The following is a 72,089-nucleotide window of genomic DNA, read 5'->3' as shown; positions in this document are numbered from 1 at the left end:
AATAGGCTGGAAATAATCAAACTCAGAGCTTAAATCAATGAATTAGAATCAAATAAAACTATTCAAAGAATCAATGGATCCAAGAGCTGGTACTTTGAGAAAATCAACAAGATAGACAAACCCTTAGCCAAACTAACTAAAAGGCAGAGAGAAACTATCCAAGTCATCAAACTCAGAAATGATAAGGAGGGCATAGCTACAGACACTGAGGAAATGCAAACAATTATTTGGTCTTACTACAAAAGCCTATATGCCACAAAAATTGAAAATCTTAAAGGAAATGGACAATTTTCTTGATAGATTACATTTACCAAAATCAAATCAAGATCAGGTAGAAAGACTGAATAGCTCTGTATCCCCCAAGGAAATTGAAGCAGTCATTAACAGTCTCCCCTTCAATAAAAAAAAAAAAAGCCTATGGCCAGGTGGTTTCAGTGCAGAATTCTACGAGACCTTTCCAGAATTGCTAAATCCAATCCTCCTCAAACTATTCCACAAAATAGAAACAGAACAAACATTCCCAAACTCAATCTATGAAGCCATAGTCACGTTGATAACTAAACTACACAAAGACCCAACAGAAAAAAGAACTGCAGACCTATCTCTCTTATGAACATTGATGCAAAAATACTCAATAAAATACATACAAACTGAATCCAAGAAGACATCAAAGATATCTTCCACCATGACCAAGTAGGCTTCATTCCAGTCATACAGGGTTGGTTCAACATACAGAAATCTATCAATGTAATCCATCATATAAAAAAACTGAATAAGGAAAACCACATGATAATCTCCTTGGATGCTGAAAAGCATTTGACAAAATCAAACACCCATTAATGTTTAAAGTCTTGGAGAGAACAGGGATACAGGCACATACCTGAACATAGTAAAGGTAAAATACAGCAAGCCTATAGCCAACATCAAACTCAATGGAGAGAAACTTAAATCAATCCCATTGAAATCAGGTACAAGGCAAGGCTGCCCACTCTCTCCATATCCCTTCAATTTAGTACTTGAAGTCCTAGCTAGAGCAATAAGACAACTAAAGGATATCAAGGGGATGTAAATTGGAATGCAAAAGGTCAAAGTTTCACTATTCTCAGATGACATAATAGTACACATGAGCGACCCCAAAAATTCAACCAGATGACTCCTTCAGCTGATAAACACCTTCAGCAAAGTGGCCAGAGGCAAAATTAACTCAAGAAAATCAGAAGCCCTCCTGTGTACCAAAGACAAAAGGGTCAAGAAAGAAATTAGGGAAACAACACCCTTAACAATAGCCACTAATAACATAAAGAACCTTGGTGTGACTCTAATCAAGCAAGTTAAAGATCTGTTTGAAAGAAAACTTCAAGTGTCTGAAGAAAGAAATTGAAGAAGATATCAGAAGATGGAAAGATCTCCCATGCTCATGGATCTGTAGTATTAACTTAGTGAAAATGACTATTCTACCAAAAGCAATGTATAGATTCAATGCAATTCCTATCAAAATACCAACACAATTCTTTGTAGACCTTGAGAGAAAAATTATCAACTTCAGATAGAGAAACAAAAACCCCAGAATTTCCAAAATGGTCCTTTACAACAACAGATCGTCTGGAGATATCTCCATCCCTGATCTCAATCTGTACTACAGAGCAATAGTAATAAAAACAGCATGGTATTAGCATTGAAACAGAATGGTGGATCAAGAGAACTGAATAGAAGACTCAGAAATAAACCCACACACCTATGAATACTTGATTTTTGAGAAAGAATTCAAAACCATTCAATAGAAAAAAGACAGCATCTTCAACAAATGGTTCTGGTCCAACTGGATGTCTACATGCAGAAAAATGCAAATAGAACCATATTTATCACCCTGCACAAAACTAAAGTCCAAGTAGATCAAAGACCTCAACATAAAACCAGACACAAATCGGTTTGAAGCAAAAGAGGGGAATAACCTAGAACTCATTGGGATAGGAGATAACTTCCTCAATAGAACACCAACAACACAGGTTCTAAGAGCAACACTCAATAAATGGGACATCATGAAACTGAAAAGCTTCTATAATGCAAAAGATACTGTCATCAGAATAAAATGATAGCCTACAGATTGGGAAAGGATCTTTACAAACCCTATATGTGACAGAGGGCTAATATCCCAGATTATATAAAGTAAAGAACTTAAAAAGCAACAAATCAAGCAATCCAATTAAAAAATGAGCTAAACAGAGAATTCTATATAAAGGAATATCAAATGGCAAAGCAACACTTAAAGAAATGCTCAGTGTCCTTAGACATCAGAGAGATAGAAATCAAAACAATCCTGAGGTATCACCTAACACCCATCAGAATGGCTAAGATAAAAATCTCAAGTGACAACACATACTGGAGAGGTTGTGGAGAAAGGGGAACCCTCCTCCATTGCTTGTGGGAACGTAACCTTGTACAACCACTATGGAAATCAATCTGGTGCTTTCTCAGACAATTAGAAATAGTGCTTCCTCAAGATCCAGCTATACCGTTCCTAGGCAAATATCCAAGAAGGACATTTTTTCAACCATGTTTGTAGAAGCTTCATTTATAATAGCCAAAACTTGGAAACAACCCAGATGTCTCTCAGTTTAGGAATGGATACAGAAATTGTGGTATTTTTACACAATGGAATACTACTCAGCAATTAACAACAAGGAAATCATGTAATTTGCAGGCTAATGTTGGTATCTAGAAAAGATCATCCTGAGTGAGTTATCCCAGAAGCAGAAAGACACACACAGTATATACTCACTTATAAGTGGTTACTAGACCTATCAGATAGGATAAACATACTAAAATCTGTGCACCTAAAGAAGATAAACAAGAAAGAAGACCCAGGGTAAGATGATCAATCCTCACTTATGAAGACAAATGGGATGGACATTGGAAATAGGAGAAAACAAGTAATAGGACAGGAGCCTTCCACAGAGGGCCCCTGAAAAACTCTATCTAGCAGTGTATCAAAACAGATGCTGAGACTCATAACCAAACCTTGGGCAGAATGCAAGGAATCATGTGAAATAAGGGGGAGTTAATATGACCTGGAAAGGACAGGAGCTCCACAAGGACCAAATATATCTTGGGCCGGGTTTTTTTCTGAGACTGTTTCTCCAACCAAGGACCATAAATGGATATAACCTAGAGCCCCTACCCAGATATATTCCATTGCAGCTCAGCATTCAAGTGGGATCTCCAGTTAGGGGAACAGGATCTTTCTCAGACCTGAACTCAGCAAGTGGCTCTTTGACCTCCCCACCACCCCCGAGGGAGAAGCAGCCTTGCTAGGCCATAGAGGAGGACATTGTAGCCACCCTTGAAGATAAGCTAGGATCAGATGGAAGGGGAGGAGGACCTCCCCCATCAGTGGACTTAGGGACAGGAATAGATGAGGGAGGAAGGGTGGTATTGGGAGGGAATGAGGGATTGGTCTACAGCTGGGATACAAAGTAAATAAACTGTAATTAATATTAAAAAAGCCAATTATGTAAAAAATAAAAATAAATAAATTTAAAAAGAAAAATAGAATGAAATTCTTAATTTTCTTCTAGAAAAATAGAAAATGCAGTCTCTGTATTATCTGTTTCTGACAGGGAGAAAAACATCTAATGAATGACAGGGACCCTTCCTAAAGCTGAAGTGTAGATGTATGGAGTCAGACAGTTTTCAGGAATACCTAAATTTTTTTGACCTCAAAATACTGTTGGCTTTAAAAATTACTTCCCTTAATATGTACTTACTGTTTTCATCCTATAAGTTAACCAGATTTTATCCAAATTAGAGTTCAACATAGTTCTTTGAAATCAAGTTAGTCAGTGAAATTCTTTTTGTTACCATTTATCAGAAAATACTTTCAAGAACCCCTAGAAATGCGTTTCTCGGATCCTTACCAGCTCAAGTGTGTTTCAGTACAGACAGAAGGCCTCCACTGGATTAAACCTCTAAAATGACATTGGAAGTTAACAGTGACATGTTGGCTTGGCTTGGAAAATGGCTGAGACTATAATGTTATTTTCAGGAATATCAAAGGCCTAATTTATAGAATGAGTCATGGCAAAATAATATGAGTGACAAGAGCAGTTCTGATTGCATTTTGTTCCTCATTTCACTCAGGAGTTCAGAAGATGGAGTGTTTCTGAACCTGTTGGAGCTGACTACACAACAAAACAAGGCTCTGTGCCCACAGGTTTCCTTTTTGCTTGAAGTAGGGGAAGATAGAAGCAAAACTTTCTTCTATGTGCTGTCCTGGCCTTGTGTCACTAGCCATACTGTACTTCAGTTATTTATTTCCCTGTGTGTGCAGGAGGATTTTAAGGAAATTTGGGGATATTGTTAGTTTTGTGATCTATTCACCTTGAAAGCAAACAAAATTTATATGTATAATTTTACTTACACAGAAGTTCTAGTTGAGGGCTTGTAAAAAGAAATTTATAATAGGTCTTGTGAATGAATTCTTATGCACAACTTCATTTAGGGACTTGTCTAAGGAATGATGGGTTGTTATAGAGCCCTGGGTACTAGAGACTTGAGAAATAGGAAGAAAAGAAAGATCTTTGCGCAACAGGGAGTTGCACTGCCCTCTAGCAGTGACCAAATGACTTTTCGTTGGATCCTGGCACTATACTGACACTTTGTACAAGTACAGTAACTTCTCTATGCCTCAATTATGCATTTATGAAGAGGAGGGAGATATTAATGTCCACTCCATACTATGAATAAACCTATAACTTGGAGAATAAAGTGGTGCTCAGATGCTAAGTAATGTAAATGAGTTCTTTTCTGGCATTCTAATATTGCAGTAGATTTGGGAAGAACACATAAAAAGATAGATAGATAGATAGATAGATAGATAGATAGATAGATGGACACAGAGAGAAACAGAGAAAGGTACACATGGAGAGACAGAATGAATTTGAGCAATATAACTCTATGAATTATTTGATTAAAGTAAAATATGCACCAATTTTAGTTTTTATATGACTAAAGACAAATTTGATACAGGGACTCTGAAACTTCATGGCCCCCAAATATTTTATAGTTGAAGGTTTTATTTTGTTTTTTATTTTTTCCATTTAGCTCATGATCTTTATTTAAACCATTTTGTGTTCACACATTCTTCAGGATTCCTCCTTCTCCTGTTCCAGATGGCTGCACATGCATAGGAGTAGCTGCTAGGAGGAAACCCTGGCCTTCATTGAGCAGGAGGACTATCTCTTTTACTCCCTGTCCCCATAGTGATGGTTACTATCTGATGCTGAAGCTTAAACAGGTCATAACAAATTGTACATGATGCTTGGGCTCAGAGAATGTGTTTTAGTGGTAAAAGGAAGCCCCTGGTACTGGATACTCAACACCACTGACCATCAGCTTCAGCTATGGTTGTTAGGCATCTATACAGCCATTGCCAACACACTTCAGAATAGCTTTTGTTGTTGTGGTTTGAGTTTTTTCACTCTACTATAGCTCATACTGTTTGCTCTAGATGCCACCCTTTCTTTCTCTGTAAAGTCCCAAGACACAAAACATTTCTTTTTTTTCTTCTGGCTTCTTAGTTTGAGAAAAAAGATTTTTTTAAGGACACCCACCTTTTTCTAACAATAGAACAGCAAAATTATCTTTAGAGTCAATTTCTTGTTTTTATTTACTGTTTCAACTTGGTTTAGAAAAGAAATTTGAAAAAGATTCATTTTTATTATGTATTTAGGTGTGTGTGTGTGTGTGTGTGTGTGTGTGTGTGTGTGTGTGAATGTCTCATATCTTCAGATGACTTCAGAGGCCACAGGAGGGGGCTAAATCTCTTTGGAGCTGGAGTTATAGTTGGTTATGAGCTGCTGGCCCTGGCCCTGACTGTTAAGCCATGTTTCTAACACCTTAGAGAAATATTTTTATATCTTTTGAGATAGAAAACTGCTGTTCCATTGTATCTTTCCTTTATTTTGTCATCTAGATTTATAGTTCAACCTTTAGACCAAGGTTTAGGCAGACTCCATTCTCTGGGCACATCTGGCCCATCCCCTTGTTTTGTAAAGTTTTACTGGAACACAGCCATGTTCATTCATTTGTGCTTATTAATTATTTATGGATGTTTGAGCTATAGGGAGTATAGATTATACTCTGCCACAGAAACTCTTAAAATATTCAATAGCTGGCACATAACACAGTTTTCTGGCTCTATTCAAGACTTCCAGGTTCAGATATCATCTTTCAGTACAAACTATGTTGAAGCTGATAACAAATATGTTCATATCTTAACTGCTTTAGTCTTGAAAATTAGGAAAGAAACTTGTTTTTATACTATTGTGCTATTACATGAGTTGAAGAATCTTTTAACATTTTTGTTGTATTCTTTATTTTAGACCTTGAAGTGCATGGATTTGTCACATATTTGATAGATGTACAATAATTGACTATGAAGAGTACCTTTTTTGTTATAATATCAAAGATTTGAATCTCTATCCTTACTTATTTTGTCATAATTATCTACTGTTCACTAAAATTTCAGTACTATGTTCCAGGCAATGTGCTGCCTAGAGAACAAATACAAATATCACATAACATTATTTTCCTTCTTCTTGGCATTTCCTTCCTTGGCATATTAAGGAATATTAGAACACAGAGAAAATTATTGTCAGAAGGGGCAAAGGTGGAAGGTAAGGTCCTGTTGCTGAAGGCACCATGTACTTCAGAAGCCCGTGAACTGGAGCCAACCTGAACCTTTCCTTCCTGAGAACTAGTTTTTATTGTACCAGAAGGGGTTAGGCAAGCTTCCAAAAAAGTCCTACTTAGTTAGATACTGACAGTCCTACTTAGTTAGATACCTATAAACCATGTTAATGAACGCATGGCACACTAACCCTATTGGTGCAGTAATGGCACACATAGCTTGGTGGTAACATACCAAGGTGTTCCTCTAATTAGACTTAAGACACACTCAATAAGAGGGATACATTGCTTGGTACTAGAATCAGGAAACCTAGGTAACTACTAAGTGCTAGTGAAAGCATAGAGAATCTACAACTACTAATTTGCTGAGCCAACATAATTTCTAACAAAAGTCTATAAATGTTTGTCTTTTTTTGAGTTAAATGTTCATCTTTATTCTCATAGATAAGTATACTCTTTGCCCCTCATCAAAGAAACTTTTCTTTGCATAGACAGAGATTGTTACATAGAAAAAAAACACAACAAATCAATATACAGAGTTGCAAAATTGTAGAGCCTGGTCCCAATGCATGTGTGTGTGTGTGTGTGTGTGTGTGTGTGTGTGTGTTTATTCAAACTCATATATATATATATATGAGTTTGGTCTCCTAGTACATCAAAAGCTATACTGGTAAAGTCTCACTATAATGACTACCCAAATGTGAAATAAACAAGGAGGACACCAATGAACATGCCAAACTGAATGGGAAAAAGCCACAGGGCCCCAACCATATACACAAAGGACTATAGCCAATTGACTAAAGTTGAGTACCAAATTGTCAGCCTTGAAAACATACATTTTATAGATTTAACAGGTCTCATTTGAGAGAGTATATGTATATACAAATAGAGATCTGCACACAATAACAATAGATAAAGAATGGGGCCCTAAATTTGAAGAAGAGTCTGTAGAGGCAAATGGGAGCACTTAGAGGGTGGAGAAAGAAGGGAGAAATGTAATTAATATACAATCCCCCAAATAAACAAACAAACAAACAATAAGGAAGTAGAGAGTCTACAAGGTATGAATGAATAGAAGAGACCAGGGGGAAGGAAATGGGAGTATTAACAAAACGAACAAAGTAAAAATAAAATCTTTCCTAAAGAATATGGCAGAATTTAAATACATAATTTGTATAAATTGTTTAATATTCTTTTCTTACAATTTTCATGGAGATAACTGACATCTTTCTAATCCTATTAGCATACATTCAAGGCAGAAAACCACCTACTTTAATGGTAATAATGTTATTAATGTTTTGTAAAATCACAAGTCATTTGAGAGGACAGTACACTATAATGCCACACTTGATAAACATTGGTAGAAAAATCCTCAACAGAGTTTTACAAAGCTGAATTCATCAGCATACTAAAAGATCACATGTCAGGATCACATGGGATTCAATACATGAATATTTCAGCCTGTGCTACTTCACATGCTATACTTTAGTTGAGTGAAGGAGCAAAACCATTGTCATTTCAATAGATGCAGAAAACATTTGACAAAATACAATATCCTTTCATATATAAGAAAAATGCACTTAACTATGCACAGGAGGAATTTACTGATTATAAATATCTGTGAGAAATCCACAGTTAAAAGACATATTCAATGTAAGAAAATGGAAAGCAACTCTTTAAAACAGCATGAATATTTACTCACATCACTTCTATTCCAAAAAGTACTTGATTTTCTAGCTGGGACATAAAGAAAAAAAATCCAAGTAGAAAAAGAAGAAATAAAAGAAAAAGAAGGGATTCTGATTTTATATGTAGAAAATCTTAAAGACTCCATATCCCCTCCCCCTTTTGGAACTAATAAACAAATTCAGCAACAAACGACAAGTAAGTCACTTGATTTTTCTAAACAATAAGTAAATATTGGGAAATGAATTTAAATGTATGTTTCCATTTTTAATAGCATCAAAAATAGCAACAAACTCTTCCTACTAAATTGTCTATAGCAGCAACAGTAGTTTACAATTACACAAGTGACTGTTTCTTTTGTCCACGCCTTGTCTACATTTAATTTTTTTTTTCAATACAGTTTATTCAGGAACCTTGAACAATTATCTGACCCTGGGTAAAGCCAGCCCACAGCTTAAATAGCCTATGGGTAGCCAACCTCAGCATGCCACGTGGGCAATGCAGATAGGTCCACATACATGGAAGCAAGCCAGATCCTCAGCCTTAGCCAAATGTGGAGTTGTTCGTGACAGAGAGCACTCACCATCAGGAAGGTAGAAGGCAGAAACCAGCTCCATCTTTCAGGCGCGGCATTACACAGCTCTCTACAGTTCCCCCTTTTTGTTTTAGACGCATCAGGCAAGAGTAGAGGTCTGATCTCTGATATTAGAAATAAATTGGGACTTTGTACTGATGTTCATTTAGGTGTCATCCACCCAAAGAGCATCAGACCCGTCCGATACCTTTTTCTCAGAGGCGGGACCTGGGACATCAACCTGCATGCAATCAGACATGCTTTTCTCTGGGTCCAAAGTGGCTGACCCTGAGTGCAGTGCTTAGCCTCGCATCCTGAGCGTAACATTTTAGCTTTTTATGGTAGCCAACCATGCTTGGGGAGACTGTCCTGCTTCAATGGCTGTAAAGGCCTGAATGGTCATGGCTGCATTACGCTGTTGTGAGACTCTAATCTTGCATATACACCACAGGCAAACCAAGGAGACCAACACCAGAAGGCCTGCTAACGCTCCCAGGCCCGCCCATTCCTTCAGATGATTCATGGCTGCAGCAATCCATGATGATAATCCTGTGGCTAGTCCTGCGTCAACTCTGGTAGAATTTACCATGACAATGGCCACTCTCAGCTGCTCCATAGTAGTATCGAATTCTCCAATCCAATTTCCTAAAATATAGCTAGACAATTGTTTAGATGGATTTGCAGCATAGGGAAAATTCTCATGTTGTATGCTAGTGACTTAAAGTCCAGCATACTTTCATTGACAGCCAAGTTGAGCGATTTGCCATAGGGTATCAATTTGCTCCTGCACGAGGTCAATCCTCTGATTGAACACCATCAAACCTCCTTTTAGTTGAGCATTAATTCCTTTTTGTACATCTAAGGCATGAGCTACATTGGCTAAAAGGTTCAGGGTCTGAGCAGTCTGCCCAGTATGACTCACGGCTAATGCCATGGTGGTAGCTCCAACAGCTGCCAATGAGATGGCAGTAACAATGGCAGCTGTAATTCCAAGATCCCTTTTCTGTCTGAATACAGTCATAGCGTGAGGGGCATCAACGAGCACAGGCACCCAGCGAGGCATGGGAGTAACCAGCTAGTAAATTTACTAGCATTGCAGCATTGGGCAAAAAAGTAAGTATCATTAGCACAATTACTTGGCTGTATCTGGCTAATAATGAATAAAAATGGGGGATATAAACAAACAGGTGTGGGCTTATAGGAAATATTATGAGAAGCCTTAACCCCCTCGTTGGAACATCCTGCATCAGTTCTAGAACTAGCAGTGGTAGTGTCCCAGGTCTGAGTGGGTTCAGGAGACCATTGACCCCAGGGGTGAGACATGCTCCATGTAAATTGACTAACTCTATGTTTTCCTCCACTTTTGAAAGTCATTTAAGATTCTTAAGTTATTTTTCCCTTTTTTTAAAAAATTTTTCATCAATTACACTTTATTCATTCTGCATCCCCCCATAAGCCCCTCCCTCCCCTCCAAATCCCACCCTCCCTCCTCCCTCTGCATGCATGCCACTCCCCAAGTCCACTGATAAGGGAGGTTCTCCTCTCCTTTCTGATCTTAGTCCATCAGTTCATATCAAAACTGGCTGCATTGTCCTCTACTATGGCCTGGTAAGGCTGCTCCCCCTCAGGAGGAGGTGACTAAAGAGCAGGCCAGTCAGTTGATGTCAGAGGCAATCCCTCTTCACATTACTATGTAACCCAATTGGACTCTGAACTGCCATGGGCTACATCTGTGCAGGGGTTCTGGGTTATCTCTATGAATAGTCCTTGGTTGGAGTATGAGTCTCTGGGAAGTTCCCTGTGTTCAAGTTTTCTTGTTCTGTTGCTCTCCTTGTGGAGACCCTGTCCTATTTCCCAGTTCTTACATAAAATTCCATTCACTCTGCCCAACAGTTGCCCATCAGGCTCAGCATCTGCTTTGATAGTCTGTAGGGCAGAGGCTTTCAGAGGCCCTCTGTGGTAGGTTCCTAGGTTGTTTCCTGTTTTCTTCTTCTTCTGATGTCCATCCTCTTTGCCTTTCCTGATGGGGATTGGACATTTTAGTTAGGGTCCTCTCTCTTGCTTAGTTTCTTTAGGTTTTAGTGGGTTTGTCCTATGTTGTATGTCTATATGAGTGAGTATATACCATGTGTGTCTTTTTGCTTCTGGGACAACTCACTCAGGATGATCCTTTCCAGATCCCACCATTTACCTGCAAATTTCATGATTTCCTTATTTTTCATTGCTGAGTAATATTCCATTGTGTAGATGTACCACATTTTCTGCATCCATTCTTCAGTTGAGGGGCATCTAGGTTGTTTCCAGCTTCTGGCTATTACAAATAAAGCTGCTACAAACATGGTTGAGCAAATTTCCTTTTTGTTTGCTTGAGCCTCTTTTGGATATATGCCCAGGAGTGGTATGGCTGGATCTTGGGGAAGCACTATTCCTAGTTGTCTGAGAAAACGCCAGATTGATTTCCAGAGTGGTTGTACCAGTTTACATTCCCACCAGCAGTGGAGAAGGGTTCCTCTTTCTCCACAACCTCTCCAGCATGTGTTGTCACTTGAGTTTTTGATCTTGGCCATTCTCATGGGTGTAAGGTGAAATCTCAGGGTTGTTTTGATTTTCATTTCCCTAATGGCCAGTGAGGTTGAGCATTTCTTTAAGTGCTTCTCTGCCATTAGGTATTCCTCTACAGAGAATTCTCTGTTTAGCTCTGTTCCCCATTTTTTAAGTGGGTTACTTGGTTTCCTGCTTTTCAGCTTCTTTAGTTCTTTATATATACTTGATATGAGTCCTCTGTCAGATAAAGGGTTGGTGAAGATTCTTTCCCAATCTGTAGAAGGTCGCTTTGTTTTGATGACGGTGTCCTTTGCTTTGCAGTTTCATGAGGTCCCATTTATTGATTGTTGCTCTTAGAGCCTGTGCTGTTGGAGTTCTGTTCAGGAAGTTTTCCCCTGTACCAATGAGTTCTAGGGTATTCCCCACTTTTATTTCAAGCTGATTTAATGTGTCTGGTTTTATGTTGAGGTCTTTGATCCACTTGGACTTCAGTTTTGTGCAGGGTGATAAGTATGGATCTATTTTCATTTTTCTACATGTAGACATCCAGTTGGACCAGCACCATTTGTTGAAAATGCTATCTTTTTTCCATTGTATGGTTTTGGCATCTTTGTCAAATATCAGGGGTCCATAATTGTGTGGGTTTATTTCTGGGTCCTCTGTTTGGTTCCATTGATCCACCATTCTGTTTCTATGCCAGTACCATGCAGTTTTTAAAACTGTTGCTCTATAGTACAACTTAAGATCAGGGATGGAGATACCTCCAGAAGATCTTTTATTGTAGAGGAATGTTTTAGCAATTCTGGGTTTCTTGTTATTCCATATGAAGTTGAGAATTTTTCTTTCCAGTTCTGTAAAGAATTGTGTTCGTAATTTGATGGGCATTGCATTGAATCTGTAGAGTGCTTTTGGTAAGATGGCCATTTTTACTATGTTAATCCTACCAAGCCATGAGCATGGGAGATATTTCCATCTTCTCATATCTTCTTCTAGTTCTTTCTTCAGAGATTTGAAATTTTTTTATACAAGTCTTTGACTTCCTTGGTTAGAGTTACTCTGAGGTACCTTATGTCATTTATGGCTATTGTGAAGGGTGTTGTTTCCCTAATTTCTTTCTCAGCCCTTTTGTCTTTTGCATACAGGAGGGCTACTGATTTTTTTGAGTTAATTTTGTATCCGGCCACTTTGCTGAAGGTGTTTATCAGCTGTAGGAGTTCCCTGGTAGAGTTTTTGGGGTCACTCACATATACTATCATATCATCTGCAAATAGTGATAATTTGACTTCTTCCTTTCCAATTTGTATTTCCTTGATCTCCTTCAAGTGTCTTATTGCTCTAGCAAGGACTTCCAGAACCATGTTGAAGAGATATGGAGAGAGTGGGCAGCCTTGTCTTGTCCCTGATTTCAGTGGGATTGCTTTAAGTTTCTCTCCATTCAGTTTGATGTTGGCTATAGGTTTGCTGTATATTGCCTTTACTATGTTTAGATATGTGCCTTGTATCCCTGATCTCTCCAATACTTTGAACATGAATTGATGTTGGATTTTGTCAAATGCTTTTTCAGCATCTAGGGAGATTATCATGTGGTTTTTTTCTTTCAATTTGTTAATATGGTGGATCACATTGATGGATTTCCGTATATTCAACCACCCCTGCATACCTGGGATGAAGCCTACTTGGTCATGGTGGATGATATCTTTATTGTGTTCTTGTATTCGGTTTGCGAGTATTTTGTTGAGTATTTTTGTATCAATGTTCATAAGGGAGATTGGCCTGAAATTCTCTTTCTTTGTTGAGTCTTTGTGAGGTTTAGGTACCAAGGTGACTGTGGCTTCATAGAATGAGTTTGGTAATGTTCCTTCTGTTTCTATTTTGTGGAATAGTTTGAAGAGAGTTGGTGTTAGCTCTTCTTTAGTGATTGAAGTTCTAGCTGGGGTAGGTAGAATTTCAGTGAAGTTTTTTTTTTTTTTTATTTTATGTCGGTCTGAAAAGTTGGACTTAATTTATTATGTACTTATTGGCCACTTCTGTTCTATCTTAGGAAAACTTTCTGTTTATTTCATTAGTATGTTGATTGAGTTTGTTGATTTCTTTCTATTTACATTTCTTTTGAGTTCTTCCTATGTTCTGGATATTAATCCTTTGTCAAATAAATAGCTTGCAAGACATTCTCCCACTCTTTAGGCTGTTTCTTTCCTTTTTTAATTTTTATTTTTTATATTAATTGCAGTTTATTCATTTTGTATCCCAGCTGTAGCCTCCTCCCTCCAGTCCTTCCAATCTTACCCTCCCTCCCTTATCTCCTCTTATGCCCTTCTCCAAGTCCACCTATAAGGGAGATCCTCCTCCACTTCCATCTGGCCCTAGCTTATCCTGTCTCATCCAAAATGGTTGCATTGTCTTGCTCTGTGGCTTGGCAAGGTTACTCCCCCATCCAGGGAAGGTGATCAAAGAGCTAGCCACTGAGTTCATATCAGAGACAGCCCCTGTTCCCCTTACTAGGAAACCCACTTAGATACTCAGCTGCCATGGGCTACCTCTAGGTAATATCCATGCATGTCCTTGGTTGGAGTCTCAGTCTCAGAAAAGATCCCTATGCCCAGATATTTTGGTTCTGTTGCTGTGCTTGTGGAGCTCCTGCCCTCTCCAGGTCTTATTATCTTCCCCTTCTTTCCTAAGATTCCCTTCAAACTGCACAGAGTTTGGCTATAAGTCTCAGTATCTGCTTTTACACAATGCTGGGTAGAGTCTTTCAGAGGCCCTTCATGGTAGGTTCCTATTCTATTTCCTGTTGTCTCCTTCTTCCAATGTCTGTCCCATTTACCTTTCTGAGTCAGGACTGATCATCTTACCCAGGGTCCTCCTTCTAGCTCACCTTTTTTAGGTATACAGATTTTTGTAGGTTTATCCTATATTATATGTCTATTATCAACTTATGAGTGAGTGAGTGAACGAGTGAGTGAGTGAGTATATACCGTGTGTCTTTCTGTTTCTGATATATCTCACGCAGGATGATCTTTTCTAGATCCCACCATTTGGGTGCAAATTTCATGATTTCCTGGTTATTTATTTATTTATTTATTTATTTATTATTTACATTTTATTAACTCTGTATCTCAGCTGCATCCCACTCCCTCATTCCCTCCCAATCCTCCCTCATCTCCTCCCTGCCCCTTTCCAAGTCCATTGACTGGGGAGGACCTCCTCCCCTTTCATCTGACCCTGTTTTAGCAGGTATCATCAGGACAGGCTGCAAAGTCCCACTCTGTGGCCTAGCAAGACTGCTCTATCATTGGGGGGGTGGGGAGGTCAAAGAGCCTGCCATTGAGTTCCTGTCAGAAATAGTTCCTCTTTCCCTTACTATGGGAAACCAATTGGTTACTGAGCTACCATGGGCTACATCGGAGAAGAGGTTCTAGGGTCTATCCATACATAGTCCTTGGTGGAGTGTCACTTTCAGAAAAGAGCCCTGTGCCCAGATATATTTGATCCTTCTGGAGCTCCTATCCTTTCCACATCAAAGTAAGTCCCCTTCTTTCATATGGTTCCCTGCACTCTGCCGAAGGTTTGGTTATGAGTCTTAGTATCTGCTCTGATATACTGCTAAGTAGAGTCTTTCAGAGGCCCTCTGTGGTCTGGAGAGATCACTCAGAGGTTAAGAGGACTGACTGTTCTTCCAAAGGTCTCAAGTCCAACTCCCAGCAACCACATGTTTTCCTTGTTTTTAATATTCCATTGTGTAAAAGTACCATAGTTTCTGTATCCATTTCTCAACTGAGGGACATCTGGATTGTTTCCAGTTTCTGGCTATTATGAAGAAAGCTGCTACAAACATGGTTGTACAAATGTTCTTGTTATGTACTTGAGCATATTTCAGATTTATCCCTTAGAGTGCGCTATAGCTGGATCTTGAGGAAACACTATTCCTAATTGTCTGAGAAAGCACCAGATTGATTTCCAAAGTGTTGTACAAGTTTACATTCCCACTATCAATGGAGGAGGGTTCCTCTTTCTCCACATCCTCTCCAGCATGTATTGTCACTTGAGTAGTTGATCTTAACCACTGTAATTGGTCTAAGATGAAGTCTCAGGGTCAATGACTAAGGATGTTGAGTATTTCTTCAAATACTTCTCTGCCATTGTATATTCCTCTACAGAGAATTCTCTATTTAGCTCAGTACCCCATTCTCATTACAGGTGGTTGTGATCTACCACGTAGTTGCTGGGAATTGAACTCACGACCTCTGGAAGAGCAGCCAGTCCTCTTAATCTCTGAGCCATCTTTCCAGCCCAACTTCTTCTTTTCTTATTTGCATCTCCTTGATCTCCTTTAGTTGTCTTATTGCTCTAGCTAGGACTTCAAGTACTATGTTGAAGAGAGATGGAGAGAGTGGCCAGACTTGCCTTGTCCCTGATATCAGTGGGATTGATTTAATTTTCTCTCCGTTTAGTTTGAGGTTGGCTTGCTGTATATTGACTTTACTATGTTCAGGTATGTGCCTTTTATCCCTGATCTCTCCAAGACTTTAAACATGAATGGGTATTGAATTTTGTCAAATGCTTTTTCAGCATCCAAGGAAATGATCACATGTTTTTTCTTATTCAGTTTGTTTATATGATGGATTAGATTGATGGTTTGCTGTATATTGAACCACCCCTGTATGACTGGGATGAACCTACTTGGTCATGGTGGATGCTTTGATGTGTTCTTGGATTAGGTTTGCAAATATTTTACTGAGTATTTTTGCATCTAAGTTCATAAGACAGATAGGTCTGAAGTTCCCTTTTTTTGTTGGGTCTTTGTGTATTTTAGGTATCAACGTGACTGTGGCTTCATAGAATGAGTTTGATAATGTTTCTTCTGTTTCTATTTTTTGGAATAGTTTGAAGAGAATTGGAATTGACACTTCTTTGAAGGTCTGGTAGAATTCTGTACTGAAGCCAGCTGGCCCAGGGCTTTTTTTTGGAAGGAAAACTCTTGATGACTGTTTCTATTTCCTAGGGGGATATATGACTATACAGTCTTTCTACCTGATCTTGATTTGATTTTGGTAAATGTAATCTATCAAGAAAATTGTCCATTTCCTTTAAGATTTTCAATTTCTGTGGCATATAGGCTTTTGTAGTAAGACCGAATAATTGTTTGCATTTCCTCAGTGTCTGTAGCTATGCCCTCCTTATCATTTCTGAGTTTGGTGACTTGGATAGTTTCTCTCTGCCTTTTAGTTAGTTTGGCTAAGGGTTTGTCTATCTTGTTGATTTTCTCAAAGTACCAGCTCTTGGATCCATTGATTCTTTGAATAGTTTTATTTGATTCTAATTCATTGATTTAAGCCCTGAGTTTGATTATTTCCAGCCTATTCTTCTCTGGTGCGTCTGCTTCTTTTTTTTTTTCTAGGGCTTTTAGGTGGAGCATTAAGTTGCTTGTATATGATGTTACAAATTTCTTCTTGAAGGCACTTAGTGCTATGAATTTTCCTCTGAGCACTGCTTTCAGTGTGTCCCATAAGTTTGGGTATGTTGTGTCTTCATATTCATTAAATTCTAGGAAGTCTTAAATTTCTTTCTTTATTTGTTCCCTGACCTAGTAGCGAGTTGCTTGGTTTCCATGCTTTTTGTTATTTCTGTTGTTGATTATGTTCAGCTTTACTCCATGGTGGTCAGATAGAATACACCTGATTATTTCAATCTGCTGGGTCTTGCTTTGTGACCAACTATATGCTCCATTTTGGAGAAGGTTCCATGAGGTGCTGAAAAGGAAGTATACTCTTGATTTTTGGTGAAAAGTTCTGTAGATAACTATTATGTCCATTTGATTTATTTCTTTGTTTTGCTTCTGACCAGATGACCTGTCCCTTGGTGATAGTGGAGTGTTGAAGTCTCCCACTATTAAGATGATGGGATAAACGTGAGATTTAAGCTTAGTAACCTTTTATTTACAAATGTAGGTGCTCCGGGGAGCCAAGATGGCAGCGCCGGGTGAGCACCATGACTGAGAAGCAGGATAGCACTCTCCATGCAGCGACCAGGAGACTGAACACTGGGCCCTGAAACCACAGCGGTCATGTTTCTCAAGTGAGGGGAGGCTCCCATGGCATAAGAATCGGTCAGGTCCACTCTCAGCTACCCAGCCAGAACCCGGAAGAGATCACAGGTGGCATGGGCTTTGGGTCTCCGGGCTGGTGCCTTAAGTCTGCATGTCCCCATCACTTTCCCAGGCTGATCTGTGGGCACAAGGGTGCCTGAGGCTGGGCGTCCCAGTTGCGGGGGACCCCACGGGGAAGCAAGGTTGCAGGTCTGATCGCAGGTCATCCAGTCTTTCCCTGGAAGGTCTCTGGGACAGCAGTTGCCCGCCAAAATTACAGCTGAGCTTCTGCAGTGCGCAGAGAGCTGCGCGCTCAGCTCAGCTTAGCAGTACAGACAAGCTGCTTGCCCCAGTACAACAGGGACTGGGAACCCCTGTCCAGAGAAGACCCCACAGGGAAGGAAGAAACAATGCTGCTGGGGTCACCTAGGGAAAGTCTAGCAGCCTGCAGATCGCAAACAGGTGAGTACACCCAGCCATCACAGATCTGACCCCAAACAGGAGCACAGAGTGATTGGAAACTCAGCTCCTGCAGACTAGCAGGTGGGCACACGCTCCGCCAACCCAGAGGCCTGCTTGGAACCAACTACACCTTACAGGCAGAACTGTGTGCCCCAAGACACCAGAGCAGTAATCACCCGCACAGATTACCTCTTGGGTTCTGGAGCACAGAGCTCCAACCTCAGACCTAAAAAAGACCTGGAACCCTGAGATAAACCCCCAGATACTGCTCCAAGGGGCAACCAGTTATCCCTAACAAAACCTACCAAACCATGGGACACACAGGTTACAGCAGCTGATCACTAAATTTATAGCAAGAAACCCAGAAGGAGGGCAGCTGCCTCCAGGACTTCTCCCCATGAGAGGAGAGCCCTCTTGACTAATCAGGACCACAGTTACCACCCAGGTCTCTATGCCTGAGGTGAGCTATAGCAACTCCTGAAAAACACAAGACATCCAGTGAATATACCCAAAACGCGGGGAAGGCTTCCTTGAGGAAAAACCATCTTCCTGCCAAAGGGATTCTCTCCACTACAAGAGTCCAGGAACAACCAGAAACTAAATTCAAACAACTAAGATAGCCCAATGTGTAGAGGACAGCTAAAAGTTCAACCAACAAAAGCCAGAGCAATATGGCATCTCCAGAACCCAGTTATCCAGGGATAAATAGTCCTAGACACCCCAGCATAAATGAAGTTCAAGCAGATGACCTAACATCTATGCTCATGAAGAAGATAACAGAGGAAACAAATAGAATACGAAAAGAAATAGAGGAAGATAAAAACAAACAGATCATGGCTATCCATAAAAAAAATGGAGGAAATTAAAGACAAGGAGATTATGGCCATCTGTGAAGAAATACGGGAAGCTGCAGCCAAACAGTCTGTGGCCCTTAGAGAGGATATGTTTAAATCACTGAATGAAATAAAAGAAACAGTGGATTGTTCAAACAAACAGCTGAAGGAATTTACGGAAAAACATGAAAATACAGTCAGACAGGGGAAGGAAACCTACAAAATAGCTCAAGACCTGAAGATAGAATTGGAAAAATTAAAAAAAAAAACACAAATGGAAGAAATTGTGGAGAGAAAGAAGGTAGGGAAGAAAGCAGGAACTACAGAGGTTAGCATAACCAATAGGCTACAAGAAATGGAAGAAAGAATCTCAGGTGTGGAAGATACAATGGAAGAAATAGATGTATCTGTCAAAGAAAATGTTAAATCTAAAAAATTCCTGACACAGACCGTCCAAGAAATTCAAGACAACATAAAAAGACAAAACCTAAGAATAATAGGAATAGAGGAAAAAGAAGATTCCCTGCACCAAGGCCCAGAAAATATTTTCAAAAAAATCATGGAAGAAAATTTCCCCAACTTAAAGGAGAATACAATAAGAATACAAGAGGCCTATAGAACACCCAATAAATTAGACCAGAAAAGAAAATCCTGCTGCCACATAATAATCAAAACCATAAGTATGCAGAACGAAGAAAAACTACTAAAAGCTGCAAGAGAAAAAGGCCAAGTAACATATAATGGCAAACCCATTAGAATTACACCTGACTTTGCAACAGAGACTATGAAAGCCAGAAGGGCCTGGACAAATATCATACAGACCCTAAGAGAACACAGATGTCAGCCCAGGCTACTATACCCTGTGTATTCTCAGTCCTCATAGACGGAGAAAACAAGATATTCAATGACAAAAACAAATTTCATCAATACCTACATACAAATCCAGCATGACAGAAGACACTGGAAGGGAAAATACAACCCAAGAAAACTAACTACATTCAAGAAAACACAGGAAATAAATAACCCCACTACAGTAAAACAAAAAGCAACCAAGCACACAACCGTATGACGACAGACAACATCAAATGCAAAGGATCTAACAGCCACTGGTCATTAATCTCTCTCAATATCAATGGACTTAATTCTCCAATAAAAAGACACAGACTAATAAAATGGATGCATAAACAAAACCCAGCAATCTGTTGTATACAAGAAACACACCTAAGTCACAAAGATAGACATTACCTGAGGGTAAAGGGATGGAAGACGGCTTTTCAAGCAAATGGATGCAAGAAGCAAGCAGGAGTAGCCATTCTAATATCTGATAAAATAGACTTTCAACCAAAATTAATCAAAAGAGATGGGGAAGGACACTTCATACTCATCAAGGGAAAATTCCACCAAGAAGACATCACAATCCTGAACATCTATGCCCCAAATACAAGGGCACCCACATTTGTGAAAGAAACATTGATAAAACTTAAACCACATATAGATCCCCACACACTAATAGTGGGAGACTTCAACACCCCACTCTCAACAAAGGACAGGTCAACTAAAAAGAAATTAAACAAAGAAACAATGTCTCTGACAGAGGTAATGAATCAAATGGACCTAACAGACCTTACACCCAAACACAAAAGAATTCACCTTCTTCTCAGAACCTCATGGAACCTTCTCCAAAATAGACCACATAGTTGGTCACAAAGCAAGCCTCAACAGATACAAGAAGATTGAAATAATCCCTTGTATCCTGTCTGATTGCCATGGAATAAAGCTGGACTTCAGTAAAAACAGAAATAGCAAAAAGCCTACACACACATGGAAACTGAACAACTTGCTACTAAAAGACAGCTGGGTCAGGGAAGAAATAAAGAAAGAAATTAAAGTCTTCCTAGAACTCAATGAAAATGAAGACACAACATACCCAAACTTGTCGGACACAATGAAGGCAGTGCTAAGAGGAAAGTTCATAGCACTAAGTGCCTTCAAGAAGAAATTTGAGACAGCGTATTCAAGCAACTTAATGGCTCACTTAAAAACCCTAGAAAAAGAAGAAGCAGACACACCAAGAAGGAGCAGATGGCTGGAAATAATCAAACTCAGGGCTGAAATCAATCAATTAGAAACAAATAAAACAATTCAAAGAATCAATGAAACCAAGAGCTGGTTCTTTGAGAAAATCAACAAGATAGACAAACCCTTAGCCAAGCTAACTAAAAGGCAGTAAGACACCATCCAAATCAACAAAATCAGAAATGAAAAGGGGGACATAACTACAGACACTGAGGAAATCCAAGCAATCATTAGGACTTAACTTCAAAAGTGTATAAGCAACAAAATTTGAAAATTTAAAGGAAATGGACAATTTTCTTGATCGATTCCACTTACCAAAGCTAAATCAGGACCAGGTAAATCAATTAAATAGTTCTATATCCCCCAAGGAAATAGAAGCAGTCATCGAAATTCTCCCATCCTAAAAAAGCCCAGGACCTGATGGTTTCAGCACAGAATTCTACCAGACATTCAAGAAAGAGCTAACTCCAATTCTCTTCAAAATATTCCACAAAATCGAAACAGAAGCAACATTACCAAACTCATTCTACGAAGCCACAGTCACCTTGGTACCTAAACCTCACAAAGAACCAACCAAAAAAGAGAACTTCAGGACAATCTCCCTTATGAACATTGATGCAAAAATACTCAACAAAATACTTGCAAACCGAATACAAGAACACATCAAAGATATCATCCACCATGACCAAGTAGGCCTCATCCCAAGTATGTAGGGATGGTTCAATATATGGAAATCCATCAATGTGATCTACCATATTAACAAATTGAAAGAAAAAACCACATGATAATCTCCCTAGATGCTGAAAAAGCATTTGACAAAGTCCAACATCCATTCATGTTTAAAGTATTGGAGAGATCAGGGATACAAGGCACATATCTAAACATAGTAAAGGCAATATACAGCAAACCTATAGCCAACATCAAACTGGACGGAGAGAAACTTAAAGCAATCCCACTGAAATCAGGGACAAGACAAGGCTGCCCACTCTCTCCATATCTCTTCAACATAGTGCTGGAAGTCCTTGCTAGAGCAATAAGACAGTTGAAGGAGATCAAGGGGATACAGATGGGAAAGGAAGAAGTCAAATTATCACTATTTGCAGATGATATGATAGTATACGTGAGTGACCCCAAAAACTCTACCAAGGAACTCCTAATGCTGATAAACACCTTCAGCAAAGTGGCCAGATACAAAATTAACTCAAAAAAATCAGTAGCCCTCCTGTATGCAAAAGACAAAAGGGCTGAGAAAGAAATTAGGGAAACAACACCCTTCACAATAGCCACAAATGACATAAGGTACTTTGGAGTAACCCTAACCAAGGAAGTCAAAGACTTGTACGAAAAAAATTTCAAATCTCTGAAGAAAGAATTAGAAGATATGAGAAGATGGAAAGATCTCCCATGCTCATGGCTTGGGAGGATTAACATAGGAAAAATGGCCATCTTACCAAAAGCAATCTACAGATTCAATGCAATTCCCATCAAATTGCCAACACAATTCTTTACAGAACTGGAAAGAAAAATTCTCAACTTCATATGGAATAACAAGAAACCCAGAATTGCTAAAAGAATCCTCTACAATAAAAGATATTCGGGAGGTATCTCCATCCCTGATCTTAAGTTGTACTTTAGAGCAAGAGTTTTAAAAACTGCATGGTACTGGCATAGAAAGAGAATGGTGAATCAATGGAACTGAACAGAGGACCCAGAAATAAACCCACACACTTATGGACACCTGATCTTTGACAAAGATGCCAAAACCATACAATGGAAAAAAGATAGCATTTTCAACAAATGGTGCTGGTCCAACTGAATGTCTACATGTAGAAAAATGAAAATAGATCCACACTTATCACCCTACACAAAACTGAAGTCCAAGTGGATCAAAGACCTCAACATAAAACCAGACACATTAAATCGGCTTGAAAAAAAAGTGGGAAATACTCTAGAACTCATTGGTACAGGGGAAAACTTCCTGAACAGAACACCAACAGCACAGGCTCTAAGAGCAACAATCAATAAATGGGACATCATGAAATTGAAAAGCTTCTGTAAAGCAAAGGACACAGTCATCACAACAAAGCTACTGCCTACAGATTGGGAAAGAATCATTACCAACCCTTTATCTGACAAAGGACTCATATCCAGTATATATAAAGAACTAAAGAAGCTGAAAAGCAGCAAACCAAGTAATCCACTTAAAAAATGGGGAACAGAGCTAAACAGAGAATTCTCTGTAGAGAAATATCGAATGGCAGAGAAGCACTTAAAGAAATGCTCAACCTCACTAGCCATTAGGGAAATGCAAATCAAAACAACTCTGAGATTTCACCTTACACCCATCAGAATGGCCAAGATCAAAAACTCAAGTGACAACACATGCTGGAGAGGTTGTGGAGAAAGGGGAACCCTCCTCCACTGCTGGTGGGAATGTAAACTTGTACAACCACTCTGGAAATCAATCTGGCGCTTTCTCAGACAACTAGGAATAGCGCTTCCCCAAGATCCAGCCATACCACTCCTGGGCATATATCCAAAAGAGGCTCAATTACACAAAAAGGACATTTGCTCAACCATGTTTGTAGCAGCTTCATTTGCAATAGCCAGAAGCTGGAAACGACCCAGATGCCCCTCAACTGAATAATGGATGCAGAAATTGTGGTACATCTATACAATGGAATATTACTCAGCAGTGAAAAATAAGGAAATCATGAAATTTGCAGGTAAATGGTGGGACCTGGAAAGGATCATCTTGAGCGAGTTGTCCCAGAAGCAAAAAGACACACACGGTATATACTCACTCATATAGACATACAACATAGGACAAACCCACTAAAATCTGTGCATCTAAAGAAACTAAGCAAGAGAAAGGACCCTAACTAAAATTGTCAATTCCCATCCTGAAATTCAAAGAGGATGGACATCAGAAGAAGAAGAAAACAGGAAACAACCTAGGAACCTACCACAGAGGGCCTCTGAAAGCCTCTGCCCTACAGACTATCAAAGCAGATGCTGAGCCTGATGGGCAACTGTTGGGCAGAGTGAATGGAATTTTATGTAAGAACTGGGAAATAGTAAGAGCTGGAGAGGACAGGGCCCCCACAAAGAGAGCAACAGAACAAGAAAATTTGAACACAGGGAACTTCCCAGAGACTCATACTCCAACCAAGGACTATTCATGGAGATAACCTAGAACCCCTGCACAGATGTAGTCCATGGCAGCTCAATCTCCAAGTGGGCTACATAGTAATGTGTGGAGGGACTGCCTCTGACATAATCTGACTGGCCTGCTTTTGATCACCTCCCCCTGGGGGGGAGCAGCCTTACCAGGCCACAGTAGAGGACAATGCAGCCACTTTTGATGTGAACTGATGGACTAAGATCAGAAAGGAGAGGAGAACCTCCCCTATCAGTGGACTTGGGGAGTGGCATGCATGCAGAAAGAGGAGGGAGAGTGTGATTGGGAGGGGAGGAGGAGGGGCTTATGGGGGGGATGCAGAATGAATAAAGTGTAATTGACGAAAAATTAAAAAAAAAGAAAAAAAAAGAAAAGAAAATTTAAGAACCTTAAATGACATTCAAAAGTGGAGGAAAACATGGAGTTAGTCGATTTACATGGAGCACGTCTCGCCCCTGGGGGCAAGGGTCTCCTGAACCTACTCAGACCTCGGACACCACCACTGCTAGTTCTAGAACTGATGCAGGATGTTCCAACGAGGGGGTTAAGGCTACTCATAATATATCGTATAAGTCCACACCTGTTTGTTTATAACCCCCATTTTTATTCATTGATTGCCACACAGAGCCAAGTAATTGTGGTAATGATACTTGCTTTTTTGCCCAATGCCGGAATGCTAGTGAATTTAGGTATGCCCTGGTTACTCGCATGCTTCGCTGGGTGCCTGTGCTTGTTGATGCCCCTCATGCTATGACTCTATTCAGACAGAAAAGGAATCTTGGAATTACAGCCGCCATTGTTACTGCCATCTCATTGGCGGCTGTTGGAGCTACCACTTCGGCATTAGCCATGAGTCATACTATGCAGACTGCTCAGACCCTAAGTAATCTTTTATCCAATGTAGCTCATGCTCTAGATGTACAAAAAGGAATTAATGCTCAACTTAAAGGAGACTTGATGGTGTTCAGTCAGAGGATTGACCTCGTGCAGGAGCAAATTGATACCCTATGGCAAATCGCTCAACTTGGCTGTCAATGGAAGTATGCTGGACTTTGTGTCACTAGCATACAATATGAGAATCTTTCCTGTGCTGCAAATCTGTCTAAACAATTGTCTAGCTATATTTTAGGTAATAGGACTGAAGAATTCGATACTATGATGGAGCAACTGAGAGTGGCCATTGTCACGGTAAATTCTACCAGAGTGGACGCAGGACTAACCACAGGATTATCATCATGGATTGCTGCAGCCATGAATCATCTGAAGGAATGGGCGGGCATGGGAGCGTTAGCAGGCCTTCTGGTGTTGGTCTCCTTGGTTTGCCTGTGGTGTATATGCAAGATTAGAGTCTCACAACAGCGTAATGCAGCCATGACCATTCACGCCTTTACAGCCATTGAAGCAGGACAGTCTCCCCAAGCATGGTTGGCTACCATAAAAAGCCAAAATGTTATGCTCAGGATGCGAGGCTAAGCACTGCACTCAGCGTCAGCCGCTTTCGACCCAGAGAAGAGCATGTCTGATTGCATGTGGGTTGATGCCCTAGGTCCCACCTCTGAGAAAAAGGTATCGGACGGGTCTGATGCTCTTTGGGTGGATGACACCTAAATGAGCATCAGTACAAAGTCTCAATTTATTTCTAATATCAGAGATCAGACCTCTACTCTTGCCTGATGCGTCTTAAATAAAAAGGGGGAACTGTAGAGAGCTGCGTAATGCCGCGCCTTAAAGATGGAGCTGGTTTCCACCTTCCACCTTCCTGATGGTGAGTGCTCTCTGTCACAAACAACTCCATATTTGGCTAAGGCTGAGGGTCTGGCTTGCTTCCCTGTATGTGGACCTATCTGCATTGCCCACGAGGCACGCTGGGGTTGGCTACCCAGAGGCTATTTTAAGCTGTGGGCTGCCTTTCCCCAGGGTCAGAAGATTGTTCAAGGTTCCTGAATAAACTGCATTGAGAAGAACCAAAAAAAAAAAAAAAAAAAGATCAGAAAGGAGAGGAGGACCTACCCTATCAGTGGACTTAGGGAGAGGCATGCATGCAGAAAGAGGGGAAGAGTGGGACCGGGAAGGGAGGAGGGAGGAGGGGCTTATGGGGGGACACAAAAGGAATAAAGTATAATTAATAAAAGTTAAATAAAAAATTTAAAAAAATGTAGGTGCTCTTGTATTTGGGGCATAGATGTTCAGAATTGTGATGTCCTCTTGGTGGATTCTTTCTTTGATGAGAATGTAATGCCCCTCCTCATCTTTTTTGATTAGTTTTGGTTGAAAGTCTATTTTATTAGATATTAAGATAGCTACCCCAGCTTGTTTTCTGGGTCCATTTGCTTGAAAATCTTTTTTCCAGTCATTTACTCTGGTGTTGTGTTTATCTTTGTTGCAGAGATATGTTTCTTGGATGCAGCAGAATGTTGGATCCTGTTTCTGCAACCATTCTATTAGTCTGTGTCTTTTTATTGGAGAGTTGAGTCCATTGATGGTCATAGATGACAGTGAGTTCGTTTTTATTGTGGAGTTGGTGGTGTTACTGTGATTCATCACTTGTTTTCTTTTAATTTTTGTTGAGAAAGGTATCATATGTTTTCTTGATTTTGTTGGATTTTAGTTTTCCTTCTAGTATTTTCTGTAGGGTTGCTGAGTAGATATTGTTTAAATTTAGTTTTGTCATAGAATATTTTTCTTTCTCTCTCTATGTTGATAGAAAACTTTGCTGGGTAGAGTAGTCTGTGTTGACATCTGTGGTCTCTTAAGATCTGCCTAGGCCCTTCTGGCTCTGGGATGAGAAATCTGGTATGATTCTGATAGCTCTACCTTTATATATTACTTGGTCTTTTTTTCCTTTCTGCCTTTAATATCTTTTCTTTGTTCTGAAGATTTAGTGTTTTGTCTATGATGTGACATGAAGAGTTTCCTTTTTGGTCTAGTTTATTTGGTGTACTGGAGGCTTCTTGCATGTCTATGGACATCTCTTTCTTTAAGTTGGGAAATTTTTTTTTTCTATGATTTTCTTCTATGACCTTGGAGCCTGGAATCTTCTTTTTCACAATTCCTATTATTCTTAGATTTTGACTTTTCATGGTGCCTTTGAAATCTTGGATGTTTTGTGTTTGGGATTTTTCTGATTTTACTTTTTCTTTGATGGAGGTCTTAATTTCAGTATGTGTGTTTTCAGCACCTGAGATTCTCTCTTCCATCTCTTGTATTCTATTGGTGATGGTTACCTTTGTGGTTGCTGATTTTTTTTTTCTCTAAGTTCTCAAGCTCCAGGGTTTTCTCTGTGTTCTTTATTGATTCTAATTCTGTTTTTATGCCTTGCACAATTTCCTTCATCTGTTTGAATGTGGATTGTCTTTCTATGATGGCCTCTATTTTTTTGTTAGTTTCCTCTCTATATGCCACTAATTGTGCCTCTACTTTATGGCTGTATTTGTCTGTGTTTCTTTGAGAGATTTGTTCTTTTCATCTTTATTTGCCTCCACTTGTGTGGCTATTTCTCTGAGAGATTTGTTCATTTCCTCTTTATATGCCTCTATTAACTGGATAAGCATAGCTATAAAGTAATTTTCCTGTGTTTCTGATGAATTAAAATATCCATTGATTTTGGGGATTGCTGGTGAAGCTATGATGTCCTGATTTTTTTTTTTAGGTGTGTTTTTACGCCAACCTTTGGCCATGTGCTTACCTTCTCTGTTTCTGGAGTCTGTACTTCAGACTGGGTCTGTCATTTTCTGGTGTCTGGAGCATTCTTCAAGAAGATGAGGTAGGTCCACTGGTTTCAGAGTGTGCTTTGGTGTTTCAGCTGTACCTGAGGGAGGAAAAGCACCTGGCGCAGAATTGCAATTGCAGAGGAGCAAGCATATGCATTTGCATGGAAGAGTGTCTCAAAGGAAAAGAGTGCTAGAGAGTGTAGATGCTTGGAATGTGGGGGTGGAGCAAGCCCAGGGGGGTGCTGATGCTCGTTCATGGGTGCAGTTTGAGGGAGCTATGTGCCTGCCTCTTTTTCCTGAATACCTTGGTGATCCACAGTCCTGTGATACTGTTGTTCTGGTATTCAGATCTGTCTGGGTTCCTGGAGTTTTTTGTCTCGACTTCACTGGTAGACCCATAGAGCAGGGGCTTCAATGTTGATAATTCTGTCCCAAGAATCCTTATGTTGTGGCGGAACCTGGGGCCTGGTGTTGTGGTCCACTGGGACTCCAGCCTCTGCACCAGAACTAGGAGGCTGCTGGCACAGATGCCTTCTGGAAGGCCCTGGGGAGCCGTGGGCCAGGTTGGTTTTGCCAGCACTGTGTTCTGTGCTAGGAGCTGTGGGCACTGCGGGCTGGACTCTACACACTGTGGTGCATGCTTTGGGCCACTTTTGCAGCCTCCACCTCCACCAAGGAGGGAGAATGGAGGCTTGTCATGGGGAAATGCCAGGGATTCAGTACTCTCTGTCTCAAACCTCAATAGTGAGTTCTGTTCTTGGAGCAACCAGTACTGTGCTGTGATTGGAGCTTCATGCACTGCAGACTTCCTGCACTGCCCCAGCTGCTGCCTTTGTTCATTAAAGGGGAAGTGCCTGTGAACTGAGTCCTCAGGAGAAGTCCATGGAGAAGTTGCCAGTTGACCTGTATACTATTGGTCTCAGTTCAGGGTTTGTCCTCTTTATCCCTGGAAGCCTTGATGTCATTGTTTTGGGTTCAGCTGCCCCTCCACTCACCAATTTCAGAGTTACAGATCCTCTGCCCCTCAGATACAGTGCGCTCTGGGCATCACCATCTTGGATCCACCCTTTAGGCTGTTTCTTAAAGGAAGTTCTTATAAAAAATAAAAACAGGGCAACTCAATTAAAAACTTTTATTTGTGTGTTGTAGCAAAAAGCCACCTGTCAAGGTCTTTTTAAAAACTCTATTTGGGGTGTTTAGGCCTCCACCTCCCTTCCACCAACTCCCCAATCTTAAGTAGAGAGAGAAAATGTTAGTGGGGAGAGGGCCCCAAGACCCTTTACTTCTCCCTGCTAGATGGGGTCAAGGGGTTCTTTTAGGGATCTATACCAATCTCTATCAATTGCAGATGAAGCTAGCAGCCTCCTCCACACTGCTGTGCCCTGAAGTGTTTCTCTCTATTTCGCTGCTCTAAACTCTCACATCATCTCTGGTCTCTCCATACTCCTTCATGCCACAAACCAACACCGAATGCCACCACATGCAGCAAACCCTCTCTTCTTGGCTCTCATATTTATACCCTCAGAGTCCTAGACCATGCCCCTCTTCATCCTACATATGGAAGATCATTACCAGGTTGCAAAGATATTGCCCCATATGTGACAATTAACAGTTGTGGACAAAATACAGCCCAACTAAAATCCCATTTTAGGGATTAAAATAAAAACATATTTACATAACATAACTGAGTTTGCAAAGAAACCAAAACTTCCATCACAATGTATATGAATGTGTTTTAGGAAGCCTATACTGTTGTATGTTTCCCTCTGTCCTTTTACAAGGTCTTTAGTGTAAATTACTCCTATTCCAACTGTCTTTGCCCATCCTCACATTTCTTACATGGTTATCCTTTCCCATTCCATTATTCTCCTTTCTTCATTATACTATCTGTATTCTACTTTCCTCCTCTTGAAATACAATCCCATGACACCTTACTAGTTTCCTGTCTTTTATAACTACTCCATATGTAAAGATTGAAATATAACATTCACATCAGAAAAAGAACATGTGATGTTTTTCTTACTCAATCTGGGTTATTTCACTCTAAATGATTATTTCTAGCCTATTCATTAACATGAAAATTTCATTATTTCAGTTTTATTTGCAATTAAATAATATTCCATCGTGTATATAAAACATTTTTATTATCTATTTTTTTGGTGGATATTTAGGCTGCTTTCATTTCTTGGCTTATAGAAACAAAGCAGTGACAAAAACAGATGAGTAAGTACCCTTATGATAGGATATTTAATCGTTTGGAAATATGCCTAGAAATGGGGTAGCTGGATATACTTCTTATTTTCTAGGAACCCCTACACTGACTTCCAAAGGACCTGTGTTTAATTCCTAGAATTCACATGGTGGCTCACAACTCTTTATTTGTAACTACAGTTTCAAGGGATGTGAGGCATCCACAGACCTCACATACATACATGCATGTAGATGATATACTCATAAATAAATAAATAACTAAATAAAATAAATCTTGAAAATGCGATATATATATATGTTCTTTATATAGATAGATAGATAGATATAGATATTACATTCAGTAAGATTACATCCTATATTATAAGTCAAATAAATGATTCACACAAAATCATAAGATATACTACTTCATTATTCCACGTAAATGGGATATGAAAAATGCTTATAAATCTCAAGGAAATGGAAGGTAGAATTGTGTCTGCAGAGGCTTGGGGGAGGAGATAATCAGTGAGTTTAAGTTCTAGAAATTCGCTGGACAACACTGCTCCTGCAGTTAATAATACTGCACTGTGTCTTTGAATACACTCATACCTCATGATAAATGTTTCTGAGAAGTTGTGAACAATGTGTCTTGGGAGGGAAGGGGAAAAAAGAAGCTTGTTTACATGTAGAGAAACAACACAGTGGTCAAATGCAAGTGTGCAGCTCTGTGGACATGGGTTCTGGAATCACAGGGGACTTGAAAGCCATCTGTGGTCCTGCTCTCTAGTAGTGGTACCATGGTAAAGGACTTAGCTGTGTGCTTCTTTACCATAGGAAAAAAATCGAGATACGAATCTCTCAAACTTAACAGATTCCTGAATTTCTTGAATTCAAGGAAGAAAAAGAATCCATGTTATCCAAGTGGAAGAAGCTTAAAAAATGAGAGTAAGAAGAAATTTACAAAACAGTGAATAAAGACATTTTTCCTTCTTGTTCTTCTGGCATTACATGTTTCTCTGGGAGTTTGCTGTAATTCTAGAAGGATGAAAGGAGATATCAGCCATGTTGAATTTCTTGCTGCTCTAGTTGCACGGAGACTAAAATTCAAATTTAATTTTGTTGATTGAGAGGGAAAAATGATTAATTTTGAAATATCTGACCTATGGTTTAAAATTGATACTGAGTTAAAAAAAATTCAATTCCCTTATTGATCATCTTATTATTGAATATCTGCCATGTATTTGATACTTTATAAAATGTACCTGGTTTAGATCAAGAAGATATAGATGTAGCCAGATGAGAGGATTGACTGTGGATTCAAGTTTGGGCATTTGTAAAGCTTGGGATTTTTATCGCATGACCTCTTGAAGACTTCTGGTTTTGGAGCTGATAAGGCAGCTAGAGGAAATTTTCACTGGGGAGAATGACCAAATTGTAGCAAATACTGATGTTAAAGATTTATTACTGAATTAGATGATGATTGTCCTTCCCTGCTGTGTTCCAGCCTTTCTTCTATCTCTAAATAATGCACTGTTGAGTTTCTTAATACCTGCTGTGGAAGAAGACAAACAAAAAAGACACTAGAATAGAATGTAGTATCCCTTCAGGATATTTGAAGAGTTGGGGTTCTGACCTCCAAATTTGTGGGTAAACAGATTATAGAAAGCAATAACCTGCTACTCCATCGCTGATTGAATGACATGGCTGAGGGGAAGGTTTATAATTAGATTCACTAAATCACGTCTAGGTTTGTACAGCTGTAGGCCACGTTAACAAATGGTTTCGTAGATTTGGCTGCAATTTACTATTATGAATGTGTATAGTATAAGAGTGTTTCCAGATAGCTCCAGCCTAGCATTACCAGCTGAGCTAGTGACAGTTTGCCAAGAGCACTGGGGTGCCATTTTGGCAGTTTATTACTTTTTTTTAAATGAGTGTTCTCTTAGAAATAAATAATTACCAAGTCTATTTACTTCATCATACAATGTAACAGCTCTTTATTTTCTTTAATGGTTGAGATAGTTATGTGTCAAGCCAAATAATGAGTGTAGATTTCTTGTGTCCCTACATCCTCACTTCCAATCAATTTCTGTTACTGAATACATGTTTAATTTTCCAAGTGTTAATGAGTATGAGTACTTTTAAAAAAAGGCTAAAATTGGAGTCTTTTAAAAAGATGATTATTTCAGGGTAAATATTTGCTTATGAAGAAGCAGATATCTCTGCTTGAACACAAACTGTAATTTGAGTACTTGGTATTACAGCCATTTCCTCAGGCAAATGAATGATTTTTATCTTGGAATCTTAAATACAACCAGCATGTTTAAATTTAGAACATTAATATTTTATGGAAAAAAGGTTTGTTTCACATCCTTTTATTAAAAATGGAATTCTGGGTCATAAAATTTAAATCACCTATAGTCCAAGGTAGACAGTTGTGAGACAAGAACCCAAGTTTCCTACTTGACTTTACAATCAACGCTTGGACATAACCCATATCTTAGGGTTTCTATTGATGCAACAAAACACTGTGACCAAAATGCAAATTGAAGAGAAAAAGGCTTATTTGGCTTATACTTCCATATCACTTTGTTCATCATTCATATCAGAACAGGAACTCTAAACAGGCCAGGAACTTGGAGGCAGGAGCTAATGTAGAGGCCATGAAGGATGCTGCTTACAAGAATGCTCTCCATGGCTTGCTCAGCATGCTTTCTTACAGAACACTTACAGGACCACCAGTCCAGGGATGGCACCATCCACAGTGGTCTGGACCCTTCACCATCATTCACTAATTAAGAAAATGTTGTACTGCTGGATCTTATTAAGGCACTTTTTCTAATGAAGTTCCCTTCTTACAGATAACTCTTACTTGTGTTAAGTTGATGTTAAAACTAGCCAGCACAACCCACTTTTCACATAAATATCTTCACAGTCATGCTACTGAAGATGATGTACTAGAATAAGGAATGCTCTCAGCTTTTTTAGAAGGTTAAAAGGAAAGTTTTTTCTTTCTTTTTCTTTTTTTTATTTGTATTTTTTCTTTATTAATTACACTTAATTCACTTTGTATCTCCCCCCCCCCGTGGTTTTCTCCCTCATCTCATCCCAATCCCTCCCTTCTTCCACCCTCTGCATGCATGCCCCTCCCCAAGTCCACTGATAGGGGAGGACTTCTTTTCCTTCCTTCTGATCCTAGTCAATAAGGTCTCATCAGGAGTAGATACAGTGTCTTTCTGTGGCCTGGTAATGCTGCTTCCCCCTGGTAATTAAAGAGCAGGTCAATCAGTTCATGTCAGAGACAGTCCCTGTTCCTATCACAATGGAACCCACTTGGATACTGAACTGCCATGGGCTACATCTGTGCAGGAGTCTTAGGTTATCACCATGCATATCCTTGGTTGGAATATCAGTCCAACCAAGACCCCTGTGCTCAGATTTTTTGGTTCTGTTGCTCTCCTTGTGGAGTTCCTGTCCTCTCCAGATCTTATTGTTTCCGCTTCTTTCCTAAGATTCCCTGCACTCTGTCCAAGGTTGCATATAAGTCTCAGCATCTACATTGATAGTCTGCAGGGCAGAGCTTTTCAGAGGTCCTCTGTGTCAGGCTCCTGACTTGTTCCCTCTTTTTTCCTTCTTCTGATGTCCAGCCTCTTTGCCTTTCTGGATAGGAATTGAGCATTTTAGCAAGAGTTCTCCCTCTTGATTAATTTCTTTAGGTGTACAGATTTTAGTAGGTTTAAAAGATCATCCTGAGTGAGCTATCCCAGAAGCAGAAAGATGCACACGGTATATACTCACTCATATAGACCTATAAGTTTTGTTTTCTTTTTCTTTGAAATTTTATTTTAGGAAGGAGGTACTGGCAGAAGAAGATCGCGGCGGCTCGTGTGCACCTTAGCTGAAGGGCAAAGGACCTGCAATGTCGAAATTGGTGAGTGAAGGGGCTGATCAACCCTGAACAGAATTATCTAGACTTCCAGGAAGAAAGAGACTAACTATGAACTGAGTCCATCTAGAATCAGGTCACAGCAGACTCCTCCGGGAGGAGACACCCCAAGAGGTGATACCTAGGCACTTCCTGTATCCAGCTCCCTACTTCCTCTTTGGAGGAGGCAGGAGGTGGCCAGAAGAACCTGCCACAGATCACACTGTCTGTACCCCAGCCCTAGAGATAGCTGAAGCTTCCACAAAAAAAATAAAAAAAAAAAACAACCAAAAAAAAAAAAAAAACCCGAGATCTGGGGCTGAGCAAAACCAATCCCTTTGGGTACTCTCCCAAGAATGCCACCATAACCCAGCCCCAGCGGAGCAGAAGGATAGAGAGGCACACAGTGGCTTCAGAGTGCCTGGATTCCAGTGCTGCTGGCTGCTCCTAGCAAACAAACTTCAGCTCAGGATCTGAGACTGTGGTCATTCAACATGTCCTGACACTCTCCCAGGTCTAGTGCAATAAGTCCTAGCACCAGCAGCCCCTGGCCCCTGGCAGAGAAACCCCGGCTCAGGATAGGGGACTGAGAATTCCCAACGCCTCCTGGCACTCCCCTGAGAGCACCACCATAAGCTTGCCCTAGTTGAGGGGAAGGTCAGAGAGGTGGCCTGCCACAGGTCACAGTACCCCCTCTCCAGTGTACCCAGCTGCCTCTGGCAGAGAAACCCGAGTTCTGGTTCTGAGGACACTCAACCCAACTCTTTCTGGTGCTACCCCAGGACCAGCCACCATAAGCCTTCCCTGGCAGAGGGGAAGGTCAGAGAGGTTGGACACAGTGCAGGTGGACACTGAGTCCTGCTGCTACAGTGCCATAGAGCTGACTGTTAGCCTACACCTGCATTTGTCCCAGCAGGATCAACTTGGAGAGTAGAGAGCAAGGGGAACCCCTGTGTATTCCAACTGGTCCTGCAAGGGAGTGAGTGTGCCTTCTAGGGAATATTTACCCCAGACTCAGGGCCTCTCTAAACAAGCAACCAGACAAGAGATCCCTGCCACCCATACCCCTAGTGTGGGCACCATAGGGATTCTTGGGATAGGGACCCCAATGCTGAAGCCTCTGCCTTGTGGGACTACCAGTGAAATCCAGGCAAACAATCCCTGGATCCCAAACAGAGCTGCATACTAGTGGCCTGAAGGCCACTGTAATAGTCAGAGAATCTGACCCAACAAAAATCAGGACATTATGGTTTCACCAGCAACCCCACAAATGAACAAAGCTCTCAAAGAAATACAGGCAAATATAGCTAAAGAAGTAGAGGCAAAATTCGCGATATATAGATAGAGAGGAAACAAACAAAAAAATAGAAGCCGTCATTGAAAAGCAGGACTCCACTTTCGATCAGATGAAGGAAATGGTGAAAGACATGGAAACAGAATTAGAATCAATAAAGAAAACACAAATAGAGAAAACTCTTGAGCTAGAGAACATAGAGAAAAGATCAGGAAGTACAAAGATAAGCATCACCAACATAATACAAGAGATGGAAGAGAGAATCTCTGGTGCCGAATATACACTTGCAGAAATTGACACACCTCTAAAAGAAAAAAATAAAATCAGAAAAATTCAAAACACAAAACATCCAAGAAATCAAGGACACCATGAAAAGACAAAATCTAAGAATAATAGGAGTAGATGAAAAAGAAGACATCAGACTCCAAGGTCCAGAAAATATTTTGAAGAAAATTATAGAAGAAAATTTTTCCAACTTAAAGAAAGAGATGTCCATAAACATACAAGAGGCCTATAGAACACCAATTAGACTAGACCAGAAAAGAAAATCTTCACGTCACATCATAGTCAAAGTTCTGAATCTGCTGAACAAAGAAAAAATTCTAAAAGCAGCAAGGGAAAAAGGCCAAGTAACATGAAGGTAGACCCATCAGAATCACACCAGATTTCTCAACAGAAAATATTAAAGCCAGAAGGGCCTGGAGAGATGTCACACAGACCTTAAGGGACCACAGATACCAACCTAGACTACTATACCCAGCAAAACTTTCAATCAACAAAGACAGAGAAGTCAAAATATTCCATGACAAAACCAAATTTAAACAATATCTACACAATAACGCAGCTCTACAGAAGGGAAACTCTACAGAAGGGAAACTCCAACCCAAAGAATACAACAACATCTAAGGAAACAGAGGAAATAGATAACTACACAACAAAAAACCCAAAAGAATTCAGGCAATGAAACTCATCAATACCACCAACCCCACATCAAAAGAAAGTAACAATTGTTGGTCACTTGTATCTATCAGGATCAATGGACTCAACTCCCCAACAAAAAGACACAGGCTAACAGAATGGTTGTGGGAAACAAGATCCAACATTCTGTTGCATCCAAGAAACACAGTTATGTAACAAAGATAAACACTACTTCAGAGTAAAGGGCTGGAAAAATGTTTTTCAAGCAAATGGTTCCAGAAAACAAACTGGAGTAGCTATCCTAATATCTAATAAAATAGACTTTTAACCAAAATTAATCAAAAAAGATGAGGAGGGCCACTATATTCTCATCAAATGAAAAATCCACCAAGAGGACATCACAATTTTGAACATCTATGTCCGAAATACAAGAGCACCTACATTCATAAAAGAAACATTATTAAAGCTTAAATTACTCCTAATAACTTAATAGTGGGAGACTTCAACACCCCACTCTCACCAAGGGACATATCAACTAGACAGAAAACAAATAGGGAAATAAAGTCACTTACGGAGTCCCTAAATCAAATAGATGTCTACAGATCTTTTCACCCAAACTTAAAAGAGTATACCTTCTTTTAAGCACTGCATGGAACCTTCTCCAAAACAGACCATTTAGTTGGTCACAAAATAAGCCTCAGCAGATGAAAAGATTGAAATAATACCTTGTATTCTATCTGACCATCAAAGACTAAAGCTGGACCTCAACAACAATGGAAATAACAAAAAGCTGACACACACATGGAAACTGAACAACATTGCTACTCAATGACAGCTGGGTTAAGGAAGAAAGAAAGAAAGAAATTAAAGACTTCCTAGAATTCAATGAAAATGAAGGCACAACATACCCAAATTTATGGGACACATTGAAAGCAGGCTCAGAAGAAAATTCATATCATTAAGTGCCTTCAAGAAGAAATCTGTTACATCACATACAAGCAACTTAATGGCCCAACTGAAAAACCTAGAAAAATAAGAAGCACATACACCCAAGAGGAGCAGATGGCTGTAAATAATCAAACTCAGGGCTGAAATCAATCAGTTAGAAACAAATAAAACTATTCAAAGAATCAAAGAAACAAAAAGCTGGTTCTTTGAGAAAAATCAACAAGACAGACAAACCCTTAGCCAAACTAATTAAAAAGCAGAGAGAATCTATATAAATCAGCAAAATCAGAAATGAAAAGGGTAACATAACTACAGACACGGAGGAAATCCAAACAATCATTGGGTCATACTACAAAAGCCTATATGCCACAAAATTTGAAAATCTAAATGAAATGGGCATTATTCTTGATAGATTCCATCTTCCAACATTGAGTTAAAATCAGGTAGAAAGACTGAATAGCCGTATATCCCCCAAGGAAATTGAAGCAGTCATTAACAGTCTCCCCTCCAAAACAGCCCTGGGCCAGATGGTTTCAATACAGAATTCTACCAGACCTTCAAAGCAATGCTAACTCCAATACTCCTCAAACTATTCCACAAAATAGAAACAGGAGGAACATTACCAAACTCAATCTACTAAGCCACAGTCCCCTTGGTAACTAAACCACACAAAGACCCAACAAAAAAAGAGAACTTTAGACCTATCTCTCTTATGAACATTGATTCAAAAATACTCAATAAAATACATACAAACTGAATCCAAGAAGATATCAAAGATATCTTCCATCATGACCAAGTAGGCTTCATCCCAGGCATGCAAGGGTGGTTCAATATACGGAAAGCCATATGTGTAATCCACCATATAAAACTGAAGGAGAAAAACCACATGACCATCTTCTTAGATGCTGAAAAAACATTTGACAAAATCCAATACCCATTCATGTTTAAAGTCTTGGAGAGATCAGGGATTCAAGGAATGCACCTAAACATAGTAAAGGCAATATAAAGCAAGCCTATAGCCAACATCAATCGCTATCAATGAAGAGAAACTCAAACCAATCCCACTAAAATCAGGGACAAGACAAGGCTGCCCATTCTCTCCATATCTCTTCAACATAGTACTTGAAATCCAGGTCAGAGCAATAAGACAATTAAAGGAGATCAAGGGAATACAAATTGGAACAGAAGAGGTCAAAGTTTCACTATTCTCAGATGATATGATAGTATACATAAGCAACCCCAAAAATTCAACCAGAGAACTCCTTCAGCTGATAAACACCTTCAGCAAAGTGGCTGGATACAAAATTAACTCAAAAAAATCAAAAGCCCTCCTGTATACCAAAGACAAAAGAGATGAGAAAGAAATTAAGGAAACAACACCCTTCACAAGAGCCACTAATAACATAAAGTACCTTGGAGTGACTCTAACCAAGCAAGTGAAAGACATGTATGAGAAAAACTTTAAGTCTTTGAAGAAAGAAATTGAAGAAGATATCAGAAGATGGGAAGATCTCCTGTGCTCATGGATTGGTAAGACTAACATAGTTAAAATGGCTATTCTGCCAAAAGCCAGCTAGAGATTCAATGCAATTCCCATCAAAATACCAACACAATTCTTTATAGATCTTGAGAGAAAAATTATCAACTTCATACGGAGAAACAAAAACCCTAGAATTTCCAAAACGATAGTGTACAACAACAGATCATCTGGAGGCATCGCCATCCCTGATCTCAAGCTGTACTACAGAGCAATAGTAATAAAAACTACAGGGTATTGGCATAGAAATAGAATAGTGGATAAATGGAACTGAATAAAAGACTGAAAATTAAACCCACATACCTATGGCTATTTGATTTTTGACAAAGAAGCCAAAACCATTCAGTGGAAAAAAGACAACATCTTCAACAAATGGTGCTGGTCCATTTTACATGCGGAAAAATGCAAATAGATCCATATTTATCACCTGCACAAAACTAAAGTCCAAGTGGATCAAAGATATCAACATAAAACCAGACACACTACACCACTTAGAATAAAAAGTGGGGAAGAGCCTTAAATTCATTGGCACAGGAGACAACTTCCTGAACAGAACACCAACAGCACAGGCTATAAGAGCAACAATCGATAAATGGGACCTCATGAAACTGAAAAGCTTCTGTAAAGCAATGGACACCATCATCAAACAAAATGACATCCTACAGACTGGAAAAGGATCTTTACCAACCCTATATCTGAAAGATCGCTGAAATCCAGAACATATAAAGAACTAAAGAATTAAAAAGCAGCAAATCAAGCAATCCAATTAAAAATGGGGTACTAAGCTAAACAGAGAATTTTCAGTAGAGGAATACAGAATGGCAGAGAAACACTTAAAGAAATGCTCAATTTCCTTAGCCATCAAAGAGATACAAATCAAAACGACCATGAGATTTCACCTGACACCCATCAGAATGGCTAAGATGAAAAACTCAAGTGACAACACATGCTGGAGAGGTTGTGGAGAAAGGGGAACCCTCCTCCATTGCTTGTCAGAATGCACACTTGTACAACCACTTTGGAAATCAATCTGGTATTTTCTCTGACAATAAGGAATAGTGCTTCCTCAAGATCCAGCTATACCACTCCTAGACATATATCCAAATGAGCCTCACGTACACTACAAGGACAGTTGCTCAACCATGCTTGTAGCAGCTTTATTCGTAATAGCCAGAACCTGGAAACAACCCAGATGTCCATCAAGAGAGGAATGGATATAGAAACTGTGGTAGTTTTACACAATGGAATACTACTCAGCAAATAAAAACAAGGGAATCATGAAATTTGCAGGCAAATGGTGGGGACTAGAAACTATCATCCTGAGTAAGGTATCCCAAAAGCAGAAAGGTACACATGGTATATACTCACATATATACCTATAAGATATGATAAATATACTGAAATCTATCCACCTAAAGAAGATAAACAAGAAAGAGGACCCAGGGTACGATGATCAATCTTCATTTAGAAAGAAAATTGGATGGTCATTAGATGTAGGAGTAAACAAGTAACAGGACAGGAGCCTACCACAGAGGGCCTCTTAAAAATTCTACCTAGCAGTGTATCAAAGCAGATATTAAGACTCATAACCAAACCTCTGGCAGAACGCAGGGAATCAAAAAAAGGGGGGGGGAGTTAATATGACCTGGAAAGGACAGGAGTTCCGCAAGGACCAAATGTATCTGGGCATAGGGGTCTTTTATGAGACTGTTTCTCCAAACAAGGATCATGTATGGATGCAACCTAGAGCCTCTGCTCAGATGTATTCCTTGGTAGCTCAGTATCCAAGTGGGTACCCTAATAAGTGGAACAGGGACTGTTTCTAATATGAACTTGATGGCAGGCTTTTTGACCTCCCCCACCCCCCAAGCGAGGAGCAGCCTTGCTAGGCCACAAAGGATGACTTTGCAGCCAATCCTGAAGACACCTGATAAACCAGTATCAGATGTAAGGGGAGGAGGTTCTCCCTGAACAGTGGACTTGGAAAGGGGCAGGGAGGAGATGAGGATGGGAGCGTGGGATTGGGAGGGAAAAAGGGAGTGGGATACAGCAGGGATACAAAGTTAACAAACTGTAACTAATATTAAAAAATAAAAATATTAAAAAAAGAAATTTTATTTTATTTTTATTAATTACAGTTTTTTCACTTTGTGACCCAGCTGTAGCCCCTCCCAATCTCCTCAAATCCAACCCTCCATCCCTCTTCTTCTCCTATGCCTCTCTCCCAGTCCAATGATAGGGGAGGTCCTCCTCCCCTTTCATCTGACCCTAGTCTCTCAGATCTCATAAGGACTGGTTTCTTTGTCTTCCTCTGTGGACTGCTAAGGCTGTTCCTCCCTCATGTGGAGGTGATTCAAGAGCCAGCCACTGAGTTCATGTCAGAGATGATTCCTGTTCCTATTATTGAGGAACCCTTTTGGACACTGAGCTGCCATAAGTTACTTCTGTGCAGGGATTCTAAGTTATCTCCATATTTGGTCCTTGTTTGGAGTATCAGTCTCAGAAAAGACTCCTGTGCCCAGATTTTTTGGTTCTGTTGCTCTCATTGTGGGGCTCCTCTTCCCTCCAGGTCTTTCTGTCTCCCGCTTCTTTCATAAGATTCCCTGCACTCTGCAAAAAGTTTGGCTATGAATCTCATCATATGTTTTGATACTCTGCTGGGTAGAGTCTTTCAGAGTCTCTCTGTGATAGGCCCCTGTCCTGTTCCCTGTTTTCTCCATCTTCTGATGTCTATCCCTTTTGTCTTTTAGAGTGAGGATTGAACATCTTACAAGGGTCCTCCTTCTTGATTAGATTCCTTAGGTGTACATATTTTAGTATGATTACCCTATGTTATATGTTTAATATCCACTTATAAGTGAGTATATACCATGTGTGTCTTTTGGCTTCTGGGATATCTCACTCAAGATGATCATTTCTAGATCCCAACATTTGCCTGACAATTTCTTGATTTCTTTGTTTTTAATTGCTGAGTAGAATTCCATTGCATAAATGTACCACAATTTCTGTATCCATTCCTCCGTTGAGGGACATCTAGGTTGTTTCCAGATTCTGGCTATTACAGATAAAGCTGCTATGAACATGGTTGAGAAAATCCTCGTTGAATACTTGAGCACATTTTGGATATATGCCTAGGAGTTGTATAGCTGGATCTTGAGGAAGCACTATTCCTAATTGTCTGAGGAAGCACCAGATTGATTTCCAAAATGGTTGCACAATTTTATATTCACATCAGGAAAGGAGTATGGTTCCTCTGTGACAGGAATTTTTTGGATTTAACTTTTTCTTTGAAGGATACATCGATTTTTTCCATTGTATCTTTCACACCTGAGATTCTTTCTTCCTATAAGGTTACTATAAGATTCTTTCTCTTATAGTCTATTGGTTATGCTTACCTCTGTAGTTCCTGATTTCTGCCCTAAGTTCATCTTCTCCATGATTTCTTTCTTTTGTGTTTCTTTAATTTTTTTCCAATTCTATCTTTGGATCTTAAGACTTTTTGTTGATTTCCTTCTCCTGTCTGACTGTATTTTCCTTCAATTCCTTCAGCTGATTGAACGTTCTTCTGTTTCTTTTATTTCTTTCAGGGATTTAATTATTTCCTCTTTAAAGGCCACAAATTCTTTGGCTGCATCTTTCTGTATTTCTTCACAGATGGCCATAATCTCTTTGACTTTAAATTTGCTCTTTGATCACCTCCCTCTGGTGGGGAGCAGCCTTACCAGGCCATAGTAGAGGACAATGCAGCCACTTTTGATGTGAACTGACAGACTAAGATCAGAAAGGAGAGGAGAACCTCCCCTATTAGTGGACTTGGGGAGTGGCATGCAAGCAGAGGGAGGAGGGAGGGTGGGATTGGGAGGGGAGGAGGGAGGGGCTTATGGGGGGATGCAGAATGAATAAAGTGTAATTGATGAAAAATTTAAAAAAAATTTGCAACAGATAGATTTTGGCATACAAAAGCCAAAAAACTTCTGCTAAAGTAAAATGGAGAAATCTTTTAACAAATCAATGGCATAGACCCGACCCTGTACTCATATGGGGATGAGGAGCTATCTGTGTTTCTTTCACAGGAAAAGGATGCTTGATGGCTACTGGAACACCTGGTGCAACAAATGGATGAGGAGTTTTCTCCTGACAATGATAATGATGTCAAAGAAGACACCTCCAGTCAAGAGGACTGCTTATGTGCTGCCCTTAAGGAAGAGTGCTGCTTTTACACAGATTATACTGGGATTGTAAGGGACAGTATGACCAAAGTTAGGGAAGGTTTAGAAGAGAGAAAGAGACAGAGAGAACAAGAGGAAAGTTGGTTTCATAATTGGTTTTCAACCTCTCCGTGGCTCACCACCCTCCTTTCTTCAATCTTGGGATGCTTGTGGGTTTCCTTCTCATATCTTTTGACCCATGGGCCATTAAAAGTCTTACTGGCTTTGTAAAACAGCAAATTGACTCCCTGGCATCTAAACCCATACAAATTCATTATCACAGACTTGATTTGGCTGACAGAGGCTTAGCTGAGCAGGAGGAAGACTGCTGACAGTCCATCACATGGGTCTTGACTGCTTATGTTTGGCTCTCATGAGAACAGCATGAAACTCAGATAAATGCTTTCCTGGGTACCTGTAATGGGGTGCAAGATGACATTGCAAGGGAAGGGCCCAATTGCCCGCTTCTGAGTCCCCTGAGAAGCAAACCTGATTGCATAGAGGTTGTTGTCTGATTACCTCTAACCACAATCTGTTGGGGATGCCCTTAGGTTTTGATGGGGCCTTCCTCTTCTCACCAAAAAGGCACCCCAAAAGTCTGCAAAAGCCTTGGGAGGATCAGGTCACTACTTCCCCCCTTTGGTTAATGCCCATTGTCTGCAAAAGACCTCATGTCCAGAAAACTACCTGCTAGCCTCTTAAATTGTTTTAGAAGGGAGGAGATGCCAGGAGCCAAAGCTATGTACTGAAGCCAAAGTCAAAGCTATCTAGTGCAGCCAAAGCTATCTACTGAAGCCTAAGTCAATTAGTGAGTCAAAGCTATCTAGTGGAGACAAAAGGTGTTTACTAGGCCAAAGCCAAATAGTGAGTAAAGGTCATTTAGTGGAGACCTAAAGCTATTTAGTGAAAGTTATCTAGGACCCTAACTCATGGGTAATAGACTGTGAGGACATCCATTTGTTAGAGCATCCGTGAGAAAACATCCCTATGGTATCTTGCAGGTACCCTATTTAACACATGAAAGCACTCTTCCTGTCTCCTGCAGCAGCTAATTACCTTCCCCCTTTTCCCGCCTTCTCCCTATATAAATTGGGTAAAAATTTCTAATGAAGCCTTGATCAGACAAACAGACTTGGCTTCCTTCCTTGCGCTTCTCGTTCCCTCCCATTCCTTCCACTCTCCTCCCTTAGGAATCCACGTTGAAGTCCCACGGGTTGGGGCATTTGTTTCCTCTATTATCCTTTTTGTAGGCATAGCTCTAAGGCCATCTTCTTGAATTTCAGTTATGCTGGGGTATTCAGGGCTGCCTGCCCCTGGTTAACTGGCATCTGGAGATGCCCTCTGCTTTTTGGTGGTTGAGCTTTTAAGTTGGCCTCTACCTCTTGGGCTATTTTACGTGTTGGCTGTTAGTTTCTGGTGCTTCCTGGATTCCTGAGATTGGGAGAATCCCCTTGGCAGAAAGATGATTTTTCCTGAAGGATGCCTCTTCAGCTTTTTGGCTTTATGGCTGGTGTTTCTCAGGAATTGCCACAGCTCACCTTAGGCATATAGACCTGAGTAGTAACTATGGTCTTTGTTCCTCAGGGGGGCTCTCCTCTCACCTGTAGAAGTCCTGGAGACAGCTGGCCTGCTGCTGGGTTTCTTTCTCTGAATTTTTTGAGCTTCTGTTGTTGTTCTTAGATTGTTTCCGGGCATAGCCCTCTTAAAGAACCTGGGAGCCCTGTGGTTTGGTCAAGTTTAGTTATGAATAACTGGTTGCACCTTGGAGCAGTATCTGGGGGTTGATCTCAGGGATCCCAAGCTTCTGTTTTTGTTTTTGTTTTTTTTTTGTTTTTAATTTTTTTAAAGGATTTCTTTATTTATTACATATACAGTGCCTGCAACCTAGAAAAGGGCATCAGATCTCATTATAGATGGTTGTGAGCCACCATGTGGTTGCTGGGATTGAACTCAGGACCTCAGAAAGCTCAGACAGTGCTCCTAACCTCTGAGCCATCTCTCCAGCCCCAATCCCAGGCTTCTGTAGGTCTGAGGTTGGAGGTCTGTGCACCACTACCCAAATGGTAATCAATGGCAGGTGAGCACAGCTCTCATTCGTGCAGGAGGAAGCTAGAGACTGGAGCCTGAGGGAACCCAAAAATTTTTCCAAAGGTGGGTGTTCTGAGGTTGGACCAGATGTTTATCACCCACCATGGGGTTTTCTCCCAAAAGGGAGATGCTGTCTGTGGTGTTTTGGGTCCACAGTTCCATCTGGAGTGGAGCATAGAGCACACAGGTGATTGGTGGCTCCAAGCTGATGACTGGGCACCTGCAGGAACCTGGGAACTTTTCCCAAGAGCTTTTCTGTGTGTGTGTGTGTGTGTGTCAGGTGAGGGAGTGTCCACTGAAACCTCTAAGCTTGGACCTGTTGATTCCCTAGCTGTAGGGTTTTCTCCAGACATGAAACTCAGTCTCTGGTGTCTGGGGCCCACAGCTCTGTCTGAGATGGTGAGCTGGGTATACAGCATGTCTCTGGGCTGGTGGTTGAAGGCCTTCCCATCCCAGGGACCTTTTCCAGGGATTGACTGGGTGACCTGAGGTCAGTCTCCATTGGTTCCCTGACTGTGAGATTTCATCTCACCTGAGAATCACAATCTCAGGTGTTTTAGGGTCCAGAGTTCAGTCTCCTGGTCACTGTGCTGACACTGCTGTCCTGCTCCTCAGACTCAGTGTCCTCCCAGCGCCGCCATCTTGGATTGAGCTACTGCTCTCAGCTTTTAAGTTTTATCTCTTCTCACATTCAGGAATGAATAGTTTGGCAGTTTTACCAGGGGAAAATTTTTAAATTTGATAAGATAAAATGTTTATATGTAAAACAGCATTTATGATGGTTTAAATAAGAATGGCTCTCATAGACTCATGTATTTGAATGCTTAGTCACCAGAGAGTGGCACTCTTTGATTGGATTATAACGATTAAGAGGTGTGGCCTTGTTGGAGGAAGTATGTCACTGGAGTGTGAGCTTTGAGGCATCGAAAACCAACACCATATCTAGTCTCTGTCTGTTTGTCTGTCTTTGACTAAGATCAGGATGTAGGTTTCAGCTATTGTTCCAGCATCTGCATGCCTGCCACTAGGCTTCCTACCATGACGATAATGGACTAAACCTCTGGAACTGTAAGCACGCCCACAATTAAATGTTTTCTCTTATTATAGTTGCCTTGGTCATGATGTATCTTCACAACACTAGAACAGTGAATCAAATAAAATAGTATTTGCTTTGTAAGTTTAAGAAGGTTGAAGCAGGTATACCAAGTAAAAGTGGTCTTGTATTTGTTTTAAGTTTTAAGGCTTTTTTATAATGGAATGATTGCGGACTTAGATACATTTCTTCATCTGGTCACACACATCTACACAAATAACAGAGAAAAGCAGAATGAGAGTTCAATATGGAAAATGAAGGCAGAAGTGAAATTGAGGAGGACAATAAAACTTATGTAGGTATTGAATGTAATATGCTATCCATACTGAGGCCTTGACAATTTTTTTTTAATTAAAATAAATTATGGAGAGATAACACATTTTGTCTTGCAAGAACAAGAACCACACTTCCATCTCCAAAACCCATATTAAAAAACAAAACAAAACAGTTCTTTTTAGGAATGAGTTGTTCACTGGTCAGCTCTAAACACATATACATATGAGCAATACTGAGGAGAATCTAGGTTGTACATGTGAATAGATAAATAATATATTATAAATAAATAAACAATAAAAATTAAAGAAGTTATGAATTTGAAACGATACACAATACTTTAGAAATACCAGAAGCTGTCATCTTAAGAGTACATGTATACAGGTATAGCACGCATATGTACACTCACCCTTCCCACACAAATGTGCACATATGTACAACACACATGCACACATGCAGTTGGGCATGATGGGGCCTGGGCAGATGACTCAGTAAAAGACATTCTGCAAAAGCAGGAGGATCTGAGTACAGGCCCTCAGCACACATGTAGAAAATCCAGGTGTGAGGTATATACCTCTAATCATGGTGCTGGTTTGTCAGAGAAAGACAGATTTCTGTGGCTTTAAGGCCAATCATAGGAGAAAATCAGTAGGCTTCACCTTCAGTGGAATACCCTGTGTCAAAAAGGAGATGCCCAAAGCTGACCTCTGGCCTCCACATGCACATTCACACATATGCATCCACACCAGCACATACATGAACACATACCATACAAAATGTATGCAAATAAGCACATGAATATTTAATTAATATAATTTATAATTGATGGATGAGGAAATCAATAAAATAGAAAGTAAGAAACAAATGAATTCAATTTCTAACAAAAAACTCTAGGTCCTCATCAATGAGAGAAAACATTCAAAATTTCTTAGAATTATATTTAATATTATCCTAACACAAATGTTAATCTAGGTACCATGTTGTGTTGGCACATGATGTGAACCTGGCAAGATCGTGCTACTTTGCCTGTCGTGATACATTTGTCTGTGTTTATCATCAAATACTTCTTTTAGTCTCTTTGAATAATTTACATTTCTTCCTGTACGGTCCATTTAAATAAGTTACTTACAATGATTGCTTTATTGTGAAAGTTCAATAAACCTTATATATAGTTGGCTTATTAATTAGCAGATAATTTTTAGCAATGTATAAATTTATTACATATTGAGAAATATTTATTATTTCTTTATAAAACTGGTTTACAAGTGAAACAAAAGAATTTTTATTTTATTTTTTTTAATATGCACTGTCACTTGTAAACACTATTAAATAAGTTCTTATTTTAAATTATCACTGATTTTTTTTTCTTCTTAGAAATCATAATAAAGAAGCAAAACTACTATGGAAAAATGTGCCACGACAAAACATTATGAAACAAAACTGTATAAAAATACTATTGAGTTTGTTTTTGAGATGGCCATATATTGCTGTGCAGAGGGCCTGCTCGTAAGCATGGTTTGTATACCAGTGAGACTACATTGGAGAAAACTAATTTTTTCCTTTCCTAATGGTTTTCAATTGGGGATAACTTTTTGGTTAGGGATAGAAGATCATGTTTGCTTTCCCCCTCTTAGTGCTCAGACATAATTTGTCTTGGATTATTCAAGCCTTGAGAATGCTGCCACAATCTCTTTGAGTTCATATGTGCATCAGTCCTATTGTGTCTGGAGGGCTTCATCTTAGTCAGGGTTACTATTTCTGGTGAAACACCATGACCAATGCAAGTTGGGGAGGAAAGAATTTATTTGGCTTATGCTTCCATATCACAGTTCATCCTCAAAGGTAGTCAGGACAGAAATTCAAATAGACAGGACTCTGAAGGCAGAAGCTGATATAGAGACCATAAAAGAGTGGTGTGTAACAGCTTTCTTCCTATGTCTTGTTCAACCTGCTTTATTAGGATCAGCATCCTAGAGATGTCATCACCAATGATAGGCTGGCCCTTCTTCCATCATTCGCTACTTAAGAAAATGCCCTACAGACTTTTCTACAACCTGGTCTTATAGAGTTTTTTTTTTTTTTTTCAGTTGAGGCTTCCTCCTCTTTGATGATACTATGTTATATCAAGTTGAAATAAAACTAACAAGCACAACATTGTTTTATTGGTGTTTTCTACTTCTACTGACTCTTACAGTCTTTCCAGCTTCTCTCCTGCAAAGGTTCCTGAGCCATGAAGAGAAAGGGTTGATAACATCTCATTTAAGACTCTGTGTTCCAAGGTGTCTCACTCATTCTATATTGTCCAGATGTGATCTCTGTATTTGTTCCCATCTAGGGCAGATGGAATATTCTCTGATGATGGATGAGCAAGATATTTATCTATGGGGAATTTTCCATTCATAGAAGTCATTATATTGATACACTTATTTAGCAGAACAAGTATTATTTCCCTAATGATGGTCTATTTATTCCCAGGTTGTTGGCCATGTGGGAGTGTCAGGCATTGATTCTCTTTTATAGATAGGCTTTAAATCCAATCAGAGAGAGGTTGCTCATTCCAATAACATTTGTGTTACTGTTGCACCAGTGTATCATTGAAGATGATACAATCAGGTCACCATTGAAGATTGAAGATATTTTAGCTGGGTTGGTGTTTACCTTTATCCTCTGGTAGAATGCAGAGTACTTTCCAGTACAATGGACACTATTCATTAGTGGTGAAGGCTTTTTAGTCAGACACTTCTCTAGTTCAATGAGATATGTTGTCTTTAGCAATAAGGCCTGACTATCAGTTTGTGAAGAACAATCAATGGCTTTGGCAATAACCCAAGTTGTTTGGGCTTTTCTGTGGGGTTTCTTTGGCTAATAACTCAACTAGCTGTAACTGTAGGTTTTGTTGGGTTGAGCTATTGTCTTCCTGTTATTTGGTAACTTCATCAAGATTTCTTTTATTTATGTATATATGTTAAGAAGCTTTTACTATAATAAGCTTTCATATGACCCTTCAGATGACTCATAGTTTTAGCTTTCCCTCTGTGTGTTCCCTCTTTTACCCCCTCTTTCCTCCCCATCCCTGTTTAATCCTCCTATGTAGTGTCAATATCCTGTCTCTTCATAACTATGTATTCTATATTTTCTTCCTCAGGAAATTCTTCCCTTTCCCGTAGCCCCTTACTCTATACCCAACCTATGGGGTTATATTAATCATGGTATGCTTATTGAAGGCTTAAAAGCTAACATCATATATAAGCTAATAATGCCATATTTACCTTTTCAGTCTAGGTAATTTCACTCATGATGAAGTTTTCTACTTTTATCCATTTACATGAGAATTTCATGACTTCATTTTTTAAGCAGCTGAATAATATTCTATTGTATAAAAGTACTACATATTATTTACCCATTCATCTGTTGATGGATAACTACACTGTTTCCAATTTCTAACTATTATGAATAGAGCAACAGTGAACAAATATGGGCAAGTGTCATCCTGTAAGATATAGAGTCCTATGCATACATGTCAAGGGTGATATATCTTGATATTGAGAGAAATCTATCCCCATCTTCCCAAACACTGCTACAATGATTTGCATGGTGGCTGTACTAATTTTCATTCTCAGCAACAATGTCTGATAGCTCCCCTTATCCCACATTCTCACCAGCATAAGCTGTCATTTGTTAATTAATCTTGACCAATCTGAGCAATGTAAGATGAAATCTCAAAGTAGTTTTGATTTGCATTTTCCTGATGACTGAGAATGTTGAAAACTTTAAGTGTTTTTCATTTATTTGTGTTTCATCTTTGTGAATACTGTTTACATCTTTCCCTTGATATTTAGCTTTTTTTCAGTTCTTTATATGTTTTAGATATTTGCCCTTTATAGGAGGTAAAGTTGGTAAACATCCTTTTCTATTCTGTAGTCTGCCTCTTTCTCCAAATGGGGTCTTTTGTCATAGAGAAGCTTTTTAATTTTATGAAGTCCCAGTTATTAATTGTTGTTGTTAGTGTTTGTACTATGGGTGCCCTGTTCAGATGCTCTTTTCTTACGCCAGTGCTAGTGCAAAATTATTCCCTACTTTCTCTTTTATCAGATACAACATATCTTCCTTTATTTTGAGTTCCTTGATTCCCTTGCAATTGAGTTTTGTACAGTTCTGTGATAAATATGGATCTGTTTGCATTCTTAAGCAGTTATTCAGATTGACCATCATCATTTATTGTCTTTTTCCAATAAATGATGTGTATTGTGTGTGTATTGCCAGCATCACAAACTGGTTCATTGTGTTGAACATTTTGATGATGATGCTGAGATAGGCCATAAGCCCTATGTCTTTGCATTGATCGTAAAAGTCTGTGTTGAACACACATGGTATATACTCACTCATAAATGGATATTAGCCATATAATATAAGATAAACATACTAAAATATTTATTCCTATAGAAGCTAAACATCAAGGAAGACTCTAGGGAAGATGTTCAGTTCTCATTCAGAAGGACAATCACAATAAACATTAGAAACAGGAAAAGACAGGGAACACACAGGAGCCTACCACAGACAGCCTCTGAAAGACTCTACTGATGGAGGTATCTAAGCAGAGGCTGAGACTCATAGCCAAACTTTGGGTAGAGCACAGAGAATCTTATGAAAAAGGGGGAGACAGAAAGACCTGGAGGGGAGAGGTACTCCAAAGGGAGACCAACAGAGCCATAAAAACTGAGCCCTGGGGGTCCTGAAGATAAATGATATCCCAAGCAAGGACAATGCATGAAGAAGACCTAAAACCCCAGCTCAGATAGCTCATAGACTCAGTCTCCAAGTGGGGTCCCGAGTAAGGGGAGCAGGGAGTCTCTCTGGTATGAACCCAGTGGCAGGATCTCATCACTTTTCCATGAGGGGGGCTAATAGTCTTACCAGGCCAAAGAGGAAGACAATGCAGCCAGTCCGGATGAGACTTAATTGGCTAGAGTTAAATAGAAGGGGAAGAGGACCTCCCCTATCTGTGAACTAGGAGAAGAACATAAGGGGAGAAGAGGGAGGGCGGGTCGGATTTGGAAAAGATGAGGGAAGGGGCCACAGCTGGGATAGAAATTGAATAAATGATAATAAAAGAAGAAAAAGAAGGAGGAGGAGGAGGAAGAGGAGGAGGAGGAGGAGGAGGAGGAGGAGGAGGAGGAGGAGGAGAAGGAGAAGAAGAAGAAGAAGAAGAAGAAGAAGAAGAAGAAGAAGAAGAAGAAGAAGAAGAAGAAGAAGAAGAAGAAGAAGAAATTCTGTCTTGAACTTGTCTATGCTGAGAACTGGAAGACAGTGACATAGGGCTTAGGTCTTCCACAGGATCTCATGGTTGAAAGGAACCTCTCCTGCTTCAGAGTCCTTGACATATTCTGAAACCAGCTTTATATAGTTGTGCAGCATCTTGGTGGCTCTATGCTGAGCTATCAGGTATTTGGCCACAGTGGAGATCTCCCTACTGCCTGTTGCTGTCAGCCTTACCACATGGTCTAGACCTAGACATTCAGTTTCCTCAGCGGCCAGAGTGTAAGTGAGTTCTGCGAACAGCATTGTGCCCCTCCATTGATTATATTGATGACAGATTCAAACACTCTGACAGGAAGATCTCTGTGTTTGGTCTAAGGTTCAACTTCAGAAAGAGAGAACTCAACTATCTTGCATACCTGCTTATGGACATGGATGTAGGAGGGCGGGGCCCCCTGTGGTATACCAACTCAGAAACTGCAGATCACTGAAAAACTGGTCCTCTTTGGTGTAATAACATTCCTTGTCAGTGAGAATCTTCTCTTCCGCACTGTCAGACAGCAGCTCAAAGGAATTCATCACTTCGCTTATTGCCCCTCCTGCTTCCCGATCAGAGATCCAATGGTCTGAGATGTTGAGGATGACAAGGGGATGAAGAATGATAGAAACACTCTCAGTCACTCCGGAGGCCATCAAGCTGGGGTCTGCTGAACCTACCTCCATGCCACTGCTGCCTCTGCTCATGTTTGCCGCCACCCACTGCCATCACCATTTCCCCCCACATTAATATTTTCTGAAGGCACCAGTTACTCTCATATTACTAAAGTTTTTATTCCCATAGGATAAATATATATATGTATATTTATCAATATATAGAGAGATGTAGATATTATATATATAAAATGTCTACGTCAATATATATGTATATTTGTTTTCTTCACATTTTGAAACACGACAACAAATATAGCAAATGCATAACTCGCACACTACAACTGAATACTGTGAGCTGAGAAATTAACTATATAAAAAGTGCCAAATAAAATCTTACAGACATGTTTATATGTTTGCTCCTGTTGTATTTTAGCTAGATTACATTCACAATAAAATAACTGGAATTAAAAAAAAACCTTGGTAATGCATAATGTATTTCAGTTTAAAAATATTTCACAAACTGTATTATTGCATTTAATAAGAATACCTTATTTAAGGCATGCTTGTACATGGTAATGTATTTACCTCATGTATTATTGGTTATTAGTCATCATATAATAAGAAGCGAAAAGATAATCAAGAAATGCTACTTTAGGAAATGGACTCCTCAGTTGCAATGCATGAATAATTTTTGCAAATAGTTAATTATTTATATGAGGATCTCCATTAACATTCATATTTCATGAGAATGCAGTTTAAAGAGTAACGTTAAAAATTTCTGTAGATTCTTAGAGTTGTATTTTTTAAACAAAGCAATGAATTTAGTGCTGAATGTTCAGAAAAAAATTTATTATTTTCATTAATTTTAATTTAATTCAAATCCAAATCATCTGACTTTGCTCAAGCAAATATTCCCAGGTCAGACATGAGATGTCTTTCTAATGTTAAGGATTCTCAGTCCTGATGGCCAGTTCTCCTAAATGAACATGATTTAATTTTCTGTGAGGTCTTGCTGTTTTGCTTCTCAGGGGCGTGAGATGGAAAATGTCTTTGTCAGATGCATGAGACCCACCAACCACTGTCTGACTCATAGCCATGAAGACTTCCATCCGTATGTGCTACCCTTCAGCACACCCTTCATTTCTTTTGTAAATAATAAGTCAGGACAAAGAAACCTTTATTTTTGCTGTATTTATAAAATTGGGACCCCAAAAGTGAAGCAAAGCATTCTCACTATCCATGCTCTTAAACACTTTTAAAATAGTTTTTTAATTTTATTTTTATTTTTATTAATTACAGTTTATTCAATTTGTAATCTCAGCTGTAGCCTTCTCCCTGATCCCCTACCAATCCCACACCACTCTTTTTCTCCTATGCCCCTCCCCCAGTTCACTGATAAGGGAAGTCCTTCTCCCCTTCCATCTGACCCTAGCCTATCAGGTCTCATCAGGACTCACTTCATTGTCTTCCTCTGTGGACTGGAAAGGCTGTGGAGGTGATCAAAGAGCCAGTCCATGAGTTTATGTCAGAGACAGTCCCTGTTCCTATTACTGGAGAACCCTCTGGGACACTTTGTTTCTATTCAAATACTTTTTTTTTAATTCTAAAATATCAGTTATTTTTAAACAAGTGGAATATATTCAGATTTACATACATGGATATTTTTTAAAAGGATAAATTGAGTCATATACAATTCCAATTTCATTCCATAGAATGAAAATATATCTGATTACTACCCTGTAAGGACAGGAGAAAAATACATATTAAATGGAGAATGCTAAAATAATTACCAAATGAGTGAATTATCTTACCTAATATATTTATAGATTTTTTGGAATAATAGACTATAAAGAAGAAGTATTTGAAACAGGAAATGGTATTAAGAGTAAGAGGGTGAGGGTTCAAAAATTATGGTTGAGAAGATAATTGTACAAGGGAAAAGAACATTGCACTTGAGAGATGGAAAAAAATGAGAAGCTAAATAATGACAAAGAGCAAAAGTGATAATTCATGTCAGATGGACTCACATATATTCATTTAAGTACTAAGTTAGTGGTGCTTGCAAAATTTGTTTTGAAAGTTTGAAATATGTGTCTGAGATTCTCAGAAAGCAATTTTCACCACTTAGTGTCTTTTTAACTCCCGACACGTGGTTACACTGGAGATCATGGTTCAAATACTCAAAGACTCTTGTCAATCATCTTTTCAGATATCTGCTAGAATGAGCGAGTAAGGTCATACTCTGAAAGACACCACACATCTTGGTTATAAGAAAGCAGAATAGGTCTGGGCTTGGAAACTTTCCCCATTCTGCCTAGCATTCACATCATGGAGGTGTTGAGCAGGCTGCCAAGGGAAGGTCATTATGTATCTTCCCCAGGTGTGAACCCTATGAAACAGAAGGCTAGTCTGTTTGGCAAGATAAGGAAAATAGAAATAAGGATAAGGAAATAAGATAAGGAAATCAGAAATTTGAGGAGAATGTAAAGGCTTGAGATGCAAATCAAGTCATTAATGTACAGTGTCAAGGTAGGTACATATTTACTGTAGTTCTTTTCTAGACTTCTTTGTCATCCATGAAGAGCACCTATGGAGAATGAATTATTAGTAAGAGACAGGAAACCACTACCCTGTTTTGGGGTCTCTGTCTCTTAGCTTAGAAGAGGAGAGACTGCTTTGGAAAAAGAACAGTTAGAATGATTAATTCTAATGATGTGATAGATACAAAAAATGCTTCCACTTTTTTGAAGTTGTCAGTTCAGTTTATTGTCAGTTACAGTTTCCCGACAGAAAACATATATCCTTTTGATATGTTTTGTAATGTTTTATCTATATGGTATTTTCTAAAACAAAACAAAGAATACAGATATGTACAGACTTTGTTATGTAAAACTAGCTTGTCTGTAAACATATATAAATAAATACATAAAAACAACTCACACATAAGTATATATATCCATATGTATACACACATACATACATGGCCATATATAAACATATATGTCTATGTGACATTTAGTTGCCTCCAGGTTTCAGTAATATTCTTGCATATTTAATTTATAAATCTTAAGATTAAAATTTAAAGACAGAAAATTAAAGAGGAAAAACACAGTCTGCAGTGAAATGGAGATAATACATCACACAGGTGTTTTTTAGTAACTTTTGAAAGTTCTTGGAAATATTGTACTCCATCATATATTATTAGAATTATCATTTCATAAATGCTTTTATACAGTGCATTCATTTGCTTATCTGTATTTTATGTTATTCTGTTGCTACTAAGACTTATTAAAATCTAGTTTGAAAAGTAACAATTATTCAACCCTACCCACTACTGTTTAATTTTTATTTTTTTAGTGAGAATTTATACAACCACTTTGGAAATCAATCTGGTGCTTTCTTAGTAAAGTACTACCTTGAGAATAGCACTACCTCAATATCCAGCTATGCCACTCCTGGGCATATATCTGAAAGTTGATCCACCATTCAACAAAGACAGTTGTTCAACTATGTTTATAGCAGCTTTTATATTACTATTAAAACATGTTTTATTTTGCTTAGACACTAAAACATATATTTATTAATTATTTATTATTATTTTTTTTACAATTTATTCACTTTGTATCTTGTCCCCATCTCCTCCAAATCCCACCCACCTCTCTTTTCCCCCTATACCCCTCTCCTAGTCCTCTGATAGGGGAGGTCCTCCTCCCCTCCCATCTGATCCTAATCTATCAAGTAACAACAGGACTTGCTGCATCATCTTCCTCTGTGCCCTGGCAAGGTTGCTCCCCCAACAAGGGGAGATAATCAAAGAGCCGGCCACTGAGTTCATGTCAGAGACAGGCCCTGTTCCTCTTGGATACTGAGACCCACTTGAATACTGAGCTGCCATGGGCTATATCTGAGCAGGGGTTCTAGGTTATATCCATGATTGGTCCTTGGATGGAGTATAGGTCTCAGAAAAGACCCCTGTGCTCAGATTTTTTGGTTCTGTTGCTCTCCTTGTGGAGCTTTTGTCCCATCCAGGTCTTTCTATCTTCCCCTCTTTCATAAGATTTCCTGCAGTCTTCTCAAAGTCTGGGTATGAGTCTCAGCATCTGTTTTGATACCCAGATGGGTAGAGTCTTTCAGAGGCCTTCTGTGGTAGGCTCCTGCCCTCTTTCCTGTTTTCTCCCTCTTCTTTTTTTAATATATTTTTATTTTTAATTTTTTATTATTAGTTACATTTTATTAACTCGGTATCTCAGCTCTATCATGCTCTCTCATTCCCTCCCAATCCCACCCTCCCTCCCTCATCTCCTTCTTGCCCCTTTCCAAGTCCACTGATTGGGGTAAACCTCCTCTCCTTTCATCTGACCCTGCTTTATCAAGTATCTTCAGGACTGGCTGCAAAGTCCTCCTCTGTGGCTTAGTAGGATTGCTCCTCCCTTGGGGGAGATGGGGAGGTCAAAAAGCCTGCCATTGAGTTCCTGTCAGAAATAGTCCTTGTTCCCCTTACTATGGGAAACCAATTGGTTACTGAGCTACCACAGTCTTCATCTGAGGAGAGGTTCTAGGTTATATCCCTACATGGTCCTTGGTGGAGTGTCAGTATCAGAAAAGATCCCTGTGCCCAGATATATTTTGTCCTTGTGGAGCTCCTATCCTTTCCATGTCATACAAACTCCCTCTTCTTTCATATGATTCCCTGCACTCTGCCAAAGGTTTGGTTATGAGTCTCAGTATCTGCTTTGATACACTGCTAGGTAGAGTCTCTCAGGGGTCCTCTGTGGTAGGCTTCTGTCCTGTTACTTGTTTTCTCCTATGTCCAACATCTACCCCATTTGTCTGTCTAAGTGAGGGGTAATCATCTTACCCAGGTCCTCTTTCTTGTTTATGTTCTTTAGGTGTATAGATTTCATAATGTTTATCATATCTTATAGGACTATATGAGTGAGTGTATACCCTCTGTGTCTTTCACCTTCTGGGATACCTCACTCAGAATGATCTTTTCTAGATCCCACCATTTGCCTTCAAATTTCATGATTTCCTCCTTTTTGATTGCTGAGTAGTATTCCATTGTGTAAAACGCCCACAATTTCTGTATCCATTCCTCCAATGAGGGGCATCTGGGTTGTTTCCAGGTTCTGGCTATTACAAATAAAGCTACTACAAACATGGTTGAGCAAATGTCCTTGTTATGTACTTGAGCAAATTTTGGGTATATGCCTAGGAGTGGTATAGCTGGATCTTGAGGAAGCACTATTCCTAATTGTCTGAGAAAGCACCAGATTGACTTCCAAAATGGTTGATGTCTGACCCTTTTGTCTTTCATAATGAGGATTGATCATCTTACCCAGGGTCCTCCTTCTTGCTTAGCGTCTTTAGGTGTAAAGATTTTAGTATGTTTGTCCTACATTATATGTCTAATACCACTTGTAAGTGAGTATATACCATGTGTATCTTTCTGTTGCTGGGATACCTCACTCAGGATGATCTTTTCTAGTTCCTTCCAATTGCCTGCAAATTTCTTGAATTCCTTGTTTTTAATTGTTGAATAGTGTTCCATTGTGCAAATGTACCACAATTTCTTATTCATTCCTCCGTTGAGGGACATCTGGGTTGTTTCCAGATTCTGTCTATTGCAGATAAAGCTGCTATGAACATGATTGAGCAAATGTCCTTGTTGTATACTTGAACATTTTTTGGATATATGCCTAGGAGTGGTATAGTTGGATCTTGAGGAAACAATATTCCTAATTGTGTGGGAAAACACCAGATTGCTTTCCAAAGTGGTTGAATAAGTTTACATTCCAACCAGCAATGGAGGAAGGTTCCCCTTTCTCCACAACCTCTCCAACATGTATTGTCACTTGAGTTTTTGATCTTAGCCATTTTGATGAGTGTAAGCAAAAATCTCAGGGTTATTTTGATTTGCATTTTCCTCATGACTAAGGATGTTTAGCTTTTCTTTAAGTGTGTCTCTGCCATTCTAAATTCCTCTACAGAGAATTCTCTGTTTAGCTCTGTAACCCATTTTTAATTGGATTACAAGATTTGTTGCTGTTTAGTTTCTTGAGTTCTTTATATATTATAGATATTAGTCCTTTGTCAGATATAAGGTTGGTGAAGATCCTTTCCCAGTCTGTAGGCTGCCGTTTTGTTCTGATGATGGTATGCTTTGCTTTACAGAAGCTTTTCAGTTTCATGAGGTCCCATTTATTGATTGTTGATCTTACAGACTGTGCTGTTGGTGTTCTGCTCAAGAAGTTGTCTCCTGTACCAATGAGTTCAAGGCTTTTCACCACTTTTTCTTCTAAGAGGTTTTAATGTGTCTGATTTTATATTGAGGTTTGTGATCCACTTGGACTTTAGTTTTGTGCAGGGTGATAAAAATGGATCTATTTGCATTTTTCTACATGTAGACATCTAGTTAGATCAGCACAATTTGTTGTAGATGTTATCTTCTTTCCAGTGTGTGATTTTGGCTTCTTTGTCAAAAATCAAGTATGTGTAATTGTGTGGGTTTATTTCTGGGTCTTCTGTTAAATCCCATTAATCCATATTCTGTTTCTATACTAGTACCATGCAGTTTTTAGTACTATTGCTGTGTAGTACAGTTTGAGATCAGGGATGGAGATACCTCCTGACGATCTGTTGTTTTACATGATTGTTTTATTAATTCTGGGTTTTTTGTTTTTCCATATGAAGTTGAGAATTTTTCTTTCAAGGTCTGAAAAGAGTTGCAATGGTATTTTTATGGGAATTGCATTGAATCTGTAGATTTCTTTTGGCAGGATGTCCATTTTCACTATGTTAACCCTACCGATCTATGATCATGTAAACTCTTTCCATCTTCTGATATTTTCTTCAATTTCTTTCTTCAGAGATTTGAAGTTTTTTCAAACTTTTTGTTATTAGTGGCTTTGTGAAGGGTGTGGTTTCCCTACTTTCTTTTTTAGCCTTTTTTCTTTGGCATACAGTGGCACTACTGATTTTTTTTTTTAGTTCATTTTGTATCCAGCCACTTTCCTGAATTTGTTTATGAGATGAAGGAGTTCTCTGGTTGAAATTTTGGGCTCAGTCGGGTATACTATCATATCATCTGCGAATAGTGATACTTTGTCCTCTTCCTTTTCCAATTTGCGTCCCTTCAATCTCCTTTAGTTGTCTTGTTGCTCCATCTAGGATTTCATGTACTATGTTGAAGAGATATGGAGAGAGTGGGCAGCTTTGCCTTGTTCCTGATTTCAGTGGGATTGATTTAAGTTTCCCTCCATTTAGTTTGATGTTGGTTATAAGCTTGCTGTATGCTGACTTTACTATTTTTAGGCAAGTGTTTTGTATCCCTGATCTCTCCAAGACTTTAAACATGAATGGGTGTTGGATTTTATCAAATGTTTTTTCAGCATCTAAGGAGATGATTATGTGGTTTTTCTCCTTCAGTTTTTTTATGTGGTGGATTACATTAGTGAATTTCCGTATGCCTGTGATGAAACCTATTTGGGCATGGTGGATGATAGCTTTTATGTGTTCTTGGATTTGGTTTGCTAGTATTTTATTAAGTATTTTTGCATCAATATTCATAAGAGAGATAGGTCTGACCTTCAAACTGGGTCTATCTGTTTCTGGTGTCTGGAGTTTTTTTTTTTTTTTCAGTAAGATGAAAGAGGTCCACCGGTTTGAAAGTGGATGTTCATGTTTCAGCTGTAGCTAAGAGAGGAAAGTCATAAGAACATGAACAAGCGTGGGACTGTGCATAAAAATATGCCTTGAAGGACCGGGTGTTAGATCAGGTAGATGACTGGAAAGCTCGAGCATCAGTGCAAGAGGAGGTGCTGGCACTGTTTGCACATGCAAACACATGCGCAGGTGCCCTGAATGCCTCAGTGACCTACAGGTCTGCTATCTTGTCCTCCTCGCATTCAGATGTATCTTGGCACCTAGAACTTTTTGCCTGGATTCCACTGTGAGATCCACAGAACGGAGGCCTCAGTGTTGAGAATGCTGTCCCTAGAATCCCTATGTTGACCACAGTGAAGGTGTGGGTGAGAGGGATCTGATGTCTGGCTGCTAGTGTAGAGATCCCTTGGATCTAGGGCTCTACACGCGCTCACTTGAAGGCTCACTCACTTGCTTGCAGACCTAATTGGAAAGCACAAAGGTCCCCCCTGTTTTCTACTCTTAGATTTGGGTCTGCAGAGGCAAATGAGAGTGTAGAAAATCTGTCAGCTCAGTGGTGTCCACTATTTGGCCGCAGGGCAGGGAGAACTGTACTTGGGGCAGGCACCTCAGCTGTCTCGGTTAGTGAGCAGGGAAGCTCCTGCTTGGGGCAGCTGCCTCTCCCTTTTCAGTCACTGAGCAGGGAGGCTCCTGCTAGGGCTAGCCATCCCCTGAACCCCTTGCCACCGCCTCAGACGTGGGAGACCTCTACTCTGCTGCTTCTGATGTCTCAGCCACTGAAATCGGAGGCTCGTGCTTTGGGCAGTTGCTGCAGCCTCTGCTGAGCAGGGAGGCCTGTGCTGGGGATAGGGGGAAGTGCAGAGGGTGCAAATATTTGCCATTTTCAGTGCCCAGTCATCCATGGGTGACCTGGATCCAAATTGTCCCAGCTCACAATTGTCCCTTCTCACCCAGGAAGCCTCAATGTTGATGTTCTGGCTTCAGCTGCTTCTCCACTCACCAATTTCAGGGTTTTGGATACAATGCCCCTCAGATATTATGCGTGCTGGTTGCTGCCATCTTTGATTCCCCCACTCCAGGTGACCATTTTCAATGACCGGTACTGGGTCATAAAGACTTACTCTAACATTAGGTGAAGATGAGCTGCTGGTGCCCAGGTGTTTCTTTTGAACTAAAATGTTCCCTTGGGATGCCTCAGTGGTTAAAGATACATTCTACTCTTGCAGAGGACCTTATTTACATTCCAAGCACCCATGTCAGGTGTCTGACAATCACCAGCAACCCATCTCCAAACATGATTTGGCTTAGTCAGCTGTACTCACTTGTACAAACATGCACAGATATAAACACATAATTAAAAATAAATATTAAAATATCCCTCTTAGAGGGGTCTCTCATAAGATTTGGGAAGAGTTTGAAGCTTATAGTACTCATAAAAATCACAAAATTATAAGACTCACAAAACCTTTCCCAAAGGTGAGACAGAGCAGTGAAAATTGCTATTGCAAAGGCTTTTCAGTTCAGCAGTCTATAAGTTGGTAAGGAACTCTGGGGTCAGACTTTCATACCTTACCATTCATTATGGGATGACCTTTTCAGTTGCACAGTTTGCCATGGAGTCATCATGCTCCTATTAGTAACACCTCACCTTCATTCCCATGGGAACCTCAATAAACCCACTGGTTCACCAAGCAAATAGGGTGAGTAAACAGCTGTTGTTTTCTTATCAGGAGAGTCTGGACAATACAACTGGCATATAAACAGGAACTGACAGAACCAAAAATGAGTTGGGCTTGAGTAATTGCACAGCTCCTGCAATATGACATGGAGCAGAGGCAGAGACACCCTCAAAGAGGCAACATTGATATGGCTGCCTATCCCTGTTTGTTACAGTATACTGTGCCTCTGTGCAGTAGTGTCAGTTGAATACTCCCTGTGATGGTGATAAGACTTGGAACCCAATGTGAGTCATTTGGTGTTGAAAGTCTTTGAGGGGAATCCCAGAATGACTCTCTTCCTCTATGTGTGTGATGGATGATTGTTATCTTGACACAATTTGATATCACCATGGAAATAAATTTAGTTTGTGAGGAAGTTTCTAGATTAGATTGATTAAGATAGGCAGACTCACTTTTAATGTAAGTAGTGCCTTTATGTGTGGCTGTGTACTATCTCAGATATGGAAGAAAAAGGGAGCCTATCATCATTGTCATCTTTTTCTTCTTTGGGGCTTCAGGTATAATGTTACCACCTGCTGTAAGCTTTTGTCATTTTTATTTGACTATCCTACCCCACATGATTGACTGTATCCTCAAACTGTGAGCCAGAACAAACCTTGCCTTCTTTAAGCTATTTCTGTCAGGTACTTTGTCCCAGGAATTAAAGCTTTCAGGATAGCGTAGTATCTTTTTAAGGTTTCATTTGCTGAAATAAAATGCTATGACCATAAGGATGCTGAGAAGGAATGGGTTTGCTTTATCTGGCAGTTTGTGGTCCACCATTCAGTAAAATCATTGCAGGAATGTGGAGGCAGGAACTGAAACAGAAGCCATGTAGAAGTTCTGCTTACTGGCTTGCTCCTCCTGGTTTTCTTAGCTTACTTTCTTATAGCACCCAGAACCACCAACCCAGGGTGTACCCACCTACAATGAGCTGTGCCCTCCTCCACAAAATCATCAATAAAGAAAATGTACCATAGACTTTCCCACAAGCTAATCTATCGGGGACATTTTATCAACAGAGGTCTTTTTCTTACAAATGACTTTAGCTTGTGTCAAGTTGACATAAAACTAGACAGCACAGGTAGTGTACATCCTGGATGAGTGGGGTCTATTGTGTGAGTTCTGGGATGCATGGGTTATAGACTAGAGAATATACTACTATCCCTGAAAGTAGTCCAAAGGGTATAGAATTGTTATTGGGCTGTGAATACATGTAGTTGTAACTGAGACTCAGTTGTATGTTCAGATATATTTTACACAGATAAAGACATAAGGGAAAAATGAACTAAAAAACAAACAATAACACTGTGTTTTTGAGAAATCTTAAAACAAGAACAGGAAGTCACTTAAAAGGTAAATGATGGGGTGGAAGAAAGGAAAATGAAGGTTCCCTGTTATAGTCGCTGCTAAAGAAGAAGAAAATCTCCTAAGTAGCAACCCCTTAGCTGTTTCTTGGATATAAAAACCGATGTTACCTGTGAATGAAGATCATCCATGTGATTATAAGCTCCATGTAGAATTGCAAGTTTGTTGTTACCTTCTAATGTGCAAAATCTTGGTGCTTTCTTCCCTGTAATTTCTCCAAACACTGGGGCAATGGGCAGCAGAAGATGGAGATGGGGATATGAAAATCTAGAAGTACATAAAAAAATAGAAGTCAATTAGTCCCCTACCATCCTTCCCAAATTGCATTCTTCTTTTCTGCCATGAAAGAGAGTATACTGATGCTAGAGTCACTGCTGGGGCATACCTTGAAAACCACCAGTGGAAAGTTTTGACTGAAAGTGTAAACTATAAGGTAAGTAATTTGTGGTTGGGTGAGGTGGGAGTCTAAAAAGTTGCATACCCTGAGTAGAGCTGTAAATTTATAGATTGTCTTGGGGCAATGACAAAATTACAGATATGAAAAGATCAGAAAGTTTATTTATCCAGGCCAAAGCCCGTTTAGTGACGTGGCATGACCTATGAAGAAGCCAGATGGCTTCTGGAGAGTGAGGAATAGAGAGCCAAATAAAGTATGCCTTATCCGTGTATCTATACCAAACAATGTTACTTTGAAAAATCAGCTGTAAAATTGATTTATTCACTTTTTTTTTTTGGAACAAGATTTTTTTTTTTCTGGATAGCCCTGGATGTCCTGGAACTTAGTCCATAGACCAGGCTGGCCTCGAACTCACAGAAGTCTGCTTGCCTGTGCCTCCAGAGTGCTGGAATTAAAAACATGTATCCCTATTGCCTGACTGTGATTACTCTTAGGGTATACACTTAGCAACTCTATCCCAAACCAATTTTCATTCCCTGGAACTGCCAGTAGAGGACCTATAGAGTATATCTTCAAAGTTATCTTCACACCTTTTGCTATTTGTCATGGAATGATGGGCTCGGAATTTGCTTTCTTACCCTGCCACTGTAAGTTTGATTACATAGATGATTTAGTGATAACCTCTAAGTATTTCACAGATTTAGAAAAACAATCTAAAATGATTTAGACATACAAGTCCACTTAAAGGGATAAGGATGGAAAATCATTCTTGACAAGGTGCAGGTCCAGGCATAACCATAAATTTTCTGGAAGTATATTGTTCCATATGACAAATACAGTATCTGAGAAGTTTATTGAGAAAATACAACAACCTGTTCTTGGAGGTTTAAAACAATTAGGTTTTTCTTTCAGTTTCTAGAGCATGAAAGAATTTTCATATACACTTTGCCAAATTTCTTATCCTTTGTATAAGTTGGTAAAAATGGGTGCCTATAGAACTGATGATTAGAATAAAATATGTCAAGAAGTTTTGATCAGGCTAAGACCATTTTAGGATAGCTGCATGCATTAGTAATCCAATGATCCAATATTAGAAGTGGCTAGAAACTTACAGGACTTCAGTTGGGGACTGTGATGAAAATCATCTGAGTAAACTGTTTCAATATGGTTTTGATCTTAGTCATGGAAATGCAAAGAAACTTGATATACAGTGGTAGAACATTAATCACTTATACAAGATTATTGCAATTTACACATTATTATTGCAACAAATGGAATCCAACATCACTAACAGTGATGCTATCCAAAAAAGGAGTGCACTAAATGCCTCTGGCTTAGGCCTTTTCTGGGGTAGTACAGATCCAACTCTCCACAGGTAATATGCCTATCCACAGAAATGTGGTTATGCCAGCAAGCCTTGTTACTGACTTCACAAGGCTTTTCTGAGATGAGTGCCTTTTAAGCCATCAAATCTCATCTTTAACTGAGCCAAAAATAGAGCCAATAAAATGCTGGCAAGAATAACATCTGTCCCAGTAGATGAATGGTATATAGACAATATAAATAGAAGCACAAAATGAATGGGTAGCTCCAGAGACACAACTGAACACACTCCTTGTAGTTGGAGAAAGAAAATATTATCAATGGGCTGAGTTGAGACTAATATGGATAATAGGCTTGGTCTATGACAATCCGTGCTGACAGTTGGGCTGTATTCGGAGCCTAGACCATGGGGATAGACTGGTAGGAAAAAGAGAATCAGCAGGTGCTGGTTGGCATCTGTGAAAACAATAGATGTGGAGGAGAAATGTAATAGCTTACAGCAGAAATCAGAGACCAAGTAGTTTTCCATGTGGCATCCTGCAGCCCATTTTTTCTGTCTAGAAGCTAAGAAGCATATACTCTTACTACGATGTGGGCTGTCTACCCCTGGGTACCCTCGCAGTGTGCTCACTGGGTTTATATAAAGTCTAGCTAGTAGGGAAATATAAGCTAGAGAATGCTTAAGAACACTGACATGCCCATAAAACAGTCCACTATTTTGTGTGGTATCTGGGCATGTGAAGCTTCTTCCCAATTATACCTTACCTCATGGTTATCCTGATGTGGTAAGTGCACAAATCAGTATCTTTCATGTGGAGTTGGCAGGTGGACGTCGTAGGGCCTGTGTGTGCCAGTGAGGGTTGCAAATATTCCTCACTTTTCTGGATACTGTCAGAGGACTCTTGCCAGAATTTCCATGGAAGGGAACAATGCTCTAAAGTTGAGTGGGAAAATAAAATACCAGTAAAAGAACTTTACAAAGATTGATGGTGATGTTAATATACCCTGAGCTATGACAGGGGATATTGACAATCAAATGCTTAGTACCATGTTTCATAGAAGAGGAAAGAAGAAGAGATAAAGAAGATAGAAAGAATGTGTGTGGTGATGTTGCAATATGAAATGTTATGAGCATAGGCTTGGACTTTTAGTACTTGTGGAATCAACTTTCATGAGATGTATGAATTCAGGCAAACCATTTAAGTGTCATGTAGCTTGCTCACAGTCATTGGTGCTTACTGCTTGGATGGAAGGGTGGCCTAGGATTTGGAATCCCAGGAATCACACAGTTCAGAGAGGAGAAGGTATACTAATGGAAGGGCATCCTAAGACATGTGGGGCCAGAAACCACACAGCTCTGATGTGGGACAGTGTCCCAGTGAAGGGCATCCTGAGACATGGGAACTCAAGAACCACCCAGCTCTGACAGAAAGTCTCTGCAGCAGGGGTGTTGCAGCTCCCAGGGGCAGGTATCCCCAGCTGAGCTGAGGAGCTCAGGAGTCTCAGCCTCACTCCACTTCTTTGCTTCTATACTTCTCTTCATTGCTTCTTGGCTTCTTCTGGTGAGAGTCACACAAGGCAGCGTATCTCATAAAAGAGATTTATTGGGAAGGCCCAGGATGTGCAGGGATGAATCCAGGGTTGGCTGCCCCTGCTCCTGGGAGAGGGCAGCAAGGAATTTAACAAAGGGTTAAATAGAGTTTTATATAGAGTTTCTTAGGGGGTGGTGCTTTTCAGGGCAGAGATTTACAGAGTGAGTATTGGTGTGATTTTTAAGTCCTGAGCTTGGGGAGCTCAAGGATTGGTAACATTTTTTCACCCCCCATTTCCCTACATCGGACTCATGCATAGGGTGGGAAGCTGTTCCTGACCTCAAGCCACTTTGGTTGAGGCTCTCAGTGCAGAGCTGCTTGGGAGGCTGGAGTGAGGTGTGACCATCGTGGACAGCTCCTGCAGGGGTAAACCATCACAGCCCCGGGCTGAGGCAGGAAAGAAGTGTCACCACCACTGCAGTTCCCATGGCTGAGTCTCATGACAACAGCAGGCTGAGGAGGTGTCACTGTTTTAACACTTGTAGCCTTTTTGACAGATGCCACCACTTTGACAGCTCTTGCATCATGCTGCTCAGGGAGTACCATGGCATGTGGAACAAACATTTGGTATTTTTCAAGGTATAACTAATATTTCATTGGATGTATTTGTTATGTATATATTTACATAGTTTTTATGCTTGTTTGGCATCTATTTATCAAAATTGGATTGTCCACTGAATGCATGTTTTCAAATTATAATGGACAATACAAAATTACTAATTATGTCATTAGCTTTTGAAAATATTTCTGTTTTTCAAATTTCACATAAAAGTGAAAGTAACTTCATCTGCCTCTTCTTTTCTCCCTCCAAATCTTTCCATGTCCTCATTTACTACTCTTTCTGAAATCCATGGCCTCTTTTTAATTATCATTCACACACACACACACACACACACACACATATGTGTGTGTGTGAATTGGTATTTCATTTAGTATTGCTTGTATGAATGGGATTTTAGGGCCAATATTCTTGTATTGGATAATAAAATAAAGTAATTTCTGGGAAGACTGATTTTCCTTCCTTCATTTAAGAGGGGGACTTTGTAAAATTTTCTGTGTCCACATTGACATGTCAATGTGGTTTTTGTCATGGTACAGGTCATGCTTAGGCAATAATACTGTTGATATTTCACAGAATAGTCTTTCCTGTCCTGTCTAGAAGACACTATCTCACAGCAGGTGTTCTGAACACCTAGCCTTTACAGTCTTTTAGGGGTTGTATTTTATATAGATGCATCAGTTGGGGGTGGACACCTCACAACTATTTATTCCCTGTATTTTGACCAGTTGTAGATTTCTCCATTCATACAAAGGTAAGCTTCTTTGATGAGGGGTGAAAGTTACACTTATCTGTGAGTATAAAGGTAAGTATTTAGAACACAGAAATTATATTGTTTTAGAATGGCAGTAACAAATTCTTCTCCGTGGGTCGTGGGCTCGGTTTACAGTACCAGGCATGATTTCCCTCTCTTTATGAGCAGGCCTTAAGTCTTCTTAGTTACCTCCAAGCCAAAAGAGCCACCATTGTATCATTTGGGATATTGTAGTCATGGTTACAATTGCCTGGGACTAGTGATTACTTTTCTACTTAAGTAGCTTGCATAGAATATTCTTAAATTTTGAAAGGATTTTAGATTTTTAGAAGAGTTGTAAACAAAATTTAAAGAACTCTCCTGAACCCCACTTCCATTCTTCATGCAGTTTCTACTACTATGGTTGGCTTCTGGAACCAAGAAAATGGTATTGATGTAAATTTATCACATATTCTGCTTTTTCAAGTTTCTCATTAACATCTATTTTTCTGTTCTGAAGTCCCTTCCAGATCATATTGCATGTCCACATAACGTCTCGCCATTAATTTTGTTTTATATTGATTTGGGGAAATACTGACCTAGGATTTTTATTTTTGTTTTTTGGTTTTTGGGTTTTTTTGTTTTGTTTTGTTTTGTTTTGTTTTGCATTCATATCATATTAAAACTGGTGTATATAATACCACATGGCAGGCCAAGGGTAACGGTTGTCTTGGTAAATTTTCAGATGCCAATATTTTAAATTTTGAAATAGAATTTCATGGAATTGTTACTGGTCTCCAACTCAATATATAGCTAAATGTGACCTTCTGATCTTACTGTTTGCTCTTCTTGAGTGCTGAGATTACAGGTAAATGCCACAGTGCCTGGTTTATGTGTTACTGGATATTTGAATCTATGTCTTTATGCATGGTAGACAAGCTACCAACTGGACTACTTCCTTAGCATAAGGAAAATTTAAAAAAAAAATTTCTCTTATTTTTTTTCAAGTTTAAGAGTTTTATACTATTTTGCTGAGACTTTTCCCCTAAGGATATTTTAAGTATAAAAGGACTAAGATGAATTTGATTAGGCTATTGTTCAGTAGATGACATGTTAATTTGAATATTAGAAAAAACATTTCCTAAATTTACGTACATAAATTATTGTGTTCATAACTGAATTTAAGCAATTCATATAATTTATTATTCTCATAGCTGAGGAAAATAATTATTTTATATTTTTAAATGTTAGTTGGAAAACTCAAGTGACAACACATGCTGGGGAGGTTGTGGAGAAAGGGGAACCCTCCTCCATTGCTGGTGGGAATGGAAACTTGTACAACCACTTTGGAAATCAATCTGGTGCTTTCTCAGACAATTAGGAATAGTGCTTCCTCAAGATCCAGCTATACCACTCCTAGGCATGTATCCAAAAGATGCTCAAGTACACAACAAGGACAGTTGCTCAACCATGTTTGTAGCAGCTTTATTCATAATAACCAGAACCTGGAAACAACCCAGATGTCCATCAACAGAGGAATGGATACAGAAATTGTGGTACTTTTACACAATGGAATACTACTCAGCAATTAAAAACAAGGGAATCATGAAATTTGCAGGCAAATGGTGGGACCTAGAAACGATCATCCTGAGTGAGGTATCCCAGAAGTAGAAAGACACACATGGTATATTCTCACTTATATAGGCCTATAAGATAGGATAAACAGACTGAAATCTATACACCTAAAGAATATAAACAAGAAAGAGGACCTGGGGTAAGATGATCAATCCTCACTTAGAAAGACGAATGGGATGGACATTGGAAGTAGGAGAAAACAGCAACAGGATAGGAGCCTACCACATAGGGCCTCTGAAAGACTCTACCTAGCATTGTATCAAAGCAGATGCTGAGACTCATAACCAAACCTTCAGCAGAGTGCAGGGAATCATAAGAAAGAAGGGAGAGTTAATATGACATGGAGAGGACAGGAGCTCCACAAGGATTAAATATATCTGGGCACAGGGGTCTTTTATGAGACTGTTTCTCTAACCAAGGACCATGTGTGGATATAACCTAGAACCTGTGCTCAGATGAAGCCCCTGGTAGCTCAGTATCCAAGTGGGTACCCTAGTAAAGGGAAAGGGAACAGGGACTATTTCTGACATGAACTCAATGGCGGACTCTTTTACCCCCCCACCTGAGGGAGGAGCAGCCCTACTAGGCCACAGAGGAGGACTTTGCAGTACTGAAGATACCTGATAAAACAGGGTCAGATGAAATCGGAGGAGGTTCTGCCCAATCAGTGGACTTAGAAAGGGGCAGGGAGGAGATTGAGGGAGGGAGGGTAGGATTGGGAGGGAATGAGGGAGCGGGATACAGCTGGGATACAAAGTTAATAAATTGTAACTAATATTAAAATAAATAAGTTAAAAAAATGTAGTTGGAGTCAGAAGTTGCACTTTCTTGGAGAACAACAGAACAAAAAGAACAGAAGATTAGAGAGTGTATTAGTAACCTCCCTGTGACAAAATACACAAGAGAAGTAACTTAAAAGAGAGATTTATTTTGTTTTACAGTTTCAGAAGTTACATTCCATGCTGGTATAGAGGCATGGTGGCTGGCGTGAGGAAACCCAAGCTTTAAAATTTCACATGGTGTCAACCAGGAAGCTGAGAACTGGAGCCAGAACCAGAAACAGCTATTACCATCAACATCCATCGTTAGCATCCTATCTCTACTAGGTAGGCCACATATGTCAAAGGTTCTGCAGCCTGTCATTCAACAGTATCAGCTGTAGAATACGTATCCTGGTACATGAACCTGTGGGAGGCATTTCAGTTTTAAACTAGAGGCAATAATTTTGTTTTGGTTTTAGCTACTGAATTTACAGTAAAATCCATGAAGATAAATGTCACAGCTATAAGGAAGCTAAGGTTCTCAGTTATTGCTAAACAATGCCATCATCCGTTTTTCCCTTTGTGTCTCCACATGTGTAATAACAGAATTCTTGATCTAACTAGAATGACAATAATGCAACATGGTCAGTCTACAGTTGTCCAAATCCCTCCCTATATAATATCTAATTTGACACAACACAAATTGATGTAATATAAACTGAACAGCAGCAAATACTCTACAAACGACCATTTCCTTCCATACATAAGACACATAAGTGGTTTTAGTGAATATTGAAGAAAGTGATATTGCAGTAATCAAGGGCTATAAAAATCAAGTATTAGTGGATGCCTAACGGTCTGTATGGTTTAATAAAGGAAATATGGTCAGAAGTCTGACGAGTTATGAAAGATTAAAATTTTCCAGAGTTTCCATAAAGTGCCAGCCATGCTTAAAGAGTTCTCTGATCAGGAGCTGTTATTAAACGGAGAAATGAAGACTTATGTAGAGTGATTATGAAGATGAAGAACAATTCACAGTTGATGTTTTTAGGCTTTACTTGGGTACAGGCTTATATAAAGGATACAATTTATAAAATCTTTTTCTGATGGCCATATAACACTTGATCAGCTTGTTAGAATAGAATTAAGTTAAAGTGAAACAAAACAGTGGTAATGATTTAGGGTCATTGGATTATTATGTCTAAAAGGTCACAAGTTCATCATTTGTCTGACTTTAAAGCTATGTGTAACCAACTCTACACATTTTCTGTCATTTTACAGGTTTAAGGTCATATTCTAGACAACTTTATGTGTGTAGGCAGAGGATTAGCACAAAGATTCTTTGTCATTGTCAATGACATGATAAATACACATATGTAAAGGGGACATGATGGTGTATACCTGTAATCCCAATATTCAGAATGCTGAGGAAGGAGGATTATATATTCAAAGTCAATTTGGGCTACATAGCAAGACTATATCTTAGTAAATGCCAGCAAAGGAGAAGGGTCGTTAGCAATATTACCTTGTGCCTACAATAGTGGTCTGCCTGCAAGATACGCTGTTGGAAAATGGCACAAATGTTATGGGATTAACTAACAACTTTTTGATTGGATTTAAAACCTACTTTATGATATGGAGCCTATACCTGACAATGCTACAATGTCCAAGAACTAGAGATTAGATAGGTCATGGTCCTCTGGGAAACACAATACTATTATTCTGCTAAAGGAACATAGCAATAGAATGACACAAAATTACATATTGCTATACCCAGAATTCACTACATGGCCCAACCATCATCAGAAAAGTCTCTTTTTATAGTAGATGGTAATTAACACAAAGATCCACAATGAGGCAATGTACAGAGAGTGAGTGACTTTCGAGCACTCTGACCTAAATGGATGTCTTTATCAAATCCCTCCTTTCAAAGCTCTGAAATCTATGCAGAAGAAGAGGTGGAAATATTATAATAGACAGAGGTGGTGAATGACCCCCCAAAGACACTGTCTTTAAGACAAAGCAGGAATGATACACATATGAAGACTTTACAAAGACTTTAACAGCATTCAAGTCAGACAAAATCTTGGCACCAAAAAGGATAAATGAAATGAAAGAC

General features: G+C 39.5%; 1 pseudogene; it reads right to left on the bottom strand.

The window, feature by feature from the left end:
* Window positions 1–28,091: 28,091 nt before the first annotated feature.
* On the bottom strand, window positions 28,092–52,318 carry LOC110563023 (COP9 signalosome complex subunit 6-like; annotated as a pseudogene).
* Window positions 52,319–72,089: the final 19,771 nt, after the last annotated feature.

Source organism: Meriones unguiculatus, chromosome 15 (genome assembly GCF_030254825.1).
Source record: "Meriones unguiculatus strain TT.TT164.6M chromosome 15, Bangor_MerUng_6.1, whole genome shotgun sequence".
NCBI lineage: Eukaryota > Metazoa > Chordata > Mammalia > Rodentia > Muridae > Meriones > Meriones unguiculatus.
The sequence above is the reverse complement of the archived record's forward strand: the minus strand, read 5'-3'. Positions and strand labels throughout refer to the sequence as shown.